The sequence below is a fragment of the Pinus tabuliformis genome, chromosome 4_1 (genome assembly GCF_031772625.1).
Source record: "Pinus tabuliformis cultivar Carrire ecotype Pingquan chromosome 4_1, CPIR1, whole genome shotgun sequence".
NCBI lineage: Eukaryota > Viridiplantae > Streptophyta > Pinopsida > Pinales > Pinaceae > Pinus > Pinus tabuliformis.
In genome coordinates, this window is record NC_142303.1 from 754,582,458 (window position 1) to 754,654,546 (window position 72,089).

At 36.5% G+C, this 72,089-nt stretch overlaps 1 protein-coding gene across 1 annotated transcript; it reads left to right on the forward strand.

The window, feature by feature from the left end:
* The first annotated feature begins 10,696 nt into the window (after window positions 1–10,696).
* LOC149178345 (uncharacterized) lies at window positions 10,697–19,576 on the forward strand. Its single transcript, XM_089422058.1, has 4 exons — window positions 10,697–10,841; window positions 18,453–18,537; window positions 18,748–18,799; window positions 19,322–19,576. Exons 1-4 carry the CDS (start codon window positions 10,697–10,699, stop codon window positions 19,574–19,576), a joined length of 537 nt encoding a protein of 178 aa, XP_089278184.1.
* Window positions 19,577–72,089: the final 52,513 nt, after the last annotated feature.

Below are 72,089 nucleotides of genomic sequence, written 5' to 3' on the forward strand. Positions count from 1 at the left end.
TGTCCATTTTAAGTATCTGTTACTTGTTTCATACAAAGTCTTCATCAAGGTTTTATATTTCGGTTGATTTTTTTTATTCTTTCCCTTCTGATCTTCCCAAGTAGACATTGAGGATAAAATCATAAGGAAATTCAAGGGAATAACCTGAAGTAATACGAAATAATTAAAATTAATGGAATATATTCACTCTTCCGAGTGAATATATTTCATGTCAACAAGAATAAGTAACTTTTCTTCCAATAGACTACTAGATTATTTTATCATAGCTTCAATTTTTCCTTAAAATTATACACCACGTTCCCTTAGTTAACTTACTCAATCATCTCCTTGTTTCTAATCATTTTTTTTCCAATTCTACTAGATTTCTCATAGAGTATAGCCTACATTTATTCATTTTTATCTCGTTGTTCCACTTCAGATCAAATCATTAGATTTCAAGACTAAAATTAACAATCATTTCAATAAATTAACATTTTCTTGTTATCTTGTTTCAATCAGAATCAACCTTTCCAATTATAAGATGGTTATAAATTAGACCAATTGGTGAATCATTCCATGATACCATATGATGAGTCTGCAACTCATAACAATCTTGAGTTACCTATTTCCATTAGGTACAAGAAATTCAAAAGCGATCTAAATCACTTTTATATATTTGGGGCCGTTTTATTTCCTTCCTAGCAAATCTCCTTATTATGTAATTGACTCTAATATTGCTCACTTAATACTCACTAAATCTAGTATAAAATTGATATCTTTTAAGTATCGACATCACTATTTTAAGGTGCTTCCATGTTTATTCATCATCTTAGAGTGACCCAAATAGTATTATTACACCTCCTCGAACTTAAAAATCTTAAATACATTGTCCACTTCACTATTCTTAAGATTAGTCTCCTTCCATCACAAGTTATTATGATATTTTATCACTTATGGCCTCCAATTCGATGGTTTTAAACAAGAAGCAAAACTCAACTATTTAAACTTTGCACCACTTATTCAACTGTTGTCCTTTTGTTACTCCCTTCATGAAGTTGATTTTTATTATAAATTTTATTAATTCCCTTACTATTTTGTTCTCATCATCCATGAAACTTGAACTGATCTGTATTAATTGAGTATTATTGTATTAGAGTTAATTATACCTAATTTATATTTTTTTTTTTGTCATCAACGTCAATGTTTTCCATATTATTTCTAAATATTAGTTTGGTGAAAAGGACTCCAACCATTCCCACAAATCTCTCAATATAATTCCAGTTAACTCATACATCTTGTAATCATAATTGTTCTATATCCCAATTCAATCTACTTCATGAAAGTTATCATCCATATATCTAGATGGCTTCCTCAATACACCATATATTTTCACCTTATGCATTACAAGGTTTCCAATATCTTATAATTCACTTCTTATTGTGAGTGTTTCACAACATTTCTCTAGTTTTTTTTCTTTACGAATTAGCCACAAATTCACAGGGGGAAGGGTACGCCACCCAACCTATGAGACTAGTCACACCACTGAGTATCCTCCCCTAAATCAATTCCTCCTCTAGGTTAGTTTAGAATAGTGACCTACACAATTCAATACCAAAGAGTATCTGATCCCAACCAAACTTAGTCTAGGATTCTCAAACTCAACACACAAGATTCAGTTAGAATTCCAGTTGCCCACCAGCTTAAGAATTTCTCGTGTCAACAGTGTCCTGTCAAAAGTATTTTTTTTTCAATCAAAACATTTTACAATTAGTTAAACACAACCTACATGTTACAAAATGGTTTCAGCATTAACAATTTTCACTGTAGGATTTAGTTCTCAACACTACCAACAAGAAACAAATTATTTTGATACTTACTTGTTATTCCCTTTTCTGGCTTGCTTCCCATACACAAGTAAGATTACTCTTTTGTTAGAATTTAAAAATTTATTTTACTACCAAGTATTTCCCTTATTCACTACCTTTGTTGGGTTCTTGGTTACTCATCCAGTATATTTGTGAGGAGATAATTTATACCCTTCAGGTAATTACTTCCCAACTATACCTAATAATTAAGTATTACTTACCAATACAATATTTACCTCTTTGTATTTGTCCTTATGTAACAATCCATGGTATATTTTTAATTTAAAACATATTTATGATTAGTGATCTCATAAAATTATGTATCGAAACATAATTTTGCAAATTAACATAATGGTCTTACAATTAGAAATAGGTAATCATCATTTAGATAATCCCAAACTTTATAGGGTGATTGCACATGCAACACCCCCTCCTTCCTTTCTAAACATATATGTATTATAAAAATATCATTATACTTAGTTTACTCATGTATATGTCTTCTAATTTGTCTATGCATACACCTCTCACTATCATAGATCATGAACTTCTCTCTCTCTTCTCACTATCCAATATTGATGGGATATGATTTACTACTTATCATGTGTTATTAAATAAAACTTCCAAACACTTGTTTGTTCTCCTAAGCACCCAACATATTAGTTGTTGTCGGTAAGGGTACCTCAGCAATAATTCGATTAGTATTTTGATAACTTAACTTGTGTAATGGAATTTATTTCAATGTACTCATAACATTATTATTCACTTCTTTTTCCTTGGATTTATAACATATAAATTACTTGGTTTCTCATTTATTGTTTCCAACTCTTAATTAGTGATATATGCTCTCCATGTTGCACATTTTAAAATAGCCTAGTGGATATGGACGTAAGTTCTTCACCCAGCTGCACCCATATCTCAATATTTGATTTAAGAAAGAGTGCAAAGTGTAGCCTTGAAGGCAAAGTTGCCATATTTCCAATTCCCATTTCTATGGAGCACAACACAGTTTGTTACTATTTGCATTTAAACAAACCATGGTGTTGAACCCTTTAGCTCCGATACCACTTCTAACATACCTCAACAATTCCTTTTTACTATATATTAATTAATCACATCAAAGTTAATTTGGTAACTATATCTATATAGATATACAGGATTGAATGTATTGTTACTGAAATAAAGTTGCACTTAATATCGACTGCAACATCGTTACCATTGTTTTTGAACACTTGTTTCAATGTGAAAATAGATAGTTGTGATGAATTATTTCTCCCACGCATTTAGTTCTTAGCTATGGTAATATAATATTGTGAAAGGCTTACAATAGTCTGAGATATTACACATAGTTGTATTTATTCAAATAAGGTACATTATATAATGTTTGGCCATCAAACTATCTCGAACACTTTCTGTGATGAGCCACCTGACATTTAGTTTTCTAGCTTTGCGTGATTGGTCTATGAGTTTGATCATTTCAGTTTATATCAATGGTGATATTGGGAGGGGGTTGGTTAGAGGGTTTCAACCATCCTCTCCTAACGCCATCTGCATCTCATTTTCTTGGTTCCCTTTATTGAAAATCAGCTTTGCAACTCTTTAAAGGAATTACCATTTGACATGAATTCAAAGTTGATCATATTTGTGTTGCCATGCTTAGAAACATGTAATTTCACAATTCAGTTCTTTTATGAAGACCTTACTTTGCAAACCAATTACTCCCAGTTTGGCTTTCTCTCATTCTTGTTTTACAATCATTTACCCAAACCTCTTGGGCTTTTTCTATTCTGTTTCTCAGGAGTTGTTGATACTAGGGTTGCATACTATTGTTGTGGTGATCCACCATCATTCCCACTCAGTATCCCATAATAACCAATTTCCTCACTAGAATTATCGAACCTTCTCCTGCTACTACTAGAATTTTGTATTTATTTTGTAATTTATTTCCTCTTAGTTCTCTATTAATTTATATAACAAACTCCAAGTGGTCAGATTCCCTTAGGTGCATATCCATAGGGAAAAGAGGGTATATCTATGCTAGGGTTTTGTTGTGCTAGGGTTACATTGTACAAGGGTTCAGACCCACTACCCATATTCTGATGTGCCCAGTTTCTTGCTCGCACACATATCTACTGTTGTCCCTGGCACTACCTTCTAACAGGTTGGTCACATGTCAGACCATCCTGGGGAGGTGGGCCAGCCCCCTCCTTCAAAGCCATTTTATCTGGCATCCAACACTAAAATCAAAGTTCCTCAACAAGCACAGGAAACGCTAAAGCAAAAAAAACTGAATCATAGATGCTAGGATCCAAATGGAAAATGCACTTGAAATGTCAATGCCTCCCTAAGGCCAAAAAAATCCCCGAGTAGTGATCTTGAATCACCACCTAGAGAAATATAGGAAGTTCATGTAAGATTGTGCCATCATTTTTAAATTCATGGGCATTTAGCCCCAAGAAGTAGACATATTCTATTGGATCTAGCTCAAATCACAGTCGAAAGCCCCATTTGAACTCTATCTCTAAGCCAAGGGCTTCTTCACAATCATCTTTGAAGACCTAGAGGACTACAACCACATTATGGAAAATGGGTTTTATTTTATGAATAGTGTTGCCATCTTTATGTGCCATTGGTAACTTTGTTAAAACCCAGAAAAGGAAGAGTTACTTATAGCTCCCATTTGGGTGTGACTGTATTCTCTGCCGGAGAACATCTGGGAAATTGACATTCTAGAATCAATTGGAAACTCAATCGGTGATTTTCTTCAAGACTCTGAGATTACACAGCGTCGAAGGTTATCTTCTTAAACCCACATCTGTGTGTACATGAATATATCCCAACCCCTACCAAAACCTATAGAAATAGAATACCAGGATGAAATCTAGTCTCAACATCTAGACTATGAGCATGTTCCCTTCAAATATAGACTTTGTCACAAGTATGGACACTTGTTTTGGGATTTCCCCCACTAGGCCACTACCCCCCGCCCCGCCCAATTCCCTCCCCTAATGGATTCCAAGAAGTCCCTAGGTGGTACCCTCCACCCAAAAAATCCCCTCCTTCCCAAGCGCCATCAAGCCCATATTAGAATGCACTAGGCCCTTCTGCATTAATCCCTAGTCACCCATCCAGTAACCTCTTTGCCATATTAGCCGATCCGAGCACAAAATAGCATCCAACAACACTTGTAGAGGAACCTCAACCCCAAGCAACCATGGAGGTTGAGGTTGGTCCAGAAAACCCTAAGCAAAAGCATCCAAGTAAATGTAAGTCCTTGCACGCACAACCAGCAGGCAAAGAAATACAACATATCCTCACCCAAGTTCACCATGCCTTGGATCATGATGTGAAAATGAACTAACTCAGCTCTGATGAATGGGTAATGGTTTCCTATATTCATAGTGGGCTAAGGATGAATTGGCAGAAATCCCCCAGGACCAACTAGATCGATTCCACCAAATCTGCAAGGACTAGGAGCAGCACCAGTCTCAACCGGATCCCCACTCTCAGACAACCCTTCCCATCAGGGAAGGTAATGCATCTAGCTGAAGGGTGGAAGCCAGATCGAATTCCAAGAAAAAAGGGAGGTGACCTACTAGCAAGGTGATTCAGGAAGCAGGGGCGATCTTAGTCAACTCAGATCACACCAACATCCTTACAGAGTACTACTAGTTCTCTATCCCATCCCTTTCTTAATAAAGTTAGTCTCTTGGAGCATAAGAGGCCTCAACTGCAAGAGTAAGTTGAGGTACTAGATAGATCAGATCCAAAAAGATAATCTACATATCATCATACTTCAAGACACGAAAGTAACATGGGAAAATCTTAGCGTAATCACAAGAAAAATATGACCCATGGCAGAATGTATGGCATTGGATGCAAGGGGATGTGCTAGTGGGCTAGGAATCCTATGGGATTCCATATTTATTTCCTTCTAGAACTAGATGGCCTCCCACAATTCCCTTTTAGGTCAATTTGAATGCATCTGATTTGCTGAAAAAATATGGTTTACTAGTGTTTATGGCCCGACACTTCCAGGGGAAAAGATGGGCTTCTTAAGAAACTTGAGGTACTTGAAAGATTTGTTTGGCAGTGCTAGTTGGATTCTAGCAAGGGATTTCAACTTGATTAGGGACCTAGGAGAAAAGAAGGAAGGATTCAAAAGGATGGACAAACTATTCTTACGTTTCCAAGAGACAATCCAAGATCTGGGCGTTGAGGACACAGACTTGGTGAATGGAACCTACATATGGAACAATCCACGGGGAGCTAAGCACCATATTGATTCCTGACTGGATCATTTTCTCATTTATGATGATATTCTTCAGTAGGCTCTGTTTTTGCAAGCCTCGATCCTCCCTTGTCTTTGATTGAACTAGCCTATTTGTCTGGATAACGGTTTATGAATGGCCCCTTGTAATCATCCTTTCCAATTCGAGTCCTTTTGGTTAGCGAGGTAGAATTTCATGGCTAAAATGGAATCATGGTGGAAATAAATTAGAGTCAGCGGAAGTTATTTAATGGAAACTTTCCAACTCAAATTGAAGGAAATAAAAGGGAAAATCAATTAATGGAATCGCCTGGATTTTCGTAATATACATCAAGATAAAACAAGGTCGAAAAATGCCATTTCATCAATCCAACAACGAATCATTCAAGAAGGGCACTCAAAGGACCTGGCTGCCCAAGAGGGGGAGGTTCTAAATGACCTTGAACAATGATGAAAACAAGAGGAAAAGATATGGAGGAAAAATTGTAGGATTCAATGGCTCAAGGCGGGGGAGCAAAATACAAATTTCTTTCATATAACCATGATAAAGCATAGACAGTTTAACTAGATCTTTTCTCTCAATGGATCTGATGGAAGGAGACTTGTGCAGCATGAGGAGATAATGGACAAGATGATCAGTTATTTTCAAAACATGTTGATGGAGTCAGTCGTAGAGAGAAGCAATTCCATTTATTGCATCAAGCAATGCATCCCGAAATTAATCTCGAAGGATTAGAATGAGGCTCTCATGTGAGAGGTTTCTTATGCTAAAGTGGAGGAAGTTGTTGGGATGGGGTCCCCTGAGTCAGTTTTGGGGTTAAGATATCCCAAGTTTTGGTATAGCTTTTGTAAACAATGTAAAGTCTGTATGATTTCTGGATGTGGAGTGCGTAGATGAAGAGTTAAAGTGGTTTAGCCCCTTGTTTTATGTAAAGTTTGAGTCGGTTTTGAGATTCACCCATGGTCCACGCACCATGGAATTATATGAAAAAGGCTATAAACAATTAGTCTTAGCGAAGAGACAAGTAGATTTAGATGGAGACATAGAGAAGTGATCGCAAGGAGAAGTGGGTAGGATAGAAGAAGAAAGGCTCTGCAACTGAGTGTGTAGATGCCTAGATAGAGTCTGCAACTATGTGCACAAGGCAGTTTTGAGTATGTAATCCTGAATTGAAGATCAATAAGACAGTTTTGCGAAGAATTCTTTCATATTTCTATTTATCTCTTTTAATGTTAGATGATATCAATGAATAATGTGTTTTATGAAATATTGAATGAATGTTACAGATTCTCTTGAATTAGTGTTAATGATGTACACAATGCACGACTAAGTACTTTTGTGAAGGCTTTGATGAATTCTCTTATGTTTACTAATAACTTAAGTAAATCTCCATGAACACTAACTTAGGGCTGCACTCTGATGGGCATAAGTAGGAAAATTAACTGTTAAAGGTTCGCAAGGACTGATCGTAGACATTCGTGAAGCTCTGAGGGTTGTTTTGACAGAGTGTAGTGGTGAGCCCTAAGAGTTTATTGATCGGCATGAAGGTAGATCTGAAGCACTAAAAGACATCACACTAGTCTTTGGATGCAAAAAATTGGTTCTTGCATCCCCCCATAATTCTTCAGGTGAGAATGATGCTTACACTATGTGGGTTGTTGCCGAAAGGGATAGTAGTGTAGGGTTTTGCTGGTTGGCGCAGAAAACTCTGAACCTGGGTCAGGACCCCCTAAGCCAATAGATGGTTTCTTTTCCGGGACTGGGATCTGCTTCAAAGAGATGTATGATGTCACATCATTGGAATCAAACCAAGAAAGATAATGAAAATTGGTTGGATCGGAAGATTCATGAGTTCATGGTGCAAGAAAACAAGAATCCACGCCCATCGAAGGAAGAGTGTTTGAACAGGTATTTGTATACGAAGATAACGAGATCTTCTTCTGCATTTTTCCCATTGAATTGTATGAATGGTTGGATAAATTTACAGAAAGCCAAGGAAGGTGGAAGCTCGATAATCCTATAGTGTGGACTCCAAAATTAGTGTGACAGCTAGAAGCTTCTAAAAACAAGATCGCTCAGGTTGTCGATCATTGGATCGATCAGATTCTAGGAGGATTTGTTACATAATTTGTAGTTGATACCTCAGTTAACTATAGCGAAGCAGAGTGATGATTTTTCAAAGGACCGCGAGGTAAGTATTTAAGATCATTGAATACTTGGATTAAAATTTTTTTATGTGAAAACCGGGTGATGCCACTACCTCAATGTTCGGAGCTATGCAAAGTGGATGATTCTTTAGAAATCGTGAAGGATCAGGACTGGAGTATAGTCCATTGATTGGACCTCATTTAAGTGACGACGAAGGGGTAGAACGGACTTCGTTGCGAAGCACTATTTAACTAATCACTCATGGTATTCCTTGAATAAATCATCCTTCCACTCTATCTCCACCTCCACCTCCCCCACATACACCTTCTCTCACAACTCCACCTCTACTACCACCATTCAACTTGGTGAACACGATGAAAATGTCGATCTTCAAAGGCATATGAAGTGAAGATGCACAGTAGTTCTAATTTATTATGAACACTGTGTGGACAGCGCAACAGATTACTGATGACAATATAAATAAGGCACAATTGGTTACCTCTCTACAGGATCACATGCTAACCTGGTATATTAAGTATTGTTCCGATAATCTGCTTCCAATGCTAGGAGAGACTAAGTCAGCCTTAAATAAGGAGTTTATTCAACCTAAGTCTGACTCACAGTTAGTAATTGGATTCAAAGAAATCATGATGATGGTCGATGAGACACCGTGGGAATTAGATCAAAGGTTGAAGTGTCATATTCAAGAAGCTAACATGCAACTAACAGATATTCAGCATCACAAATGGTTTATAGCTTCGCTTTTGCCCCACCTGAGAATTTCTCTGTCACAAAAGAAGATAGGAATGCAAGAATAAGCCTTGGAAATCATGATGAGGTTGCATGCATCACCCATTCAGGATACGACCTTGGGGATACATCAGATCCACTCACAATTATCAAGCTTACACCTAGAGTTATAGAGTTTGAAGAAGGAAAGGGAGACTAAACCAGAAGTGTGCACTGAAGTCCGGTGTTTGAAATGCAAAGGCTAGGGGCACAATAAAGATCATTGCTGAGTGTATGTGAATTATAGTATAGAATGGGGGCCAATTCCCCTAAAGACATAAGCCCCAATAGGACCGAGCATGGGGGCCTGGCTATGGTGTGCTATTTGTCAAGTTACTGGAAAACATGTGACGGATAACTGCCATTTACTTCAAAAGTTTGTCCAGACACCCCAGCAGTTGTTCTATAACTTCTACAAATCTGTGGGCCATGATGAGTGCCACTTTCGATGTTATGAGCTAATGATGGAAGGAACACCTACGTACTGGATGCAAGCAGAAACTCGGCCTCCAGAGCGGGGCATTGGAGGAGCGTGTGGAGTTTATCAGGGATGAGGATGGGGTCAAGGAGGAGGAGGGCCTGGTAGAGGTTGTGGTCAGATCATTGACTACAACTGTGAATATCCAGGGAACTATGCTTGAGTATCAGAATCCTACACACCCGTCATAGACAGTTTAACCATATTATAGAAGAATGCTCAGTGATGATAGCTAAGATGCAAGAGAAGAAAACACAATCTCAGAAACCCATGTAGAATCTATAGATGATGAGGGCTAACCCCATGACAAAGACCAAAGTATTTACATTGTGCTAAGAAGTGGAATGACGACTGGCACTAATAAGGGTAAACAGTCAAAAGAATAAGGATGGTTCCGTAATGCACCAAAGAAAGAAGTGGGCTTTGATCTAGAGCATGCTAAGGAAACATTTATGGAAGCCAAGAAGAGCTTTACTAAGGCCTCCACCTCAGGAAGCCAAGACAAGGTGCAAGAAACTAATGCGCCTATAGAGGTTGATCCCTCTGTGCTCACTACGTTTTTGGAGACCTATATAAAACTATTGAACGATAGAAAAGTTGTGGAAGGCCTTCAGGAATTAATAAATAGATGCACCAGCAAGGAGAAGGTCCCTGATGGGCACCAGGTGGTCAGAAAAATTGGCAAACATAAGGCACGAATGGGGCACAAGATGAGACTTACCATGCAGATAGGTGATTATGAGATCGGCCAGGTCATCTTAGATCTTAGGTCCGATGCCAACATATTATCAAAACAAACATGGGAAAGGATGGGGAGAGCTGTGCTTCAGTGGTCTCCGATTCAGCTCAAAATGGTGAACCAATAGAAAACCATCCCCATGGGACGGTTATATGGAGTAACAGTTGATATTGAAGGTGCGAGCGCAGTAGCAGAATTTGAAGTTATATAAATTTTTTATGACATTAATCCCTACCCCGCACTCCTAATAATTAATTGGGCTATTGATATGAATGGGGTCATTAATTTGAAGAATAGGACAATGTCATTTGAGAGGAAGTCGCTTCTGGTTATATTACTGTTGGACCCTATAGAAGGGGCGTGATATACTGAACCAGTCTCTGACTATGAATAAAGTGATGATGAACTGGATCAAATCTACAAAATAACAATGCAAGTTCGGGATTGGATCAATCTGGCGGCACATGGAAGGATTGCATGGGATCGGGAGAGTTATTGCACCTCTGATTTAGATGAGGATTTAGAGCATTGGAAGAATCACTTGCATGAATTCGTTGCATTGTGTTTCGTTAGAGGTAAGGAGATTACCCTATTATGATGGTTTAAGAGACATTGAACTGTTTTTGGAAGAATTTGAGCGTGAAGTCCCTAGGTATCACTGCTTCCAAGCATTAGAGTTTGCATTGCATGCTATGCCTACAATAAGGTGGGGTACGCATGTTGGGTTGTTTTATATTCTTTCCATGACTAGCCCACGTAGTTAACCAGGGGGTTAGAGGGGGGGCGAAGCCCACCCTTCATTGCGCTGATTATGTAATGAGGGGGTCACAAGGGGTTTGAAGGGTGCAAGTAACCCCCCTCTATGGGATCTGGGGTAGCGCCCTGGAAAATTTTATTTTTGGACCCTATATTAGGTTGGGCGGACCTACCTATGGTTTTGTACATGATTTTCGCACATGGTTTTGGATGCGATGGTTTTCGGTCCGTGGTTTTGGATGCGATGGTTTTCGGTCCATGGTATTGGATGCTTCGGCATGTCTAAATATATATTGTAACATTGAAAGGAAAATAATGAAAAATCAAGCTGGTAGTCCCGGTTTTGGGATCTAGGGGAAAATCTCTGTGTATATGAGTTTTATGTGTTATGCTCTCCCATTGTTTATTTTTTGTGTTTTAGAATTTGTATGCGGGTAATTTCTGTACGGGGTTAAAACCTACATTTGGTATCAGAGCTGTTTTGGCTTCAAGGGAACGCCTTTGTTGCTAAGAGGTTTCACTCGGGCTTGTGGTAGACCCTATTCAGTGGGAGCTCTGCGGGATCGATTCTGGTGGTGAAAGAAGAGGCGAGCAGTGGAAAGATAGAGATCAGGAAATTTAATGGTCAGAGTTTTGAGTTATGGAAACTCAAGATGGAGGATCTGTTGGTGGATAAAGATTAGTGGATCATGGTAGATTCAGTTACAAAACCAACGGGAGTGTCTGATAAAGAATGGAAGAATTTGGATCGGAAGGCTAAGAGCACAATACAATTGTGTTTCTCAGATTCAGTATTGCTGAATGTATCAGGGGAAGCTATGGCTAAGGCTTTGTGGGACAAGTTAGGGACTTTGTACCAATCTGAGTCTCTAGTGAATAAACTGTTCCTACTAGAAAAGCTATATAACCTGAGGATGAACGATGGAGACTCGGTGATAGAACATCTGAACGCATTTAATATTGTGGTAAGTCAGTCATTATCTGTTGATATTAAAATTTCAGATGAAGATAAGTGCATAAGTTTGTTGTGTTCTCTACCAGATTCATGGGATAGTTTGGTTATTGCAATAGGTAGCAATACAACTGCCATGTAGTTTGATGAAATAGTCTCATCCTTGCTGACAAAGGAGATGAGACGAAAAAATATGGAGAGCCAGAATGGTGATGCCTTGTCTGTATGAGGATAGTCCCGGAACAGAAACAAAAATAAGTCATCAAGTGGGAGATCTAAATCTCCATGAAAACCTATAAAGGTGGTATGCTAGAAATGTGGAAAGGAAGGGCACTACAAAAGGGACTGTAAATATAAAGCTCCTGATAAAGGAAAGGAATCTGATGATGCTCCTTCTGCAGAGGCGAAAACCACCTCAGATGAAGGTGGCGATGTGTACTTGGCTTCTTCAAGTACACATGTAGATCATGAGGCATGGTTGATTGACTCAGGTGCATCCTTTCACTTCCCTCCCCATAGAGAGTGGTTCTACGAGTATGAGAAATATGATGGTGGTGATTTCTTCTTGGGGGATGACAGGAAGGCTAGAATCGTTGGTCGTGGAAAAGTAAAGTTGAAGTTGCAAGGTGGAAGGGTTAGAACACTTTCGGGCATTCTGCATATTCCTGCATTAGCTAGAAATTTGATTTCAGTAATAAAGTTGGATGATGCAGGTGTAAAAATAGTGTTCGAAAAGGATACCTGCAAGATGGTTCGGGGGGCACTGTTACTGATGCGAGGAATTTGAATTGGAACTCTGTACAAGTTGCAAGGTATCACTATTGTTGACGGGTGCAACAGTTCTATGGTTCCTGAAAGTGGAGCAGAAAATCTAGTGGTCTCTGGAGAGAAGACCATGTTGTGGCATCAAAGGCTTGGACATATTGGAGAGAAGGGCCTTCAAATACTTCATGGTAAAGGTATGGTTGAAGGTATGAGTAATAGCTCTATGGAATTTGATTTCTGTGAAAATTGTGTATATGGGAGGCAGAATCGAGTGAGTTTCCCATCTGGTGGTAAGAGGGCGAAACAGATATTAGAGCTTGTGCATAGTGATGTGTTTGGACCTATGAAGTTTCCATCACTAGGTAAGTTTGTGTACTATGTATCATTTATAGATGGCTCAAGGAATACATGGATATATTTCCTTAAGAAGAAGTCTGAAGTCTTTGACAGGTTTAAACAAGTTAAGGCTCTATTGGAAAACTAGACAGAGAAGATGATAAAGGTGTTGAGGACAGATAACGATGGAGAGTTTTGCAACAAGGAATTTGAATAATTTTGTAAGAAGTGTTGTATAGCATGGCAGAAGACTACTCCATACACACCTGAGAAAATGGAGTTGTAGAAAGAATGAACAAGACGTTGATGGAAAGGGAAAGAAGAATGCTCAGTGGTGTCAAATTAGAACAGGAATTCTGGGCAGAGGCAGTGGAGACAGCATGTTACCTGGTCAACAAATCACCTTCATCAGTGTTGGAGGATAAGACTCCACAAGAGGTATGGACTGGTAAGAAACCATCTCTTTCACATCTGAAGGTATTTGGATGTGATAAATATGTACATGTTCCAAAGGAGAAAAGAAGCAAGTTGGATAGTAAATATGAAAAGTGCATCTTTATTGGGTATAAGGATGGTTTAAAGGGTTATAAGCTTTGGAACCCAGTAATAAGGAAGGTTGTGTACATCTGAGATGTGGTGTTCAGAGAGGTGAAATATGTTATTAAACATGAAGTCCAACCTAAGGAACCTGAGAAGATAGAGTTTGAGCTTAAGGAGGAAGAATTAGAGTCTACAACAGAGAAGGAATCAGAAGATGAAGAGCCAAAAACTCCGGGTGTGAGAAGATCAGTTCAAGAAAGAAGGTAGCCATAAAGGTATAGTCCATCTACTTTCTGTTCAAATTTTTCTTTATCTATTACTGATGATGATCCCAAAACTGTGAAGGAAGTAGTAGATTCAGAGGATGGAAAACTCTAGAAAGAGGTCATGGTTGATGAAATGACATCTTTACACAAAAATGAGGCTTGGGATCTAGTGGAGTTGCCAACTGGAAGGAAACCCATTGGCAGCAAATGGATTTTCAAGAAGAAGAAAAATGTAGAAGGAAAGGTGGTGAAATACAAAGCTTGGTTGGTAGCAAAAGGTTATTCCCAGGTGCCAAGAATTGATTTTGGTGATATTTCTTCCCCTGTTGCCAAGGTAACTTCTATTAGATTACTTTCATTTGTTGTTGTTTCTTTTTATTTTGAGGTAGAACAAATGGATGTGAAGACAACATTTCTTCTTGGGGATCTGGAAGAGGAAATCTACATGAAGCAACCTAAAGGCTTTGCGGTGAAAGGTAAGAAAGAACTGGTGTGCAAGTTAAAGAATTCTTTGTATGGGTTAAAACAGTCACCAAGGATATGGTATCAGAAATTTGATACATTTATACGGGGACTTGGCTTCACCAGAAGCAAAGTAGATCATTGTGTGTATTTTAAATTAATTGGTGACCATGTTATTTATCTAGTCTTGTATGTGGATGATATGTTGCTAGTTGGAAATGACAAAGAAATTATCCAGGATTTGAAGAACCAATTGTCCTCCAAATTCGAAATGAAAGATCTTGGTGCTGCAAACTATATTTTGGGCATGGAAATTGAAAGAGACTGGGAAAAGAGGAAGCTTTGGTTAAACCAGAGGAAGTATGTAGAGACAATACTGTAGAGGTTTAATATGCAAGATAGTAAACTGGTGAAGGTTCCTATTCCTATAGGTGTGAAGTTATCTGCTAAACAGTGTCCCAAGACATAAGAAGAGGAAGAGGACATGTCCTGTGTTCCATATGCAAGTGCAGTCGATAGCATGATGTATGCAATGGTCTGTACTAGACCAGACATTGCACATGCATTGGGAGTATCGAGCAGGTTTATGTGGAAACCAGGGAAGGATCATTGGACATCATTGAAGCAGGTTTTCAAGTATTTGCATGGCACTAGTGATTATGGTTTGTGCTACCAAGGAAGACCAGGATTGGACAAAGTGTTGGATATTCGTGGCTTTGTTGCTGCAGACTGGGCTGGAGATCTGGATCAGAGAAGATCTACAAGTGGGTATGTGTTTAACCTATTTAGAGGCACAGTCAGTTGGATGAGTAAGAAACAATCTGTAGTGGCACTATCAACTACAGAGGAAGAATACATGGCAGCCACTCATGCAAGCAAGGAAGCAGTTTGGTTGCAGAGATTGTGTTCAAGTATGGGGTTCATACAAGGAGCTATAAGGATAGACTATGACAGCTAAAGTGAAATTTTCTTGGCAAAGAACCCTGCATATCATTCAAAGACAAAGCACATTGATGTTCAGTATCACTTTGTGAGGGATATCATAGAAGAAAAAAAGGTGTTGTTTGTAAAGGTGGACACTTTGAAGAATACTGCAGATGCATGGACAAAATCTGTGAGCTCTGAGAAGTTCACTTGGTGTGGAGAAACAATGGGTGTTGCAGGGCTGGATAAATGACTAAGCTCTCTTTTGGCCCCCTGTGGAAAGAAAACAACAAGTGGGAGAATTTTTGGTTGTGTTATATTCTTTCCACGACTAGCCCACGTAGTTAACCAGGGGGTTAGAGGATGGGGGGGTTGTGGGGGGGGGGGGGGGGGGGGTGTGGGTGGTTGGGGAAGCCCCCGCTTCATTGTGCCAATTGCATAGTGGGGGGGTCACAGGGGCTTTGAGGGGTGCAAGTAACCCCCCTCTATGGGGTCCGAGGCAACACCCCAGAAAAATTTTGTTTTTTAGACCCTATATTAGGTTAGGCAGACCTACCTACGGTTTTGTGCATGATTTTTGCACATGGTTTTGGACGCAATGGTTTTCAGTCCATGGTTTTGGATGCAATGGTTTTTGGTCCATGGTATTGGATGCTTTGATATGTATAAATATGTATTGTAATATTGAAAGGAAAATAATGAAAAATGAAGTTGGTAGCCCCAGTTTTGCAATCCAGAGGAAAATCTCTATGTATATGTGTTTTATGTGTTATGCTCTCGCATTGTTTATTTTCTGTGTTTTAGAATTCACATGCAGGTAATTTATGTAGAGGGTTAAAACCTACAATGCATAAGGATATTTTTGTTGGGTGGCGAGATTACAGAAGAATGATGAAGCTACGGTTTGGGCATGCTAACACCAGAGTGACTGAGAAATATAATGGAAGGGATGATCTGCGCGATAACCTAGTGAAATGGACTAAAACATGGGGTACAAAACCATAGCCAGAGTGGGTACACATATTTTTCCATACCTTGGATACCATTCCCATGAACTAGTATCTGGAAACGGAGCTCCGTAATGGCACCGTGGAATGGAACGTATTTAAGGAAGGGATCTTATTAACCGTCAGCTTTGAAGACGGCATCGCAAGCATCAATGAAGCACTGCAAGAAATTAAGGTGGTTATCTTCAGAACACTGAAGGAACCTATGGAATGGATTCAACCAGACTGGAGCACCCAGTTGTGCCATGCGTTGGAATGTTATAATGTGACTGCTGCAGAGGAGGATGAAGATTTGAGAAACTTTAATATTCCAGAGGAAGAAGGGCATTGCGAAGTCGAAGTCCCGCAAATATAAAACCCAGACATCTCCACTCCATTGAAGACAAAGCAAGTAAACATTGGCACTGAAGCAGAACCAAAGTTCATGAAGATTAGGGATTATTGGGATGACGCTACCGTGGATAAATTTGTTGAGTTACTCCACGAATACCAGGATCTCTTCCGCACTAATTTTCTGGATTTGAAGGGCATAGTTGGTGATTTGGGCATTATAAAGATATCTCTAAATCCATATGCAAAGCCTATTAAATGGAGGTCATATCGCCTTAATCCTAAATACAAGGAAAAGGTTCGCCAAGAGCTAGATAAAATGTTGCAGGTAGGCATCATAGAACCTATTGAAGAATTAGATTAGATGAGCCCGATGGTGGTTCAGGAAAAGAAACAAAAGGGCGAAATAAGGATTTTCATAGATCTGTGGAAGCTTAATGATGCGTGTGTTCATGACCCATTCCCAACGTTGTTTACAGACGAAGTGTTAGATAATGTTGGAGGGAAGGAGACCTATTCCTTCATTGATGGATTTTCTGGGTATCATGAGATCAAGATCGCGCTAGAAGATAGGAGAAAATGACCTTCGTGATGGAATGGGGTTTCTTTCAATACACTATGATGTCATTTGGGCTTAAGAATGCACTTGCGATATTCTCCCGCGTAGTCATAGCAACGTTCAAGGAGTTCATTCACAAGTTCTTGGAATTATACTTCAATGATTGGATGGCATTTGGATTAGTGAAGAGACATGTTGAAAGTCTATGCTTGATGTTAGATACGTGTCGCAAATACCAGATCACGCTAAATTTGAAAAAATGCATATTCTATGTTCCTTTTGGCATCTTTTGGGTCATGTGGTGTGCAAACAAGGATTGATGGTGGACCCTACAAAGATTGCAGTAATTGTGAATCTCGAGGCCCCTAGGAACGTCAAGCAGTTGCGCATGACGCTGGGACATACATGATACTATAGAAAATTTGTGAAATATTATGCTCAAATTAATGCACCCATGGAGAAACTGCTAAAGAAAGAAGCAACATTCTATTGGGGCGAAGAATGTTAGCGCAACTTAGATTTATTAAAGGAAAAGATGGTCACTGTGCCAATTTTGGTATTCCCTAATTGGAAAAAGGAGTTTCATGTACATGTGGATACCTCTTGCATTGTGTTGGGTGTAGTGCTAACGCAGACCGGTGAAGGAGAAATGGACCATCCTATAGCCTTCACGAGTAGGAAGTTATCGAAGGCCGATAATAATTATTCAACAGCTGAGCACAAAGGATTGGCCATGGTGTACACGCTGCAAAAATTTAGGCATTATCTGTTAAGAGGGCATTTCAAGATGTACAGAGATCATTCTGCCTTGAAATACTTGGCCAATAAGCCTGTGTTGTGGGGAAGATCTGTAGATGGTTGTTATTATTCCAGGAGTATGACTTTGAAGTCAATGTGAAGCTAGGAAGGTTAAATGTAGTAACTGACCATCTGTCGTGGATCGAAATAGGCGAGGAGCCTAATAATGTGGAAGAAGGGTTTCCAAATGCGTAACTCTTTGCGATGCGTGTAGAAGATAATAATTTTGTAGACACTATTCACTTCTTGACTACGAGGATGGCACCAGAAGGAAATACAAGTCATCAAAAGAAGGAATTAGTAGTGCACACTGCCGATTTTTTAGTCATTGTATGACATTTGTATAAGATGGGTGCAGATGAAATATTGTGAAGATGTACATAGATCATTCTACCCTGAAATACTTGGCCAATAAGCCTGTGTTGGGGGGAAGATCTACAGATGGTTTTTATTATTCCAGGAGTATGACTTTGAAGTAATTGTGAATCCAGGAAGGTTAAATGTAGGAGCTGACCATCTCTCGCAGATCGAAACAGGTGAGGAGCCTAATAATATGGAGGAAGGGTTTCCAGATGCGTAACTCTTTGTGGTGTGCATAGAAGATAATAATTTTGTAGACAATATTCACTTCTTGACTATGGGGATGGCACCGGAGGGATATACAAGTCATCAAAAGAAAGAATTAGTACTGCGCATTGCCAATTTTTTAGTCATTGTGGGACATTTGTATAAGATGGGTGCATATGAAATATTGCAAAGATATGTTCCGGAATTTGAGCATGACAGAATTCTTGCCGAAGCTCATGCGAGAGTTGCAGGAGGCCATTATGCAGGCAAGGTAACTACGCAGAAGATTTTGCGTGCAGGTCTATGGTGACCAACATTGCACAAGGATTCAAAGGCATATTGTAAGGCATGCGATGCATGTCAAAGAACTGGCAAACCCTTGTGAAGGGATGTGTTACCACTACATCCTCAAGTTTCCTTGTAGGCATTTGAGAAGTGGGCGATTGATTTTGTTGGGCCAATTCAGCCCCTAAGAAAGAAGATGGGTGCACTCTATATTATCACCGCAATGGAATATCTCACCAGATGGGTAGAAGCATAGACGGTTAAGGATTGTACAGCGGCTACGGCAACAAATTTCTTGTTTGAGTATGTGTTAACCAGATTTGGTTGCCCGAAAGTGTTTATGAGTGAGAAAGGTAAGTACTTTCTGAACCAAACGATTAGCACGTTGACTGAATAATTATAGGTCTACCATCAGGAGAGTACACTGTATCACCCATAGGCCAATGGTACTGTTGAAGCCTTCAATAATATTTTGGAGAATGCACTGATGAAGATCTGAAATGCGCAGCGAAACGACTGGGATGTGCGCATACCTACAGTACTGTGGGCTTATAGGAATACTTATAAGAAGCTAACAGGGAAAACGTCTTTCAGATTAGTATATGGTGTCGAAGCTTTAATGTCGATGGAGTACATTGTACCTAGTCTGTGCATAGCAACACTGACAGATAGGGCAGATCATGAGGCCTTGGAAGGACGGCTCAAACAGCTGATGGAGATCGAAGAAGATCATTTTTTGGCAGGATTCCATCAACAAGTATAGAAGGAACGCAAAAAAGCATGTCATGATCACCATATCAAGCTTCGCACGTTCAAGGTAAAAGATATCATCATGTTATATGATAGTAAATTCACTAAACTTCAGGGTAAATTCCAGATGAATTGGTTAGGGCCATATATTGTCAAAGAAATTACATATGGAGGCACAGTTCAGCTCGCAAAGATGAATGGGGAACCCTTCCAAGGAAGAGTGGATGGGAGTAGGTTGAAGTTGTATATAAGGGATGCTACACAATGACTATATGGCAGTAGGATAGTCTTACTACTCCATGTAGTTGCAAGGAAGTGCAGGACTATAAACTACACTGCCCAACTTGGAGGACAATGCAATGAGCAGGTTGCGTGGAGAGTGACGAAGATGAAACCTTTGAAGTTGTGCTTAGGAAGCTGTGCCATGGACGAACGTATCACACAGCGTAGTTGGAAAATGACCATTGGGGTTACTATTCATTACTTGAAGGCTAGAAGACAGTTATGTGGAGCGGGGTGGCAACATTTAAGGCAAAAATCTTTGAATATATGCTGTCAAAACAACATTTATTGTCAGAAATTCGGGGGAACAGTCAGATTTGAATTCAAAACCCCTTATAAATTACATGTGCTAGTCCAATAGAGAGCACTTGATGCTCTAAGAGTTGTTAGTGAATTCCGTTATCTATCACCTTTGAGCCCAGCATTTTGGGAAGAATTCTTGTCATGAACAAACATTTCTACAAAAGCCCGCAAGTTGCTTATGGAGAGAATGACTACCACCAACCCCGTCGAAGCCCTGAGTTCGAAAGAAGTTGTGTCCAATGCACCAAGACCAGAGGTGTCAAGTGTAGAGGCTATGCCTATAGTGCACACGATGTTGAGGTTGCCCAGGCCGAAACAGACCATGGCAAAAGACAAAAAAACGTACCATGAAAGAGAAGAAACCTATAGCAAAGGAAAAAAAGAAAAGGATAGTATCGATGTGTGCATCCCCTAGGAAGCATACTAAGACACAAAACTAGAAGAGAGATAACCAGCCAGTGAAATTAGTGCACCTGGAGGCAGAAGAAGCCCAAGGAATAGAGGTCATTGATGCTGAAGGAGCGGAACCCTTGACAAGGCTCCCCAAGTATATCCCTCCATGGAAGGGAAAAGAAAAGGTCACAAAGTACCCAGATGCCGATAATTTTACAATATCCACGCCCCTAGTACCTGAGCAGGTCCCTTTTGAAAGCCCTCGGCTCGCAAAAATCTCATTGTTAAAAATGGAGGATTGGGACCTCACAGACCACACTAAATTTCCACACGTAGAAACAAAAAATATATGTGGAGGGTCTATTATGAAGAAATGGGTGTTACAATGCTGGAGACAGTGGAATGGGTCCACGGTGTCGAGGTATCAACACTGCTCAATCTGTTGTGGGTGCCACATTATCACTGCACCCCCATTGATACGATATGTGTGCGCCAACTTCTCACACTGGTGCATGAGGGATGTTTGTGGCTAGGGGAGCCTATCCCCATTACAAACATGCTAATTCACAGAATCGCGTGGTTGCCTTATAAAGGCCTGAACTCGGCCAAGGAGTTTGGAGGAAAGACTGGGGAAAAAGATCTTACAGAGAGGGTGAAGAGGGATTACGGCCTCCTTAAGAAGTCGCGAGGTTATTCCATTATTTCCATAACAGACCTGACAGTTCAATTGGCTGCCCAAATCTTGGCAGGGAAGGTGATGAGAAAATCTCACGCAGACGAAGTTCCGATGCCCGTAGTTTCCCTTGTTGCATAGTGCGCGCAGGACGTGCAATTTAATTGGGAACGGTACCTCTATCAGGAGTTCCTAGAAAAGTATCACAAGGCACGGGATGAAACCAAGTCATTCCACTACACTTGGTTATTGTTTTCAATTGTGCTCGTTGCATGGACATTTCTAGAAGATAACCAATTTCCTCTGCTCAAGGAAGGATTTCCATAGGTAGCGCAATTCGCTTCCTCATGGTCTACAGAGGATTTCTTATGGAAATGAATCTTTGGATGGCCATCAATGAGCGTCTGAGGTTGTCCCAAACCTTGTTCACGCATCTATTAGCCTACACAGCATTCAAGGCTAACTTACACAAATTCTATATCCAAGTGCTGAAGGATCTAGAGAAGAAATGGCACCAGTTTTCCTATTTGGTGTAAGAACCAAATGTGTAGGAGATTGTATCGAAATGGCTTACAGAATTTTGTGCCCCGTCAGACTTAGTTGCTAGACCAAGCAAGGGTGTGGAAAGTTCTGCTGCACAGAAATGCAAGGTGGTCATTAAGAGGGTTGCGCGTACCCTCGTAGAACAGAAAAAAAAGGAAGCCGCAGAAAAGGCTCACATAGAGCAAGAACACGATGATAAGGAGCAGGGGGAATAAGAACAAGGTGAGCCACAGAAAGGTTACAAGTCACCTTTGTCGGAGACGGAGGAAGAAGAGATTTTAGGACAAGGTGACAGAGGTAATGAGGGGCAGAGAACCCCCTTCATTTTGAAAAGATGTGGCACGGAGTAGCAGGGAGGAACGCGAAAGAAGAAGAAATCTGATAGAACACAGGTTGATCTAATGGTATTAACAAAAGGCAATCTCGATGAGATCGTCGATAAAATTTGGGACACCGCAATAGGAGTGTTGTAGCAATTCGAGCAGCAATACATGCAGACATTGGGGGCATTCAGAAGGATCTGCAAGAGTTGCAGGTCCAAGAAATTAGAATCCAAGAATATGTTGGGAAGATGAGTGGCACGCAAGCCAGTTTCGCACGAGAAAAGAGTACAGTCAGGAAGATGGCCTGGCAGCACGAAGTGAGAGTCTTCCCTTTTCCAGAAATATCAGTCCGCACCTAAACAGATGAACAATGCACACTACTTCACAAAGTCAAAAAAATAGGTATAAACCTTGATGCGCTATCACTTGAATCTTTGTATGCATTACTAAAAGGAGTCATGGAAGAGCTTAGGATCAGAGAGAAGCGAGCACTCTCTGGTCTCAGTGAAATAAAAGTCAATAATCAGCAATTGTTCACTAAAAATACACAATCTCTTAAGGAAAATGAGGCGCTAGAGGTGCATAGTTCATGGTTGGAGTCAGTAGTAGCAGAGGCATATAAGAGTGAACTTCACATCCCGAAGGATGAACAATCATAAGCCAAAATTATAAAACTAGTCACTCATGTATGTGAGGCTAAAGCAGAAGTTGGACGAGTCATGTTTGAGTTCAACATGAAGATTTCAAAGTTGAAGTTAAAGTTTCAGACCAAAACTCTGCCTGAGGTCAAAGAGAAATGCGGAGTTTCCATAAATGAAGGTATGGCTACCTTGGATGCCACTATCATAGAATGTGCATCACTATTCGAGCAGGCTATGGAGATAGTGACCAATCTACAGGAGGATCCAAACGTGTAGGCATTGAACATAGAGGAATGGGAGCTATAGTGCTAGTATGATGAGGTCGGGACGATTGCGTGCTCCTTAGCACCAATTCAACACCTTGCCAAATTACAGGAAGGAAAATTGTTGTTGGCATAGGTGGAAGAAGCGCAAAAGAAGGTAGCCTTTATAAAGGCCAGGTTATAGCCTTGGTTGGAGGAGGCTTATCAAGTCATGACCACCATTCAAGATAAGCTTAAAGGACTGCAACAGACACAACAAATGATGAGGTTGGTCATAAAAGGACTAGCCATGGAAAAATGCATCGAGGAAGTTTAGCAGGAAGCAATGCAGATTATTGCTGAAGTTGCAATGGTCCAGTGGATCTGGGGGGTCTCCGTAGTAAGATCACAATGCCAATAGAGTGACTTGAGGGCAAGTCATGATCTTCGTGTTAGGGGCCTGTTGCAATGGGGTCCCCTAGGTCATTTTTTGGGTTAATATAACCCAATTTTCAGTACAATTTTTGTAAATAATGTAAAGTCTCCATGGTTTTTGGATGCGGAGTGCATAGATGAATAGAGTCAAAGGGGTTTAACCCCTTGTTTTATGTCAATTTTGAGTCGGTTTTGAGATTCACCCATGGTCTGCGGACCATGGAATTGTATGAAAAAGGCTATAAATAGTGAGTCTTAGCGAAGAGACAAGTAGATTTAGATGGAGACTTAAAGGAAGTGATAACAAGGAGAAGTGGGTAGGATAGAAGAAGAAAGGCTCTGCAACTGAGTGCGCAGAGGCCTAGGTAGAGTCCGCAACTGAGTGCGCGAACCCCTGCAGTTGTGTGCGCAGGGCAGTTTTGAGTATGTAATCCTGAATTGAAGATCAATAAGACAGTTTTGCGAAGAATTCTTGCATATTTCTATTTATCTATGTTAATTTTATATGTTTTCAATGAATGATGTGTTTTATGAATATTGATTTAATGTTATGTGATTCTCTTGAATAAGTGTCAATGATGTATGCAATGCACGACTAAGTACTTGCATAAAGACTCTAACGAATTCTCTTATGTTTACTAATAACTTAAGTAAATATCGATGAAAACTAACTTAGGGTTGCACTCTGATGCGCGTAAGTAGGAAAATTAACTGTTAAAGGTTCGCAAGGACTAATTGTAGACCTTAGCAAAGATTTGAGGGTTTTTTTAACCGAGTGCAGTGGTGAGCCCTAAGATTTTATCGATCCGTGTGAAGGTAGATCTAAGGCACCAAAATACATCAACTAGTCTCTGGATGCAGAAACGTAATTCTTGCTACCCCCCATATTGCTTCAGGTGAGACTATAGCCTGCGCTACGCAGGTTTTTACCGAAAGGCCAATATTGTAGGGTTTTGTTGGTTGGCACAACTAACTCTAAACCTGGGTCAGGACCCCCTAAGGCAACATAAATAGTCTGGGATTTCCCCTTAAACAAGGCTCCAGGCTCAAATGGGTTCACTTATAAGCTTCAAAGAAGGTTGACACTTCCTTAGTCTGAAAATCCATACGTTGGTAGAAGACTCGCACCGCTCTCAAAAGCTCTAGTCGGGGCTCAATGCTACATTTCTCACATTGATCCCAAATAAAGGTGTGGCCCTAGATCCTAGCAGGTTCAGTCCTATCACCCTCTACAATGTGATATACAAAATTATCTCAGGTATTCTGGTTCGGTGGCTAAGGCCTCTATTAAAAGATATCATTGGGTCATAGTAGTTAGGTTTTGTGGAGGGCCATGAGATAATGGATGGCATCTTGGTTGCATGCGAAATCATTCACTCCTTATCCATATCAAAATCCTAGGTATGTTGATTAAATTAGATCTATCAAAATCTTATGATCACTTGAATTGGAGCTATATTTTGTCAATCATGGAATCTTTTGGATTCTCCTCCTCATGGATTAACTGGGTTAAGTCCATGGTTGAAACTCCTTTCTAATCCATTATCATGAACAGGGCTCCTTCACACCCCTTTAGAGGATCTCTAAGTCTAAGACAGGGGAACCCTATCTCCCCCTTCTTTTTCATCATCGCAAGAGAAGGCTTGAGCAGGCTTATAAAGGAAGCAGTGGAGTCTCGATCCCTTCAAGGTCTAAAACTCTCCTTGGTATCACCTCCAATCACTCACCAACAATTTGTTGACAAAAACATGCTATTTGGATAGCCAACCCTAAGGGAAGCCATAAAATTTAGATATATTCTAGAGGACTTCTAACAAGCATCTAGAACATTGATCAATTATGGCAACAAATCTAATATTTTATTTTTCAACATCACACTCATGTGTATAATCACCTAGCTCAATCTCTTGCTTTCATAATTGGCCCTCTTCCAATCACTTATCTCAGAGTTCCTTTGGTGGCTAACTCATTTAAATTCTCACACTAGAAGGACCTGTTAAGCTATATCAATTGGAAGATCTCTAGCTAGACCTTTCGAGTCTTAAATTCTCCAAGGCAGTTAGTTATTCTAAAAGTTGTTCTCTAGGATATCCTGATTTATCAAATATCGTCCCTTCCAGCTCCTTGTAGTATATATAAAAATATCACAGCAAAATTTTAGAATTTCCTATTGTCTAGTCCATATATCAGTCAAAAATGGGCCCTTGTAGCATGTGACAAATTATGCAAACCGAAGGTCTATGCTGGCCTTGGACTAAAGGATCTGGAAATTTTGTCCCAAACTCTTAGTGCTAAAGTCTGGTGGCATTGTTTGCAAGGTGGACACAAAATCTCGAAGGTGGTGTGTTCCTTTAAATATGGCATGGATGCTTGTAAATACCCCCTAAAATCTCATATCAACTTGTCAAGTGGATCCTTCATCTCGAATAGCGCTAAAGACAACCAGGCACTGATTCAGGACCATGGTTTATGTGAGATCAAAAATGACAGTAAATCCATATTTTGGGAGGTCACCTAGATGCAACGCCCTAGACTTAATCTAGAGGACATTATGTGTGATGTTAAAAACCTTTACAACCCATTTGTGTTTGGAGAAATTTATATACTTTTGGCAAGGCTCCAATGCATTAACGAAGTGGAGAGTTTTGAAGTCTCCAGATCATTGGCCAGTGTGGGACCTACCCCTAGATTGGAAATCCCTCACCCTAATCTTACGTCAGCGTCATATTCTGAACAATGACGAACCAGACAAGCTTCATTGGGGGCACCTTCCAAAAGGTATGTTCTCTCTTGAAGAATATTATTTGATTATTTCTAACAAATATGACCAAGTTCCTGGCCCATTATGGAAATAGAGATGGTACTCAAAGTTGTGGCCTAAGATTTAATTTTTTTCTTTGGCTCATCGGGCATAGAAAGCTCCTTACGTGGGATAAAATTAGAAAAGAAAAAAAAAAGGCTTTTTCAGCCCCTCTTGACACCCCTTGTGCATAATAGAGGAGGAATCAGCCGACCACTTACTGGACTTTTGTTCCAAATCTCGTGAGAGTTGGGACTGACATGCTTCATTGTTCAGGGTAAGAGACTAGTCGGAAAATAGTTTGAAGGAATCATTAGAAAAATGGAAATGAATGCTCTTCAGGAACCCTATTGTTAATAGAACATGGTGCATCTCATAGGGATTTATCCTCTGGAACATTTGGAAAACTAGAAACGGGGCAGTATCCCACTCAGAGAGCATCTACACTGAGCAGGTCTGGAAAACAATGATGAGAAATATCAAGGAAACTATTTTAATCTCCCGTTTGTCAAATGAGGATTAGAAGACAGTAGACAAGGAAAGGGAAATCTTGTTGACGCTAGAAATTAACCTGAACTCTTCCACCTCCAGTCCAACTGGCCCAAGTTCAATGAAATTCTTCTCTCCCAATTCTTTCAGTTGCCTTCCACGGGCCTTCCTCAAATTGAACTTCAATGGAGCCTCCAAGGGAAAGCCAGGTGCGGCTCGCCTTAGGGGATCACTCCGGAATGACAAAGGGAAAGTAGTGAAAGTTTATGCAGACTCATGTAATAGCACCACCAAAAACGTGTCTGAGTTTCTAGTGTTGGAAAAGGGATTACAAGTTGGAGCGGAACTAGGGGTAGCTAAGTTGTAGGTCACAGTAGATTCTCAAATAGTGATCACCATGCTGTAGAAATTGATAAATGCCCCACCCCCCCAGACTAGACGACTAAGAGTTGGAGGATGGAACTTATTGGTGAAAATATTCTCTCGAGGCTATCTTCTTTCGAATATGTAATCACCGAGCATGTTGACCGAGAGGGAAACAAAGTGACAAACAAGTTATCAAATTGGGGCAGTGATCATCAGGACCACAACCTCATTAGGTACTGGCACCCACCCCTGTAGGACGAAACTCTTGATGATCTCAGTAGGATTGTGGCCTTGGAAGAGGCCTCCCATATGGGCATGAGAAGCAGAGAGGATGGCATTCCTAAGGGAACGCATAGGCCTTCATGTTAGGCACATGGCCTCAAGTGGGTGGGCTAGCCTCCCTACCCTCCCATAACATATTGAGTACAAGAGAGAGTAAATTACGGCATGTGAGGTTTCATGTCACCTTGGGTCTTGAGGGTGGTGGTGAGCGTACGAACATTATGGAGGGTGACAGGGATGCTTATTGGGCATGCTCCGTATGTGCGAGTATTGGTGTCTGTGATGTAGCTTTTGTGGGAATAAGTGGGAGTTGCAGAGCTTCCCATATCTAGGCGAGGGGATGTCATCACCATCAGCATTTCCTCCCCTATTTTCGAGTGTCTGACATCGTTAATTACTGAAATGGTCTTCGCCACTATGAGTGTGCAATGGAAGCAGGGTATGGTTGTCTGTTTGCGGTGGTATTATGTTGTTTCTATTTCATCTTGCACGATTTCAATCTGGGTTGTGTGGGAACTATTTTTTATGGAACGGAGGAGTAGTAGTGGTCCTCTTTAGTCAATTTACAGGCTTCTTTGTTGTTGGGTGGAACCATTGGAGAATCAATCTCAAGCTCTGGTTAGTGGGCCTCATGGGTAGTCACTTCATAGGAGATGCATATTTCTGGATTGTGTTGGGTGGTTGTTTTGTGTATTACATGTCCTCAAGGGGTGGGGTGTGGAGGTTCAATCAAGGTCGGTGGTATCTCCTTCTATGCATGAACTTCGGGGGTATCGGGCGGGTGGTACTTTGTTCATTCCAGTGGTGTCAGGAAGCCAACCATGTGCCCTGTTCCTCGCTCAGGGCATTCCTCCACCTAGGTGCAGCCCAATTCAGGCAGTTTTGGCATGGACACGTCCAAGTCTAGGCTCGAGATGGTGAGTGGCAGCAATGGCCCAGTTCAAGGTGGTCAAAGCAGTGGTGGGTCGAGTCGCGTGGAATCGGGGGCCAAAGGAGGTGGGTGTCAGAGCACTCTGGGCACGCAGGGCCTACTGCTCAAGGTAATAGGCATAAGGGATTGGCGTTGGGTCAAGGTGGCCACACTTCGCCTATTTAGTAGCAAGGGGGCTCGACTCGTCATGGTATTTATGGGCATCGTCTTCCGATGTGTCATGGTGGTCATGGTAAGCGACAAGTTTGTGGTGTTGAGCGATGTTGGGACTTGATTCAGTCAATTTTGGAGTGTCTGAAGACTTCGGAGCATGTTCATCAAGAAGAGCATACTAAATTGATAACAACTTTGGACAAAATGCTTTTGAGTGCCATGTCCAGGAGCATGTAGTGGTCATCTAGCAAGGCCATAATTTTACTATCGGAGAAGGTTAAGAATGTAGAGGCCTGGATGGTCCATTTCAAGGAGCATGTCCAATTCTCCTTTCGTCCTCCGCTACCTCCTAGAACAACCTTGGATAACTCAGCCTCCATCAATTCTGGAAACTAGCATGGATACAGGTGTTTGATATGTTTTATCTATTTACTAGTGCCTATGGCCAATTAAGTTGTGGACTGTGTCTCTTTATGCCTTTCTGTTTCACCATAATCTTCTTTCAGTGGTATTCAACAAACCTGGTCGGAGTGACACTACCTGCAATTTTCTTGTTATGTACCTCTTTTTGGAACCATGAATAAAATATTGACTAACAAAAAAGAAATATTCCCTTAGGTACATTAATGAAGGACTATGAAAGGACTAAGGCACCATCCTAGGTAACCCACCATCCAATTACCTATTATATCGTTTGTTACAGTCACTCTATAGTTTATTCAACTAACCCTAACCACCGCCTTTTTATATCTTTTTCCTTGACATCTTAGTCTTCTTTTGCGGAATGAGATGTTTGAAATTAGTAGGAAATCATTGTTTATCCAAATTATGTTTTTAATTGTTTATTCTATGTTCTTTTGCAGGAGAAAAAGGAATACACCCAAATGGGCTTTTCTATTAGGGTATTAACATTACAATGTTTGGATTTACTGATTTATCTCACGAGGAACTAGGGTTTGAGCAACAAGTCCCTAAGGTTAATGTCTGACTTAGAGAACCCTTTTGTAGAACTGGATTAAGTTTATGTAAACACAATGGCACTGCCAAATACAACCTCTACCTTTTATCCGTGAATTTTGCATTTATTTATATACCATTTATTATTTATTTAAGTTAATGGAAACAAAAGTGTTTATTTAGATACCATATTGTATTGAAAATGTAGATTATATCTTTTCATATTTCACGGGTTTTTCTGGAGATTTTAATAAATGTACCCTAGCTTGTATATGTGTTATTTTCTTATTTATTTCATATTAAAGGCCCATGACCGTTGTCCTCTGTATAATACATTTATTTTCCATTGAGTCGTGAAAACAACTTTGGTATTATTGTATATTAGATTGGAACCTTAGCGAAACTTTATTTAATATTGAATTTTCTTATGATTCTCTTTCTTTCGTTCTTCACGATACAGTTGTATCGAGGGTTCACATCTTAGTGCGGTATTGTTCACAATAACAAAACTAATTATGTCCATCACCCATGTATGTATAGTGCAACAACTATAGTTTCATAGTTGACTGATAATTCATTTTGTTTGATTATTGGAGTATTTCATAGTTGACTGATAATTCATTTTGTTTGATTATTGGAGTATGATTTAATATTGGTACTTATTAATTATAGAACCACTCAATAGCATTCTCTTTAATTTCAATAGTCGTAAGTCTTATTAAATTAGATGATTCAGATATATTATATTGTTCTTTAAATTCATATTCTAAAGCATCCATTTACTGAATTCAATGACATCCCTTCTACGTTTTACAAGTACTTTATTTCTTAAACTTTCATGCACAATTCAAGATGGTTAAAATTCAGTCGTAAGTCGATTCAAATTCTATAATGTGGTTATCTTATTACTTTAGTTATCATTAAATTTTTGTTCTGGTATGAAACCTTTCCATGAATAATTATTTTCTTCTTAAATGATACTTCCAGTGAGATAGCAACTAATCTTGGGTTGTTGACTCTGTCGACTTGGCCTGGGGACTAACCCGATTTCTCATAAGGTTATACCCAGATCCGATTTCTCATAAGGTTATACCCAGATCCCACTATTTTTAATATTCCTCCTTTTATTTATCGACTCAAGAGAAAAGAGACAACATTTTGAATTCAATAAACAATCACAAATATTCGCCCCCTAAAATGCACATCAATTTTCGGTTCTGGAAACATTATCTCAACAAAACATAGTTTGCACAATTTCCTAAGACATTTCATAGTTTAAACATAGATGATCACAATTCCTAAACTATTGACCAACAAAAATAGTAAGCTTTCACAATACTTATTTCTATCTTTATTCTTTTCTTACTCAAGCTAGCCACAAAGTCACCCATTCTTCTGCAAAAAACCATAGCATTTATTTATAACCAGTATACAAATACTTGTAGAAACTTCACATTACTGAAAATACAAATAGTATTTTATGTTTTGAAATTCACAAATTAAAATACTTATCTTTCTTAAGTCAATATTCCAAGTAATTTATAGAGGAGAAGATCATTTCTCTCAACTAATGAGAATGGTAACCACCATTTCTCCCCCTGAGCTAGTTTTCCACTTCCCATAAAAGTTGTTTGAAAAATAGTTAACAAGGTATGTCCAAAGGCATCTTGGACTGTAACAAGTCCATCCCAGGAACTCACAAACTCAACAAGTCTGACTTAGGGATTCCACTAGCCCCAAATAACTCAAGAATACCCTAACTAGGAGTGTCATGTTTTCCCTTAACAACATCCTATTAAAGAGATAAATCTTCTTTCTATCCCTTCTTAGTTGCGTCACGTTCCTCTCATACCCTCTTGGCTCCTTTTCCCAACTAAGATGATTTATTTCTAGGCAAGTGGAGTAATTCTCCTCTAACTCTCCCATAAGTGAAAACATTTTAATTTTTTGTCTTTTCTTCATATATTCCATGGATTTCTATAATTGACTTTTAAATAAAATTAAAATAACTTTAAACATTTAAATTTATCACTAGGATTTCCACATAGCCCATGGTTTACCAAGTTATTGTAGTAAAAGTAAAGTAAATATTTACTTTTCACTGAGCAATATTACATTAATAAAAGGGTCAAAATCTAAAATAATGATACTTGAATTGCTATAACAATAAGAATTTAATTGTTCAATTATATTATATAATAGATAGACATTTTATTATTATTATTATTATTATATGTAAATTGTTCACATTAAAATAATTTAATTAACATGAGGATTGCGATATTTCATTTATGGATTACATTTTCCACATTAAATATTTTCTTTTTATTAAGAAATTTCTGAGTACATTTCAATATTACTTAATTTTATATATCGAAATGATTTATTTAAGACGCACATAGAATTTTTTAATTACTATTAATATTTTTTTAATTTAACCTATTAATTTTATACAAAGAATTGAATTAATTAAATGTCTCCCTCTTATTATTGTTATAAGGAAGAAATTGGATCTTTTATTTTCAATTACTTCTTCTCTTTGTACATTAAAAATATTTTATTGCAGTTTATATACATACATATATTTTTATGTTTTTTCTAAATTTGATATTAAAATAAATTAGTTAACATAGATATTAAAATGATTTATTTATGTATCTAATTAAAATATGAAAATATAAATAATATCAAGTTTATTTTCTTTGTGTTTTTGTTTTAATTACTTTAAAAGAATTTTTAAAGTTGATCTAAAATTACCTCATGGAAATATTTTATTTATAACAAAATAAAAGTCAAATATGTTTACTGTATCTCCTTTGTATTGGGTTGTAATATCAAGCATCCTAGATCCATGTTAACCCTGAATCTATTAAACGTTGACAGGGATCAAACATATCAAGGTGGAAACCCATTTTTTGAGTCCAAAACCTGAGGAAAGATTTTCGCCTCGAGATATTTGAACCCTCTTGGTGCTTGATAGATCCGAGGTTAAGACGGACATAGGTTGGTTATATAATACTCTATAATATATATATATATGTATCTATGTGTCTCTTTCTTATTTCCTCTCTCTCCCCCTTTATCTCTATGTCTATCTCCCTCCCTCTCTCAACAAATCTGAGTTAGGGATTCCACTAGCTCTAACCAGGTCTTTTTCTCACTTAGATGATTTATCTCTAGGGAAAGGGACTAACTATCCTCTAATTGTCTAGTAAGTGAAAACTTTTTTATTGTTGTCTTTTCCATGTAAATTCAATGGCTTTCCATAAACAATTTTTAAATAAAATTAAAATAACTTTAAACATTTAAATTTCCCGCTAGGATTTCCACATAGCCCATGGTTTACCAAGTTACTGTAGTAAAAATAAATTAAATGTTTACCTTTCACTAAGGGGTAATACATCTTCCCCCCCCCCCCCTCAAGTAAAACACCATCCTCGGTGTTTTCTTCTAGTCCTTCAAAACAGGTTGATATATGCTTCATTCATGAAATTTTCATCTTCCCAGGTTTGGTTTTCCAAGCTAAATTGCCTTCGTTACAATTTAATCTAGGTGATAGCTCACTTCCGTGGTATGACTTCTCTCTAATTGAGAATACACATAGGTTCAACCAAGAACTATCTATCTTGTTCGACCTACATTCACAATTATCAAGGTTGTAATTAGTTTCCATCAATCATTATTTATGAACACACACACACACACACACATAATTATTTCAAATGTTATTACAAACATCATCAGTTTTTATTTATGTAACCAGTAAGGGTCGCCAACATGCTTCATCACCCCACAAGGGTTAGAAGCCTGCGCTCAATAAGAGTTAGCAACTCCATTATAGCTCATCAAAAATTAGAAATTAATCCTTTTACTTACCCAATGGCTATGCCAATCACCAAGGACCCCACCATGTGGTCCCACTATAAATTTTAGATCATGGAAGTATCAACTCCATTTGCACTACTTACATAATAATATTTCAGAAACAATTTATTGTTCTTGTATTTTACGATAGATTGCAACTATTGCATTATTGTACTTGGTAGCATTATTATGTCTTTTTAATCCAAATATTACATATGCATTAGAAATACATGAGTAAAATTTAGGATAACTTCTTTTGGGCCTACCATATTCAAGGTGGTTATATTGTTGTCCACTTGCCTAAGTAAAATTAGTTAATCCCACCTTGGGATGCTTTGCAAATTTTTTTTTAGCTCCCACCAACAATCCACTTTAAAGCATTCCTTTAATTTTTTCCTTTATCATCCTTCATTATAGGTTGTTGATGAAAGTTATATGTAATTGTTCTCTTCCATATCTGTTCACAACATCTTATTCACTTCATCTAACAAAAAATTTATTTTAATATAATTGACATGTGAGGTCATATGGAATGCTAATAAACATTATTGTTTCCCAAACATTGGAATAGCTAATTATCTTATTAGACCATTCACATGATAATCATACTCTTTATCATTTTTTTTATTTAAGTTCAAGTAATATTTTCCTTACCTTTTGATTATGATGGCTTGCAACCATCATAACTTCATGATATCAAATATGCCACAACCAAAACATTACCAAAGCTTTAGGAAAATTACTTTAGGTTACCATTTCCACAGTATATATTATTTGTGTCTTCTATTTAAGTGGACTTAGTCATGTCCATGTTAAGTATTCCTTTATTTTTTCATACAAAGTCTTGATCAAGAGTTTATATTTCAGCGAATTGTTTTGTATTCTTTCCCTTTTGAAGTTCCACAGTAGACCAGTGAGGATAAAATCACAAGGAAATTCAAGGGAATAACTTAGAGTAATATGACATAATTAAAATCAAGAGAAGTTAACAAGAAAATTACGTCACCAAATCATACAGCCATACACAATCCTAAAGTATTTGACCAAGTTCACCCAATGTTGGGATGAGCTTGGAAGTGTCGGTGTTATATTTGCTGAAGGTGATTTGGTGAGCCTAGCACTTCTAGGCCTTCTCAAGAGCTGGCATAGCTACCAGGACTCATTTAATGGGAGGGAGAAGCTACTAGAGTGGGATCAATTATGGTTCGACTTGGTGCAGGAAGAGATTCGGCAAAAAACAAGAGATGGATCCTCATCTAAGAGTGATTATGAGGAGAAATGTGCCTTAACTTGAAAGGTGAAGAAAGGGAAGGGGAAGTCATCGCATTCCAAATCATATTCTAGTCAAGGTGGCAAGAAGAAGGACATGCCAAAGATTAAATGTCTTCACTGTCATGAGCTTGGACACTAAGCTACAAAGTGTCTGCAAAATAAGGCTGGTAAGAATCCCTCAGGAGGAGAAGAAGGTGAAGCTCTTGCTTCACAATTGGAACTGGATTTCACCATCATCGCTTGCATGGTGACTTCGGTGATGGGTAGTGTGTGGTACCTGGATAGTGAATCATCATTCCATATGACTGGCAATAAATATTTCTTCAGTGACTTGGAGGAGAAGGACCTCTAGATGCACATCAAGGTGGGAGATGATGGGAGGTATAGTGTGATTGACATCGATATTGTTACCTTTCAAAGGAAGTCTGGTTCTCCTTTCACATTAAAATATGTCATGTATGTTCCAAGTTTGAAAAATAATTTTCTTTCGGTTTCCATGTTGGAGGACCTGGCTACGATGTGATATTTAGCAAAGGAAAGTCTTTCCTTCATCACATGGCCTCAAGACAAGCAAAGAAGATCTGCGTTTGAGTGAAGAACCTATACAAATTGGATGTAGAAGATTGCACTCCCTTGAGAAAAAAAGTAGAGAAGGTGCATATCTGAGACATCGATGAGTTCTGGCATATAATATTGGGTCAGTTGCACCATGGAGCTTTGAAGATCATGCATAAAATTTCTATAGGACTTACCAAGGGTACAGTAGAGTAGAGAGACACATGCAAAGGGTGTACATTGGGGAAGAACACCAAAGCTTCATTTCATGATAAATACATTTGAGCACAAGCGATCCTTGATAGAGTTCACTCAGATGTGTGTGGACCTTTCTTGATAGCATCCATGACCAAGAACAGGTATTATGTAATATTTGTTGATGACTTTTCTTGTAAGTGTTGGATTTTCTTCATGCAGAAGAAATATCAGATGTTTGCTAAATTTTTTGAATTTAAAGCACTTGTCAAGAATGATACTAGAAGGAAAGTTAAGGCTCTCATAAGCAATAACTGTGGAGAATATGTGTCGAATAAATTCAAGAACTTTTGTGCATCAAAATGATTTTGATGGGAGTTAATAGCACCTCATAACCCATAGCAGAATGGGGTGGCTAAAAGGAATAACAGAAGTATTTTTGGAGCAGAATAGGCAATGTTACATAATCAGGGCCTACAGTTTGCACTTTTGGGCTAAAGCATGCAACAAAGTTGTTTATCTGCATAACAAAATCCCTCATCGAATTCTTGGGATGAGTACACTAGAAGAAGTTTTTTCAAGTAAGAAACTAGATGTGGCACACTTTATGATCTTTGGTTCATCATTCTATTGTCATGTCACCAAGGATTCACAGTAAAAGCTAGAGGCAATAACTGAGTTGGGTATATTTTTGGGGTACACTGATACACCTCACAACTATCGGGTGTACCTTCCCTCCAACAGAATTACAATGGTTTGTAGAGATGTGAAGTTCAATGAGAGAAGTTCATGAGATGTTCCCTTGACAAATAGATTCAGTTACATGCAGATGAGGAGCTTTTAGCTCCAAAAGAGGAACCTCAGGATGATTTGGAGAAGCCACATGCAGAGGAGCAGACAGTGGAAACATCCACTCATGTAGGGACTTCCAAAGATGGAAGGAAGCACACCATGGAAGCTTAAATATTTATGCATGATGCTAGAGGGAATGTGGGAGCACCACATCATAGTGCATGTAGAGGAGGTCACCAGATCAGTACATTGGCTACATGGCTCTGAAGAGTGAGATTGTATAGGTTTATCCATCCTCATTCGAGGAACCAATGTATAAACCAGTATGGGTTGATGCCATGGTCGAGGAGTATGACTCCATTATTAGAAATAGTGTTTGGGAAGTTGTCCCAAGACCACTGGACAATTCAATGGTGAGTTCCATACGGATTTATAAGGTAAAGCAAGCAGCAGATGGGAGTGTGGAGAAACACAAGGCCAAATTTGTGGCCAGAGGATTCTCTTAGGTGGATGGAATTGATTACGATGAGACCCTTTCTCTAGTAGCAAGGTACTCATCAATCATATATATTCTAGCAATGTCAGTGTAGATGGGATGGAAGATACATTAGACGGATGTGAAGACAACATTCCTCAATAGTATGATTGAAGAAGAGGTGTATATTGAGCAGTCGAAAGGATTTGAGACCTTCAACAGAGATTCACATGTGTTCAGACTCAAGAAAGAATTGTATAGACTAAAAAAGTCACCTCTTGCTTGGTACACCAGTATTGACAACCATTTCACCGAGTTGGGCTTCACCAAAAGTGAAGTAGATGAGAACATTTACCATATTGTGGTTGAAGGTAAATTGTTGATTATAGTATTATATTTCGATGATTTGATTCTAACAGGTGATGAGAGGTTGATAAAATCTTGCAAAGAGGATATTGCAAGATAATTTGAGATGAAGGACCTAGGGCTCATGCATTACTTTCTTGGTATGGAAGTATGGCAAGGAGATAAGGAACTGTTTGTCTCTCAGGGAAATTATGCCAATGAGATATTGAAGAAGTTCCACATGGAGAGAAGCAAACCCATGGAGACTCATCTAGAAGGTAATTGGAGGAAGGAAGATGCTACTTCAAGTGAAGTAGTGGAGGCTACTATTTATAGTCAACTTGTGGGTTCACTTATGTATTTGGTAAACACATGACCGAACATGTGTTTTGCAGTTAACTAGCTTATTCAATCCATGATTAAGCCAACCAAACTTTATTGGAAGGCAGTTAAACATGTGTTGAGATACCTTAGAGGCACCACTCAGTTTGATCTTTGGTACAAACCGATAGAGGGAGTGAAGCTTCAAGGATTCACAGATGCATATTAGGGAGGGAGTCCATCCGATAGGAAGAACACATTAGGGGGAATCTTTAGTATTGGGTTAGCATCAGTTTCTTGGTACAACAGGAAGCAAAGATCAGTTGCACTTAGTTCCGCAAAAGAAGAATACATGGCTTCTAGTCAAGCAACTTGTGAGGCTATCTAGATGAGGAAGATCCTTGTTGGGTTATTTAGTCAATAAATGAATCCTACAATGACTCACTTTGAAAATCATAGTTGTATCAAACTCTCTAAGAATCTAGTTTTCCATGATTGGTCCAAGCATATCGACATCCGGCATAACCATATATGAGACTGTGTGTAGAGGAGAATCATATTGTTGAAGTACATTCCTATAGAGGAGCAAGATGCAGATATTTTGAAAAAGGCATTGTCAAGATGAAAATTTGATTTTCACAGAGGCGGGATCAGGTAGCAGATAATCCTTTTCTTGTTGAGAGGAAGTGTTGAAAATGCAACAAGAAAATCCTAATTTAATTTTACTTGAATTAAATTGTAATTCCAATTCTCATAATAACTTGTAATAGTTAATTAAGTTAATTTGACTTAGTTGCATTAGTTAATTCGAGTTGGGAGTCTAACTAGAGTCATGTAGAGTGTTTCTTACTTTTTAGGAGCTCTGGTTGAGTTTATTTTGAGTTGTAATTATTTAATTCAGTTCAACTGAGTTAAATTTAGTTAAACTAGATCCAACTTATGGAGATATTAGTGGCAGATCTAGTAGTGGTTTGTAACCTATAGTAGTGGGGTGTAACCAGCATTGATCGACTAGTAAACTGAAGATTCAATCATAATTAACTCATGCATGTCAGATCATAGAAAGACCCGATTGAGATTGGAGTTCAGGGACAATGTACTCTCAATTGTATAATCATTTGAATTGTACAAGTGATGCATGAAATCAGAGGACGACATATGAGGATTACACAATTCATATTTGTGGAATTTCCCAATTAAATATGGGCTAATTCCCAAAGAATAAGAGCAAGGAAATAGGATCTTGGCTCATAGTAGAATTAGCTAAGTATTGTCTTCAACTGGTTTGTGAAGCAATGAGATAGATTGAAATAGTGCAAAGGTTGCTCAGGCTTGAACGAAGCATTCTAATCTTCACATATTTTATGATTAATGCAATATACATATAGCAGGGGTTTTTAACTGTGGTTTTCCCAATAAAATTATTATGTTATGTATGATTGAATTCTTTCTCTTTTATGCTTCGCAAATTCATTGATCATTTATTATTTCTGCTGATGAGTAAAGTAGATTCAAGTCAAATGTCTTCTAGCATATTACAATCTGCAGTTTGAATCTACAAGGGATTTCCACATTATAAAGGAGAAGACCACTCCTACTAACTAATGAGAATGGTAACCACCATTTCCCCCCTCCCCCCTCCCAAGCTAGTTTTCCACTTCCAAAGACATTTGTTTGAACCTAACAGGGTCTGTTCAAAGGCATCTTAGACTGTAACAAGTCTATCCCAAGAACTCAGAGACTCAACAAGTCTGACTTAGGGATTCTGTTGGCCCCAACCAACTCAAGAATACCCTAATTAGCAGTGTCCTGTCTTCCCTTAAAAATGTCATATTAAAGGGATTAATATTCTTTCTCTCCCTCCTTAGTTGCCTCACGTTCCTCTCATACCCTCTTGGCTCCTTTAACCAACTGAGATGATGTACTTCTAAGGAAGGAGAGTAAATGTCCTCTAATTGTCTTGTAAGTGAAAACTATTTCATTTAGTGTCTTTTCCACGTAAATTCCATGGCTTTCCATAACCAATTTTTAAATAAAACTGAAATAACTTTAAACATTTAAATTTTCTAGTAGGCTTTCCACATAACCCATGGTTTACCAAGTTATTGTAGTAAAAGTAAATTAATATTTACTTTTCACTTAGCAGTATTACATTAATAAAAGGGACAAGTTGTAAAATAATGACACTTGAAATGCTACAAGAATAATAATTTAATTGTTCAATTACTTTATATAACAGATAGATATTTTATTATCATTATTATTAATATTATATGTAAACTGTTGAGATTAAAATAATTTAATTAACATGACGATTAAGATATTTCATTTATTGATTACATTGTCCACATTAAATCTTTTTTTCCTATTAATATATTTTTAAATACATTTCAATATTACTTAATTTTATATATTGAAATTGTTTATTTAAGACGCACATAATTTTTTTTAATTGTTATTAATATTTTTTAAATGTCACCTATTAATTTTATATTAAGAATTGAATTAATTAAATGTCTCCCTCTTATTACTGTTATAAGGAAGGAATTGAATCTTTTATTTTCAATAATTTCTTCTCTTTTCACATTAAAAATATTTTATTGTGGTTTATATATACATATATGTTTATGTTTTTTCTAATTTTGATATTAAAATAAATTAGTTAACATAGATATTAAAATGATTTATTTATGTATCCAATTAAAAGATGAAAATATAAATAATATCATCTTGATTTGTTTTTTTAATTACTTAAAATATTTTTTAAAGTTGATATAAAATTACCTTATGGAAATATTTTATTTATAATAGATAATGAAAGTCAAATATTTTTACCATGTCTCCTTTGTATTTGGTTGTAATATCAACCAACCTAGATCCATCTTAACCCCAGATCTATTAATCACTGAGAGGGACCAAGCCTCTCAAGGTGGAAACCTCTTTTTTGAGTTCAAAACCTAAGGAAAGATTTTCACCTTGAGAGACTTTATCCCCCTCGGTGCTTGAGGGGTTGAGAATGATTTAGGTTGGTTATATAATACTATATAATATCTATATTTGTATATATGTGTCTCTTTCTTATTTCCTCTCTCTCCCCCTTCATCCCTATGTCTATCTCCCTCCCTCTCTCAACAAATATAACTTAGCGATTCCACTGGCCCTAACCAAGTCAAGAATACCTAACTAGCAATGTATTTCCTTCCCTTAACGACGTCTTGTTCAAGGGATTAATCTTATTTCTCTCCCTTCTTAGTTGCCTCGGGTTCCTTTCTTACCCTCTTGGCTTGTTTTCCCACTAAGGTGATTTATCTCTAGGTAAAGGGAGTAACTATCCTCTCACTATGTAGTAAGTGAAAACTTTTGCATTTAGCGTATTTTCCCTGTAAATTCCATGGCTTTCCATAAACAAATTTTTAGTAAAATTTTTATAACTTTAAACATTTAAATTTCCCACTAGGCTTTCCACATAGCCCATGGTTTACCAAGTTACTACAATAAAAGTAAATTAAATGTTTACTTTTCACTGAGGGGTATAACATCTTCCCCCCCCCCCCAAAAGTAAAACATCATCCTTGGTGTTTTCTTCTACCCCTTCAAAACAGGCTAAGATATGCTTCATTCATGAAATTTTCATCTTCACAGGTTACTTTTTCCAAGCTAAAGTTCCTTCATTATAATTTAATCCGGGTGATATCTCACTTTTGTAGTATGATTTCTCTCTTATTGAGAATACACATATGTTCGACCAGGAACTCTCTATATGGTTCGACCTACATTCAAAATTATCAAGGTTGTCATTAGTTTCCACCAATAATTATTTAAGAACACACACACACACACACACACACATAATCATTTCAAATGCTATTACAGGCATCATTAGCAATTAATCATTTTACTTACCCAATGGCTATGCGAATTTCCAAGCACCCCATCATGTGGTCCCACTATAAATTTCAGAACATGGAAGTATCAATTCCATTTACATTGCTTACATTAAAATATTGTTCTTGTCTTTTATGATATATTGCAACTAGTGCATTATCATACTCAGGTTTTTTTTTTTTTTTTAATCTATTACATATGCATTAGTCATGCATGAGTAAAATTTAGGATAACTTCCTTTAGGCATGCCATATTCAAGGTGGTTATATTGTTGTCTACTTGCCTAAGGAAAATTAGTTATGTCCATCTTGGGCTGCTTTGCAATTTTTGTAGTGCCCACCAAGAGTCCACTTTGCAGCATTCCTTCAATTTTGGCTTTTATCATCCTACATTATAGGTTGTTGATGAAATTTATATGTAATTATTTTCTTCCATATCGGTCCACAACATCTTATTCCCTTCATCTAACAACAAATTTATTTTAATATAATTGACATGTGAGGTCATATGGAATGCTAATAAACAATATTTTTGTCCCAACATTGGAATAGCTAATTATCTTATTAGACGATTCACATGATAATCATACTCTTTATCATCATTTTTTAATTAATTTCAAGGTAAATTTTCCTTACCTTTTCATTGGGATGGCTTGCAACCATCATAACTTCATGATATCAAATATGCCACAACCGAAACATTACCAAAGTTCTTGGAAAATTACTTCAACTTACCATTTCCACGGTAGAAATTATCTTTGTCCTTTGTTTAATTGGACTCTGTCATGTCCATGTTAAGTATCCATTGCTTGTTTCATACAAAGTCTTGATCAAGGTTTTATGTTTCAGCTGATTTTTTTATTATTATTTCCCTTCTACTCTTCCTCAGTAGACCATTGACAATAACAGAACAAGGAAATTAAAGGGCATAACCTAAATTAATATGACATAATTAAAATCAACAAAAGATAACAAGAAAATTACATCACCAAATATCAAAATCCATACTTCCTTACATGCCTTAACCCTTGAGTTTCTCACAGCTCTATTCTTGGGGCTTGCATTCTTCTCTATTCTACAACTTATTAATTAAGGTGCTTGGAGGTCACATGTGCTCCCCCTTGTAGTTGAAGTGAAATCAATTATGGGGTCCTTCCCCCTTTCGTCTTTGTGCCTATCAACTACCTCAACAAATAATGTTAGTTTGGTTATCTTGACACAATGATTTTGTAATCACATGTTCATTCTAATCAACTATTTGACAAGACTTCATTTGTGTCTATAAAATTCATATTAAAGTTCCTTAAGTGGTTTCTAGGGTAACATTAGTAGGTGGCATGTTTCCCTTTCATGTCAACAGGAATAATTAACATTTCTACTAATAGAATCTCATCTTTCTTTTATCATAGCTTCAAGTTTTCCTTAAAATTATACACCATGTTTCCTTAGTTACCTTACTCAATCATCTTCTTGTTTCTAATCATTTTTTTTGCAATTCATCTAGATTTCTCATAGAGTCTAGCCTATATTTATTCTTGTTTATCATGTTGTTCCACTTCATATCAAATCATTAAATATCAATATTCCAATTAACTTTCAATAAATCAACATTCTCTGGTCATCTTGTTTTAATGAGAATCAACCTTTCCAATCGTGAGGTCATTATAAATTAAACCAATTGGTGAATCATTCCATGATTCCATATGACAAGTCTACATCTCACATCAATATTGAGTTCCCTATGTCCATTAGGTACAAGAAATTAAAAAACTATCTAAATCCCTTTTCTATATTTGGGGCCATTTTATTTCCTTCCTAGCAAATCTCCTTATTCTGTAATTGACTCTAATCTTGCTCACTTAATACTCACTAAATCTAGTATAAATTTGATATCTTTTAAGTATCAAAATCACTAATTTAAAGTGTTTCGATGTTTATTTAGCGTCTTGGATTGACCCAAATATTATTATTACATCTTCTCTAACTTAAAAATCTCAAATACATTGTCCACTTCACTATTCTTGAGACCAGTATCCTTCCATCGCAAGTTATTATGATAGTATATCACTTCTAGCCTCCAATTCGTTGGTTTTAAACAGGAAGCAATTCTCAATTATTTAAAATTTACACCATTTATTCTAGTGTTGTAATTAGTCTTTTTGTGACTCCCTTGATGAAAATGATTTTTAGTGGAAAGTTTATTAATTCCCTCATTAGTTTGTTCTCATCGTTCATGAAACATGAATTGATTCGTATCAGCTGAGCATTATTGTATTAGACGTATTTATACCTAAGTTATATTTTTTTTGGTCATCACTGTCAATGTTCAACATCCTATTTGAAAATGCCTAGTTTGGTGAAAAGTATTCCAACCATTCCCACCAATTGCTCAAGATAATTCTAGTTAACTCATACATCTTGTAATCATAAGTGTTGTATATCCCAATTCAATCTAATTGATGAAAGTTATCATTAATATATCTAGGAGGCTTCCTCAATGCACCATATATTTTGACCTTATATATTACAGGGTTTCCAATATCTTCTCTTTCACTTCTTATTGTGAGTGTTTCACAATCTTTCTCTAGTCTCCTTTTTTTACTTTGAAAGTTAGCCACAAATTCACACGGGGAAGGGTGACCCACCCAACCTATGAGACAAGTCACACCACTGAGTATCCTCCCCCAAATCAATTCCTCCTCTAGGATAGTTCAGAATAGTGACGTGCACAATTCAATTCCAAAGACTATCTGATCCCAACCTAACTTATTCTAGGATCCTCAAACTAAGCACATGTGCTTCAGTTAGAATTCCACTAACCCACCAGCGCAAGAATTCCTCATGTCAACAATTTCCTGTCAGAATTTTTTTTGTTTTCCAATGAAAACATTTTACAATAAGTTAGACACAACCTACATGTTGCAAAATAGTTTCAACATTAACAATTTTCATAGTAGGATTTAGTTTTGAACACTACCAACAAGAAATAAATTATTTTGATACTTATATGTTATTCCTTTCTCTGGCTTGCTTCCCATACACAAGTAAGATTACTCTTTTGTTAGGATTTAAAAATTTATTTTACTACCAATTATTTCCCTCATTCACTACCACAGTTGGGTTCTTGGTTACTCATCCGGTATATTTGTGAGGAGGTAATTTATACCCTTCAGGTAATTACTTCCCAACTGTACCTAATAATTAAGTATTACTTACAAATAGAATCTTTAACCCTTTTTATTTGTCTCCTTCTTTAACAATCCATAGTATATTTTTAATTTAAAACATATTTATGATTATTGATCTCATAAATTATGTATCGAAATATAATTTTGCAAATTAACAGAAGGGTCTTGCAACTAGAAACAAGAATCATCATTTAGATAATCCCAAATTTTTCAAGGTGTTTTCACATGAAACACCCCCTCCTTCCTTTCTAAACATATCCGTAGAATAAGAAATGTCATTGCACTTAGTTTACTCCTACATATGTCTTCTAATTTTTCTATGCATACACCACCTCATAGATCATGAAATTCTCTCTCTATGCTCACTATCCAATAGTGAGAGGATATGATTTACTACTTATCATGTGTTATTAAATAAATCTTCCAAACAATTGTTTGTTCTCCTCAGCGCCCAACGTATCAGTTCTTATAGGTAAGGGTGCCTCAGCAATAATTCAATTAGTATTTTGATAACTTAACTTGCGTAATGGAATTTATTTCAATGTGCTCATAACATGATTCATCACTTTTATTTCCTTGGATTTATAACATAGAAATTACTTGGTTTCTCATTTATTGTTTCCATCTCTTTATTAGTGATTTATGCCCTCCATTTTGCAGTGTTTGAAATAGCATAGTGGATATGGACCGAAGTTCTTCACCTAGCTACACCCATATCTGAAGATCTTATTTAAGTAAGACTGCAGAGTTTAGCCCTATAGGCAGAGTTGCCATATTTCCAATTTCCAATTCTCGTTTCTAAGGAAAACAACACAGTTACTTACTATTTTCATTTAAACAGTCCACAGTGTTGAACCCTTCAACTCTGATACCACTTGTAACATACCTCAACAATCTCTTTTTACTATATATTAATTACTCACATCAAAGTTAACTTGGTAACTCTCTCTCTCTCTCTCTCTCTCTCTCTCTCTCTCTCTCTCTCTCTCTCTCTCTCTCTCGCTCTCTCTCTCTCTCTCTCTCTCTATATATATATATATGATTGAATGTATTGTTACTGAAATAAAGTTGCACTTAGTAGCGACCGCAACAGCATTACCACTATTTTTGAACACTGCTTTTAATGTGAAAATCTATAGTTGTGATGAGGTATTTCTCCCACACATTTAATTCTTAGCTAGGGTAAAACAATATTGTGAAAGGCTTATAATATTATGAAATATTACACATGGTTGTATTTATTCAAATATGGTACATGATATAATGTTTGGCCATCGAGCTATCTCAAACACTTTTTGCGACGAGCCATCTGGGATTTAGTTTTCTAGTTTCTCATGATTGATCTACGACTTTGAGCATTTGAGTTTATATTGACAGTGATATTCGGAAAGGGTTGGTTAGAGGGTAACCACCCTCCTCTCCCGATGTCATCTGCCACTCATTTTCTTGGTTCCCTTTACCGAAAATTAGCTTTACATCTCTTTGAAGGATTAGGGTTTCACATGAATTCAAATTTGATCATCTACGTGTTGGCATGCTTTAGAAACATGTAATTTCATGGTTTATTTATTTTATGAATACCTTACTTTGAAGCCTACTTACTTCCAAGTTGGTTTGCTCTCCTTCTTGTTTTACAATCATTTACCCAAACCTCTTGGGGGTTTCCTGTTGTGTTTCTTAGGAGTGTTGTCTACTAGGGTTGCAGACTATTGTCATGGTGGTTTACCATAATTCCCACTGAGTATCCCATAGCAACCAATTTCCTCGCTGGAATTGTTCAATCTTCTCCTGCTACTGGTATGATTTTGTATTTATTTTGTAATATATTTCCGCTTAGTTCTCTATTAATTTATATGACAATCTACAAGTGGTCAGATTCGCTCAAGTGCATTAATGGAGGACTACCAAAGGACTAAGGAACCATCCCAAGTAACCCACCATCCAAATACCTATTTATTAGTTGTTACAGTCACTCTATATTTTATTCAATTAACCATAACCACTTCCTTTTTTCTAGCTTTTTCCTTGACAGTTGTGGACTCAGATGTTTCAAATTGGTAGGAAATCATTGTTCATCGAGGTTCTGTTTTTAATTGTTTATTCCATGTTATTTTCAAGGAGAAAAATGAATACACCCAAATGGGGTTTTCTAGTAAGGTATTAAAATTACATTGTTTGGGTTTGAGCAGTTAGTCCCTAGGGTTAGTGTCTGACTTAGAGAACCCTTTTGTAGAACTGGATTAATTTTATGTAAATACAATGGCACCGCCAGATACAACCTCTATTTTTTATCCATGAATTTTGCATTTATTTATATACCAGTTCTTATTTATTTAATTTAATGGCAACATAAGTGTTTATTTACATTCCAGATTGTATTGAAAACGTAGATTATATCTTTGCGTATTTCATGGATTTTTCTCAAGATTTTAATAAATGTACCCTAGCTTGTATATATTTTATTTTCTTATTGCTTCTAGTTTAAAGGAACATCATCCTTTCCCTCTGTATAATACATTTATTTTCCATTCAGTCGTGAAAAAACCTTGGCATCATTATTTATTAGATTGGAACCTTAGTGGAACTTTGTTTAATATTTAATTTTCTTATGATTCTCTTTCTTCCGTTCTTAATGATACAGTTGTATCGATGGTTGACATCTTGGTGTGGTATTGTTCACAATAACAAAATGTGTTATGTCCATCACCCATGTATCTATAATGCAACCTCTATGGTTTCATAGTTGATTGATAATTCATTTTGTTTGATTGTTGGAGTATGATTTAATATTGGTAGTTATTAATTATAGAACCACTCAGTAGCATTCTCTTTAATTTCAACAGTCATAAGTCTTATTAGATTGGATGATTCATCTATGTTATAGTGTGCTTTAAATTCACATTCGAAAGCATCACTTTACTAAAGTCAATGATGTCTCTTCTGTGTTTTACAAGTACTTTATTTATTAAGCTTTCTTGTACAACTCAAGATAGTTAACATTCAGTCATAAGTCAATTCAAATTCGAGAATGCGTTTATATTATTACTTTAGTTATCAGTAATTTTTTGTTCTTGTATGAGACCTTTCCATGAAAAATATTTCGTCTTAAATGACACTTCAAGTGAGATAGGGAGTGATCTTGGGTTGTTGACTCTGTAAAATTGGCCAGGAACTAACTCGATTTCTCATAAGGTTATACCTAGATCCCACTATTTTTAATTTTCCTCATTTTAGTTATGGACTCAAGAGAAAATAGACAACATTTTAGATTCAATAAACAATCACAAATATTTTCCCCTAGTCTGCACATCGATTTTGAGTTCTAGAAACACTATCTCAACAGAACATAGTTTTCACAATTCCCTAAAGCATTTCGTAGTTTAAACATAGATGATCACGTATCCTAAACTATTTAGGAGAAAGAACAGTAAGCTTTCAAAATACTTATATCTTTCTTAGTTCTTTTCTTACTCAAGCTAGCCACAAAGTCACCAATTATTCTACGTGAAAAGAATGTCATTTTTTTATAACCAGTAAATAGGGACTTGTAGAAACTTCACATTACAGTGAATACAAATATTATTTTATGTTCTAGAATTCACAAATTAAAGTATTTATCTTTCTTAGGTCAAGGTTCCAGGTAATTTATGGAGGAGAATATCACTCTTGCCACTAATGAGAATGGTAACCACCAGTTTTCCCCTGACCTAGTTTTCCACTTCCAAGGACAATTGTTTGAGAAAGACTTAACAGGATCCAAAGGCATCTCAGACTATAACAAGTCCATTCTAGTCCATTCTAGGAACTCACAGACTCTACATGTCTAAATTAGAGATGGGATTCCACTAGCCCCAACCAGCTCAAGAATACCCTAACTGGCAGTGTCATGCCTTCCCTTAAAAACATCCTATTAAAGGGATTAGTCTTCTTTCTCTCCCTTCTCAGTTGCGACAAGTTCCTCTCATACCCTCTTGGCCCCTTTTCACAATTGAGATGATTGATTTCTAGGGAAGGGGAGTAATTGTGCTCTAACTGTCTAGTAAGTGAAAACTTTTTCATTTAGTGTCTTTTCCCAGTAAATTCCATAACTAATTTTTAAATAAAATTAAAATAACTTTAAAGATTTAAATTTCCCACTAGGCTTTCCACATAGTCCATGGTTCACCAAGTTATTGCACTAAAAGTAAATTAAATATTTACTTTTCACTAAGAAGTATTACATTAATAAAATGGCCAAAAATTCTATAGCAATAAGAATTTATTTGTTCAAATATTTTATATAATAGATAGACATTTTATTATTATTATTATTATTATTTGTAGGTTGTTGACATTAAAATAATTTAATTAACATGAAGATTGAAATATTTCATTTATGGATTACATTGTCCACATTAAAGCTTTGTTTTCTATTAATATATTTTTAAATACATTTCAATATTACTTAATTTTATATATCTAAATGGTTTATTTAAGATGCACAAAGTATTTTTTAATTACTATTAATATTTTTTAAATGCCACCAATTAATTTTATCTTAATAATTGAATTAATTAAATGTCTCCCTCTTATTACTATTATAAGGAAGGAATTAAATCTTTTATTTTCAATTACTCTTTGCATACTAAAAATATTTTATTGTGGTTTATATGTGTGTGTGTGGATGTGTTTCTCTTCTAAATTTTATATTAAATAAATTAGTTAACACATATATTAAAATGATTTATTTATTATCCAATTAAAATATGAAAATATAAATAATATCAACTTTATTTGTTTGTTGTTTTTTAATTACTTTAAAAGAATTTTTAAAGTTGATATAAAATTACCATATGGCAATATTTTATTTATAATTGAAAATGAAAATCAAATATTTTTATGGTACTTTGTATTGGGTTGTAATATCAACCAACCTAAATCCATCTTAACCCCATATCTATTAAGCACCACGAGGGATCAAACCTTTGAAGGTGGAAACCTCTCTTTTGAGTTCAAAACATAAGGAAAGATTTTCACCTCTAGAGATTTGAGATCCAGGGTTAAAATGGATCTAGGTTGGTTATATAATGCTATATAATATCTATATTTATGTGTCTTTTTCTTATGTCCTCTCTCTCCCCCTTCATCTCTATGTCTATCTCCCTCCTTCTCTCCTTATCTCTGTGTCTATCTCCCTCTCCCTTGTCTCTCTCTCTTTCTCCACCTATCCCTCCCTCTCTATGTCTGTTTATTTTTCCCTCTCTATCCCCCCACCATCTATATCTATATCTACCACCATCTCTTCTTTTTTATCTCTCTATATCACCTCTCGAGACACACACACTCTCTCTCTCCATATCTCTCTCTCCTTCTCCCTCTATCCCTCTATCTCTCTCTTCTTCCCTCCCTCCCCCCTCCAACTATATATTTTTATTTGTCTATCTCTCCTTCTTTGTCTCTCTATATCACCCCCAAAACATACACACACTCTCTCCATATCTATCTATCTCTTTTTCCCTCCCTCTTCTTCTCCTTCTCTCTTCCCCTTCTCTCTTTCTCTCTCCCCCTTCTCTCTCTCTCTTCCCTCCCACTCTCCTCTCTCCCTCACACTCTCTCCATATCTCCCTTTTTACTCCCTCTCTCTCTAACTTTCTCCTTCTATTTCTTTATTCTTCCCTCCCTTTCTCCCCTCCTCCAAATCCATCTCTCTCCCTCTCCCTCTCTCCTTATCTTTCCCTTTCTCTCCCACCTCCATCTGTCTCTCTCCCTCACCCTCTCTCCTTATCTTTCCCTTTCTCTCCCACCTCTATCTGTCTCTCTCCCTCCCATCACTCTTTCTCCCTCTCTCTACCCTCCAACTCTACCATTATCTCCCTCCCTCTCTCCTTCTCTCTCTCCCCTCCATTTTTGTTTCTCCCTCTCTTTCTCTTCCCCTTTGTCCTCTCCTCTTCTCTTTCTTCCCTCCTCTCCTCTCTCACTCATTATATCTCCATCTCTCCTTTTTCACTCCCTCCCTCTCTCCACCACCATCTCTCGTCTTTGTTCTTTCCTCCCTTTCCCCCCACCCTCCAACTCCATGTCTCTCTTCCTTCCTCTTTCTCTTCCTTCCTCTCTCCCCCTCTCTCTCCTACCTCCCTCGACCTTTGTCACTATCTCCCTTCATTTACCCCCTCTCTCCCTCTTAAATTTGATCACATTCCTTTGTTTTTAAGAAAGTATCTAAATTTACAAAACTCAATTGGTTGTAAATATTAAACCTATATTTTGGATCAACCATGGCAAAGAAAATACAATAATGAAAAACTTAAAAGAATCTTGTGCTATCTTTCCTCAATTATTGTTAGTCGCTTTGCTTTCTCTCGTGGTTGGGATCCTTAGTTAAGATGGATCTATAGTAGTACTTAATAATATTATATATATTCTATAAATTTCATATCTTTATATATATAACTATTCTCATTTTTAATTTTATTAAAAAAATGATTTAATTTCTATGGGAATATTTTCACTAGAGGGGTTTAGATATATCCCAAAATTAATTATAACCTTTTTGTTTTTAGACTTAATGAAAAAATGTTAGAAAATTAAATTAAATTAAAATATTTGTAAAATATTTTTTGTGTGAAAAAAGTTACGGGTTTTGGGTATGTGGTATTGATAAGCCATAGTATTGGCCTTGGTATTGTAACAAAGCTTATTTACAAATTAATAATATCCATAGTAAAATGGGGGTGAGTATCCATGCTTAGGAATCTCATCATATTATTATAACATATTTTGATTGTAAATAAGTCATGGTTTTTGGGCATGTGGTATTGATAAACCATCCTATTGGCCCATGGTATTGTGACAAAGCCTATTCACAAGTTAATATTATCCATGGTAAAGTGGGGGTGAATCCATATTAAGAATCTTGGCATTGTAAGTTTATTGTAAGTATTATGGTTTTAGGTGCTTATTAATTAAATTTAAATATGATTATGGAATCATTATTTTAATTTATAATATAAAATGGATCTTAATTTATAGTTACTACTTACATGATATATTTTTTAATGTGACATGTATATTATGATTTTCTTTTATCTAAAAAATTCTTTAATTCTATTAATAAAAACAAAATCAAAATATAACAAATTGGGTTTCATTATTTTTATTACCTTTAACTTTTTATTATTAATTGAGCCAACATTTATATGTTTACACTCATCCCGGATACTGAGCTCTATATTATTTTAATTTTGTTACTATTCTTTTAACTTTTTAATTGAGCAGATATTTAAAATTGTTTACATACTTACATTACACCTACACATCTATCCTATACTAGGTTGTAGAGCGCCTCTTGGTGCAAAAACAATAAAGCAAGCATAGTTAGGGTGGGACTACATTTTATAATACATTTAAATAACCAACTATATATATTTGTTTTTTATTTTGATTATAGACAACATCATTTAAAATTGTTTACATACTTACATTACACCTACACATCTATCCTATAATAGGTTGTAGAGCACCTCTTGGTGCAAAAACCAATAAAGCAAGCATAGCTACAGTGGAAATACATTTTATAATACATTTAAATAACCAACTATGTATATTTGTTTTTTATTTTGATTATAGACAACATTATTTTTTACTTTAAAGAATATTTTATTTTTATTTTAAAATCGACACGAGTCAATTCTACGTTGAGAATGGACGAAATTACACATCAAAAATGTTTATAGCTTGAAATATTTTATTCTAATAATGCATAATAGATTTAGAGTTGAAATGGATAGCTCGCAATTACTTAAAAAAATAGAAATTAAGTTTGATGATATCTCCTATTACATAACCCTTAGATAATATATATTTGTTATATATTTATCATTTATAATAAAATATATTTTTTCCAAAATAAATAATATATTATGCAAATGCTTCTCACACTAATAGGGAAAATGAATTATCATAACTTTGACTTGTCAAAGACCTTCAAAGAGCAATAAACCTAAACAACAAACTAGTAAACTCTCATGAGACTATAAATTTCAATAAAATCAGAGAAGTTTCATTATATTAAAAATCTTCAAAGTAGTACTTAGCTAAAAACACCCATTTAAAGTATTAATCATTTTATTTAACAAGTCCAAGAACATTGCAGGAGTTTCACAATATTAAAGTATTCCAAAGTTTGTTTTGTAGTCAAAAAGTTTCTATTAATTAAAATCATATGTAGATTTTGAAAAGTTGTTAGGCAAAAGTCTTCCAACCTCACTTTTACTGGATTTGTTGGCCAAAAGGTAGTAGCAAAACCACAATAAGGAAAAATAAGATAAACTAGGAGACCACATGCAGATAACCTTGTTAGAGAAAAAAACCCATAGAATCTAAATAAAACTAATGATCATCCCTTGGTTCGAGGAAGTAACTGGAGTTGGATTGTCTAGACTGATGTCTGCTGATGGAGGAGGACTAAAAGCACAATTCACATGCCCATATATATATATATATATATCCTATTCGACCTTCTAGCCACTCAAAACTATGATAGATCCTCCTTTTTCCACGCTGAAGAGTGGCCAACAGATCCTACATATTGTTGAGATTTGTAGCTTGGGAGGTACTCCAAACCCTAGGCCAGTGGATTTTGGAGGAATGAGCACACAAAATTGACTTATGTGCTAAGAACCCAAGCATGTGGGATTTTCACCCAAGCATGCGGGTGTGAAACCGTGATGAGAATTTGACATATGAGTGATGGAGATGATAGAGGACTTCGAGAGCAACCAGAGGCAAATAAAATCATCAGTATCTAAGTTTTCTATATTGAGGTACTAGTTTTTGAAGGTTATGGTGTGGGCTTACTCATGGAGAATTCAAGTTGACCTAGTGTTAAGAGGGCTAATGATAGTTGTAAAAGCCCTAAAGGATAATTGTTGAATCGCTTGTATTATTGTAAAAATATAAGGTGAGCATGAGGCTCTTTGACACATCGAAAAGTGCATTCAAGGTCATAGAATATCTTTGAAAGAGAGTGTGGGTCTGAGGAAAGGATGTCCAAGCACAGAAGATGAGTTTTGATGAGGCTATCTCTATAATTTTGGTGTTATTTTTCTCTATGGAACAAGCTGCAACCCTGAGGCAGCCATGAAGGTGACTTAAGGGAGGTTTTGTGGGCATCTTGGGTGTGTCTCCTTAGCTAGATCATGCTGCAACAACAAGAGGTATGTATGAGGACTTGTTTGTGTTATTTTTTGTAATATGGTACCTTTGTTTAGATCGCATAAAGGATTTTCTCCAACAACATGTTAGAGGGACAGTTTTTAGGGTCGTTAGCCCTACAAAATTGTTGTAGGTTACGTTGAGGAGCAAAAAAATTGTTGTAGGTTACATTGAGGAGCACTCTCATACACTAGAGTAGATTTTGGGTGCCTATCTTTGGATAGAAAAAGGATCAGCCCTTTGGGGGAAGATCAAATAGTGTTGGAGCAGTGGATTAGGGTTGGTGGTGTGCCCTAACCAATCTTATAGAAGCATAGAAATCAAGGCAAGAGGTTACCAAAAATAAGTTGCAGATGGCCTCTTGATGATGGGTGGATGCTAATGGATGGAGGTCCTAATATATGATAGATGTATTGGATGCTCATGGTCTGTTGGAAGACAGCATGAGAGTGGACCAAGTGTGGGCCTAGATAAGGAAAAGATGGATTAGCCTAAATAACAACTTGGGAGGATTGTAGATGCTTACTTCAAGCCCAAAGAAATAACTCTCTTGAAGGACTATTGGATTTTTAGATGTGGCAGAAGAAGAGCTCAAGGGTATGATCAACTAGGAGCAGTGTGAGAAGCTCTAAAATTTCCTTGTGGAGAAGAACATGTAGAGTGGAAGAAGGGTAATCCTCCTAGCTTGTGTTCATTTTGGGATAAGGACATATTACAATAATAGGTGACAGCCCTTAATTCCCTATGTTAGTCTTCATTGGAGCAGCGTGGGAAGACCATAGTGGGTTGAATTCCCTAAGTAGATGAGGAGCAGTAGTGGGTAGTTGAGAGTTGTTTACAAACAAAGTTGTGAACAACTCGATAAGAGTCTCGATGTGTTGATGCGTTAAAGGACGAAAGGTCAGCTAGAGATAAGATTAGAGTTGAGATTCAATGGCTAGATGGACTTAGTGCATTAATAGAGACAGGTGCTACAGATGAGTAACCGAAGGACCAAGTAGATGTGTTTAGGGTATGGCCTAGAGGCGCTAAGAGAGCACACTACATCAGCCAGATGGTCAGTAAATCTTGATCAGGGTAGATTGGTGGTCATCATGACATACACCAAGCCCTAGTTATTGTTGTCTTGTATCAGTGGATGTATGAGGGCCATTATCCCTAGTACAAGAGCCCTAGACTATTGTATTATCAGTTTGTTAATATAAAAAAGTTGGGTTATTGTACATATTTTATAAAAATTTGTCTATCTTTTGTGCACTAGTATATTATGGTTGTATATTACTCCATTGTGCAAAGTAAACTTGTTGTGATACTTGGCTCGGTAGCATCAGTGATTTAATATTTTATCCTAAATTTCAGTGTCATGGAAAACAACACATCTGTCATTGGTTACGTTGTTGAATGGTTGATGAAACCAATGACCACATTCCTATCGTCATGCCAATCACGTCCAAGTTGGTACGTGAGTATAGTGATATATTGAAGGTGATTTTCTAGAGAATCAATGGTAGGTGGTAGCTCAATTCGTCCATGGGAGTGTGCTAAATTCGGGTCCAACACTTCCCTCAAATATCAATTTTCTAGGTGGTGTTCTTCTCTTTGGAAACATGGTCTTATACCTCAAATGAACCCTTCCATGTTAGAGTTGCATGGAAACAATATTAATGATCACATGCCAATATTATAAAGCCTGCCACTATATATGTCATCCCCTCCTAAGGCCCCTTTCTATAGCATCCTTCCAGAACCTAATGTCGCATGAGGACTGCAAGCAGTAACCCCACCCATTACCCATTAATATCCAACCTACAACCCTCCTCCCCCAAATTGTACACCATTTTCCTCCCCTCACAATGACTCCATAGTTTTTTGTCTCTCCGACCTCCCACTGCAATAGATATTGCTTCCTCCCAAATCTAGGGTCTAATGGTTGAAGCTACTCAGTGAGAAAACAAGATTGTCAAACCACCTCACATTGTCCTAGAGTCTTTCCAGACTTGCATTTAGATGAGGGAAAAATACATTGTCGAGCAAATGCTCCAAAATTCCAGGAAATCAAAGAGAAGGCCAAAGGCTATTGTAGCCTCTCACTTTCTAAAATTACACTTATAAGGAAATAAGCAAGATGCTAAATTAGAAATGAGCACCGTGGCCCTACCAACAAGCCTAGTATCCTTCTCTAGTTCCCAAAACGCAACCTAGCAAGGTATTTTCTACCCCGTAGCCACTAGGGAACACCACAATCTACCACTAAAAACATCTGCAGTACCCAAAGACAAACCTACAATATCGAGAAAATTGGAGGCGAACCCATAATTAAAGAAAACAAAAGCTAACCATATTATTAGGCTTAGAAACTTTACCAGAGAACTAAAGACTACCATGTTTGCCAAGTTTGTTGCTCCCCCATCCAATCTCTACCTTTTCCAGCCTGGCAAAACCACGAAGATACAGAAGATGAACTAGGGGGATCGCCTCTTGCTTGAGTCCCAAATTTTATTGATATGAACTGGTAAGATGAATTTGTTATCGCCACAAGAAAATACATTAATTCCTTTCCAAACCTTCATAGCTTGACGAATAAGGAATGGTACTGACTGAATTCCTCTCTACGCAAACAAACCACCCACAATAGCTCCCACCACCGTATCTCCCATGACCAAGCTTTGTAAATGTCACCTTACAAACCATACACTTCTATATATTTTCCTTTTCGTCACTAGAAACATCTCCTCACTCTTATAGCACAATGTGTGTCATGCCCCTACACCTGTGGTGGTCTTTCAACCACTTATAGTGAGGTGCGGCACTACCAACCATTTTCTTTTCACCAATACTTACAGTTGTAGACTACGCCTAACATTCCATACTTAGTTTTATTTCTTGTTACCAAGTATCATTAATGTTCCTTTATACAAGTGAAGGCCCATAACATTCACATAAATATCATTATGCAAGAGAAATGCACAACAGTATAAATGGAGGGGCAACTCCCTCCAATATGAGTCTGCCCAAATCAATATATATAATCTTCTTTTATAAGTACAAGTTAAATCTTGGGAAACCCCAAATTTACACTTAGCCAGTTTTCAAACTTCGGCAAACTCGGTTGCCCAGCTCGTTGGCGCCTCCACACGGTCGTTGCACGACTCACCAACCCTTCATTCACCTCGTCGCACGATCGTGTTGTTTGCCCAACTTGGGCGCGCCTCGTCGTAACCAAGTCACCACACATGGGCGCCTCCACACGAGTCACACCCCGTTCACAATCTCAACACTTCACCGTTTCCACTGTTTCGTCGTGCACGGCGCGCCCTACCCGGGTCACCCATTCAGCACTTCAGTACGTTTGTTCAGTGGACGCCCTACTTGGGCCGCCCATCATGCAAGCCTGCACGGACGCCCTCACCGCCCGCCCATCGTGCACGTCTACCCGGACGCCCTCACCGGTCACCCACACACCATCGTTCAACCGGCGCCCACGCCTTCACCCGTGCACGCCTTCGTCCAAACGGCGGGCGCCTTCACCCGCGCCCTCACCTTTCACCCAAGTCCGTGTGCTACCGTGTGCCTTCGCCCAAGAGTGGGCGCATCAACTTCTGCGCCTCCTTGCGACCTACACCTCGCACTACACTTGATCACCGAAAGACTTCGCTTGAATTCGTGTCCTCAAATGCCTCAACGCACCGTTTACTTATACCAACGGTTGGGCAAGTCGCACTGCCTAAGCCGACTTGCCAAACGCCCACATACATGTTTGTTCGCCTTTGGTTATTGCTGGTCAGCTAGCAAACTTCTCCCAAGTCACCTCAATCATGTAAGTCGGCCCGTGGGTTGAGCCATCGCTCCCCACGCTATAAACACTTCGCTCCCTCCTCTAATGCGCATTACTAACTTGTTCCTTCGCGCGTTTCGGTCGTGGAAGCTGCTCGCACTTCGTTTTTCACTTCGCTCATTTACCCAAACGAGTTGCACTTCGTAGCGATGATGTCTTTGGACCGCAAGTCCTTACATCCTCCCACACTTGAAATCATTGTCGTCCTCAGCAATATCTCATCTCGGCAACCATCTATCACCACGATCACCATTCCAAGGTACACACCCCATCATACACTAGAAATCATCTCAATCCATGACCATCGACCACCCTGTCACAATCTCCACATGCTGCTCCCCATCGTGGAAGGCTGGCCCCTCCATCTCAAGCTACATGCTTCCTACAACATCTTGTGTCGACCTCATCATGTGTCGTCCTCATGTGAACTGCTGCCATGATACTCCAACATAATGCTAACACCTCTCTGTACACTAACACCCCCCATGTGTGAACTAGTTGGGTAGCTAATCCAACTGTCATGCTCAAACCATGAGAATGCACATCCTCATGCCACCATCAGTCGTTTCTCAGAACATCCTGTCACATCATCAACTCAATCAAGAATCCATCTTCATACAAGTGTAAGCCATGCTCAGGTCATAAACTTGTATATTATTAATTAGATTTATTTTTAATGGTTAAGAGGAATAAATGAGGTTTTTTATATCTAATTTTAATTCTCAAAAGTGATATGATAAGTTTTGTGATAATGATTTTTAGTTTTGTTGTTGAGAAATGACGGGAACATTTATATTCTTTATATGGATAGGCATCAAATCTATGATAAGCCTCCAAATATTTACTTCATGATACATCTCACACTATAGAGATTAAAATAAATAATAAAAAATAACTAAATTATAACTCTATTTTATATTGTAATAAGATTTTTAACCATGGAAATTTCCTCTTACTTTACCATGGAGATTTTTAATAATATTTTATTTTAATAAATTAATTTAAATATTATTTTTCAAAAACTATCCGTTTAATATAGTTGTTACTTATTAATATTTGTTTTCAATAAATTAATATCATAATTTAAATATTATTTTTCAAAAACTAGCTTTTTAATATAGTTGTTACTTAATAATATTTGTTTTTAATATATTAATAAATTAATATCATAATTTAAATATTATTGTTCAAATATAAAAGTTACTTGAAATGATGGTTGCTACATTGCTCTTTATTTAAGCCTTTGTCATGGTATGCATCTTCATCAGGTCTGATGATGAACCACACTCGTTAGTTTTAAACGCGTCGGCCAAAAATTTCTCTTAACGTGTTGGCCAAAAATTTATTTTTCTTAACGTGTTGGCCAAAAATTTCTTCATCTAGACCTGATGATGAACCACACTTGTTGGTTCTAAATGCATAGGCGAAAAATTTCTCTTGAACATGTGAACCAAAAATTTCTCTTATATGACTTGTACCGAAAGACTTTTCTCAACACATTAATATTTTTAATGTGGTTGTACTAGTATACTAAAAATAAAATTGAATGAATCACACAGATCTCTTATAAGGAATTAACTAAATTATTTTACTTTTAATTACTTCTTCTTCTTTTAGATATATATATATATATGTTGATATAAAAATATGTCATTTAAAATTGATATAAAATTGTCATTTAAGACATTGAAATATTTTTTTATAATTTTGATACTAAAAATGAAATATTTTTACTACATTTTATTCATTCATATTAATATTGTTGATATTTTATAATACTTTAATTAAAATTAGCTAAATATATAAATTTGTTTTATTTTTATTATAACTCTTAATAATTTTTTATTTAAATTATATTTTTTGTTTTACTTTAAAATAAATAGTATTGTCCGTAGAGGTTTGGTCTGTGGCAGCGGACCATCTGCTAAGTTGTCCGTGCCGCTGTGCAAGTCACGAGTTCGAGTCTTGTTTTAAGGGAGGGTCATTTTTGCGGGCTGGGTGGTTCCTTCTAGAAGTTATAGTGGCAGCGGGTGTGATTCAACCCCGTGTAACACGAGTATGATACCACTGCCATTGCCAATTCGACTAGTCAACAAAAAAAAATATTATCAATTCCAAATTCAACATGAACAAAATTACATATCACTTTTATACCAAATTATAAAATACATATCTCAGTGTATAAATCGTACAACTTGTACAACTTGCACTATATAATTCATACAAGTTATAAAAAACAAATTATAATTCATACAAGTTATAAAAAACAAATTACCTTCAACTTGTAAAGAGTTGACATGATTCATTACAAAGTTCACAAGATAGAAAAGTGGGTTGAACTCATCCACATTGGATTCCTCGTTTTGAAACGAAAGAGATAGGGCCTTCAGAGATAAAGGCCAATCTAGTCAAAGATGTTATTGATAAAGCTAGGGTATTTAATATTTTTTTTGGCCAAAATTTTAATTTCTGGACCATTGACTATCTCCACTCACGATTTAACATTTATATGGTGTAATTACTGATTATTTTTACTTGATTTATTTTTATAATTTTTCGTCTCTATAATAATATGTAATATGTCCTACATCTTATTATTATATCTTATATAAAATAATAATATTTTTAATACTAATGTTGGTATTGCCCCTCTTTTTCTAAATTCGTGACCATTAAAAATGATTTTATTCTCTCGAGTTTTAGTTCACTCGTTTTAGTCCCTTTATCCATATTTATTTGTCCTATTTTTTTCTACTTTGATTTTTTTTTTTCTAGAATTTTTATTAAATCTTATAATTAGGTAATTATGTCTATGATAATTCTAATGCTTATCTATTTTTTTGGAATTTTGACCAATAAAATATTAAGAAATATTTTTAATTTTTAATCTTTTTATTTATTTAAATTTCTAATTTCAAATATCTTAATTCAATTAACAATTTTTTTATTATAATATAATTTAATTTTAATTTTAAATCAATAATTTATCTTTCTATTGTGGTAATCAAAATAATCATTTATACAAATTTCACTTAATCTTACTAACTCTAATGGCTAATTCTCTCATTCTCTATATATTCTGGTCTTGCACTCGTCCTATCATCAGTTTGCTTCCTGCCCCTAAAGACGGGTGAAGTGTTCACCTAAAACGTCAGGCTCTTCAAACAATTCACATAGGGCTCTAGAAGTTCTCATCAACAATATGTTACTGACTGTGGAAACATTCATGCTAAAATTCAATATTGTTTTACAGTACTATGCTCATATAATAGAGGAGAATTGCTTCCTCATATCGCAGGCATGGGAGCTGAGATGCAAGCTTCAGAGATTGCATGACACAGTAAATGCCCAATCACATAGTGGCTTTAAAACTACAGGTATTGAAACCGGGAATTGCAGTACTGCACATCTCAGCCTGTAATCAGGCACCATTTCTCATCCCCTTATCGCTTTTGATGGGTGGTAATAGGAAAATGTAAAAACCAGTTAAATTCAATGGTGGAGTCAAATTTAGGGTGTTGTAATGGGGTATAGTAAAACCATGTCATTGATGACTTCAAGTAGTTTGGCCTGTTGTCAATCATTTATTCTCCCTGTTCCTTGAGTTTGGGGTCGGGTTGAGACATATGAATGGTTGTATGTGAAATTTAGCAAAGTTGATGTAGTTTCAAAGATGAGTGTATATATCATATTTTGTTAAATTTTAAATTTTTATAATTTTTAATATAATAATAATTTTACCATTGTTGGGGTCGATCCTTTTAGTGTGTGGACTGATATATATAGGCAAGTCTGGGTGCATCGAGGGGTCCTTGTTCTCACAGGACCTCACAGGTCTATAGGCTTGACTGAGGGGTGTGCATTTCTCTAGTGGTAGTGTGTGCATGCCCAACCCCCCAGCTTGTTGTTATTAGCCTTAATCCTATTCATGTCCAGGAGGAACTTGTTTGGGTTCCACTAGTATTCTATTTGGATGTATTGGAGCTTGATTTTGTGGCAATAGTCATTCGATTTTCAAGGTGAATTATCGTGTTTCTTTGATCGCAATGCTTCATCAACGAGGCAAAGCTAGGAGAGGAAGTGGCGAAAGGGGTCAATGAGATAGACATCTTATGGGAGATTCAGGACTTGTTGAGTCTCAGAGGAGTTAGTTCCCTCATAGGACAACCCTTCTAGTCAATTGAGACATATCACCCGACTTTTTGAGCAACTGAACATAAACCGACGCGATGAAATGAACACAATTATTGGTTTCATGAATGATTTGTAGTGCAATTTGTTGCATATGCTTAATTGTCTGGCCAGAATGAAGAGGAGACAATGGTGCTTACATGAGAAACTGGATCTCTTAGAAGTGAGGTTAGCCCATATGGAGAAGCACGTTCACTACAATTTCAAGCCTCCTCCATCTCTAGGGTATGGACAGGAGCATTCCAACCTGGTCAATTCATGTGATCTGTAATGATATGTACCATGTACAACTTTCTAGCTCTAGTCAACAAAGTTTTTTTGGAGATTAGTTATCTATTTCGGTAATTACTCGCTAACTAAAAAATCTTGTTAGAATGAGTCCTATAGGATTTTAGGAAGTTCCTAGATTCACAAAGATATATATATGTGTGTGCTAAAAACTAAATTTCAATCTCTAATTAATTATATTTTATAATGAGTATACTTCTTCTAAATCTATCCCCATATGGGGTGTTAAGCAAGATCAATAGGATTTTTTATATATCAAAATATATATATATATATATATATATATATATATATATATATTTCTTCTAAATCTTTCAATGACGAAACTTTCAAATTGCGGACTAAAAAACCCTCTTTTCTTCTTTATTTCTATATATTAAACTAATTATGTATGAATTGATAACCACTTAGATAGTTCTTATTCCATTACATAATTTAAACTCGTCATAAATACTGTCCTAGTTTTAACTATATGAATCATGCCTCCCCCTTCACTTCTCTCTTAAGGATCATCAAGTAGGTACTTAATGGTGACACAGTTGACTCCTTAGTCATAATTGTGTATGAACCATAAACACACCCCTTAAGGTGTGTAATGGAGTTTATTACAATAACTACAAGCTTAAATGCCTCTACATCCATATTTGGTGTCACTCTCTAGGGATTCTTCATTAGCCTTAAACATATGTTCCTTTAAATATGCATTCTTTGGATGGTTTGTCTTTAAGCAACTTATGCACTTAAAGGTTGTATCTCAAATTATTTTATTGTTAGGTCCATTTAGAAACTTCTCACTCTATAATGATCTTGTCAAAGTAAACTTTTACCAAGTAGTGCTCTACATAAATTATATCATAGGTAAATGTGTTCTTAGCCCCCTAGTTCAAATCCATATTTTAAAAAAATTCAAGGACTCTCTAATTCATTGAAGGGCTTTCTCTTCCCACATGTAAAGTAGGGAATTCTTTAATCTCGCGTAGAAATTTGTTCAGGAAATAGACATTGAAGTAGGGTTAAATTTTAGGGAACCATGGTTGGAAGAAAAATTAATATATGCCCTTATACCATGGTCCCCTCCATGATTTGTTTACAAATTCTTAAATTTATAAACTACACAATAAAGAAATCTTTGAAACAAAATATTACAATAAATATTGGACATTTAATGAGAATTTTAGAAAATAATAAAAAATGAGAGATTGTTAATACACATTTAGGATATATTCAGATTTATTAGAAAAATTGGGTTCTCCTAACTATCATCATTAATATTATATTTATAATTGAGAATGATTTTATGATTTCTTTGCATATTTCAAGAGCCAACTCTCACATCCAAACATACAATAAAAACGCTAGAATAAAAGATATACCCACACATAGATTTATACCATACAAAGGTTGAATCAAAAGATTATTTAATTAATCATCTTTAATATATTATAATATATTAGATAAATATTATTATTTACTTTCATATCCTTACACTTCAAGGTTTTGATTCATTTTGAGAAAAAAATGTATTCTGTTTTTTAATTAAAAAATTGACTATATTTAAAAAGAGTTATTATATATCTAGAAATTTAAAATGATTTAAACTTTTTTTATTACTTAGTATAACATTTCATATTAATAATAACATTGTTTAATTGTTTTGTATTTTGGTTTTTTAACTGGAATTTCATGATATAATTTAATGTGATATTATTATCTTATTGTTTCAAATGTACTTTTTATTATATAAATAGATTCAACATCTTCAAAAATTTATTAGACACTTAAATTATATAAACCAATTTTACAGAAAATTATAATTTTTTAATATTTAAAATACATAAATGAATGCAGAAATAAATTCAAAGGCTTCAAAACTCTTAAAATATTTATATTATATAAATGTATAACTTAAACTTAAACAATATATATGACACTTAAATTATATAAAATACATAACTTAAACTCAAACAAAAATATATATATCCAAAACCCAAAAAAAAAAGAACAACTACCAAATTAATAATTACTCTTTCTATTTTTATCATTTATTTTTTAAAATATAAATACTCACATTTGCTTACCATTAATGTCCACCTTACAAACAATTCCCAAACACACAACCCACGACAAAAAACAAACATAGCAGAAAGCTAATATTTTTCCATCAAAATCCACAGCAGGAATGGTAGCAACAAACATTTTGTTGAACAGGTGTCTCAATTCGAATTAAAGTAACTTCACATGATTGAGTTGTGTGGCTTCCAAGCACTTTCATATACCTGTCGTATCATGGCAACACCTAAATATCAACCTTCCAAAAGAGGACAAAGATTAAATGTAGATTAAATGTAGTGCTACTTTTGGCATTGTTACATTTAAAGTGGGTACATGCACCAACGTGCACATTACAACCGTCGGTCATTTGATCATGTGAAGTACCTTCAACAAAACGGCCTTTACAATATTTAATATGACAAAAAAAATTAGGTTAATCATCTTATGTTCCTTTTTAACGGAATGTTTTTACTAATTACTAATATTTTAATTTTATTTAGAAATTTTTTATCTATTATGGATAAAATTATGTGATTAAAGTAGTTATATGAATTAAATAATTAAAATTATTTTCCATAAAATTATGTGATTAAAGTAGTTATATGAATTAAATAATTAAAATTATTTTTTTTATAAAACTAATTAAATTATAATAATATTTTAAATTATTATTATTATTAATGATAGTAAAAATTAATATCTATATATATAACAATATTATGAAGCAATATTATGGTTTTATCAATATCATTTTTTCAAAAAATTCTAACACAATCAAGTTGTTTTATATATATATTTTTTTATTTTAGTTAAATTTTATAACAATTTTTTAATATATTGAAAATAAAAATGAAATAACTACTTTTAAAGTAAATCTCAACTATCTATTATGACTACTACTAACAAATGTAATATGTAGCATTACTACTTTGTACTTACTTTTATCCAAAAGATAATTAATAACTTTAAATAATAATCTATATATAATATACTTTAATAAATTTTAAACTAATACAATATTAAAAGCTAATATAAAAACTTAATACAATATTAAAAACTAATATAAAAACTTAATATAACAAGAGACTTGATAAATTTCATTTTACACTTGTTTACAATTTATTCTTATCTATTTTTATGCAATTACATGCTTAAATTACATGATATATCGTAAGTAAATTAAAAATAATATTTATTTTAAATATTGATTAAGAATCTGTTGAGATATTTTCTCAACAATAATCTCTTACTTTAAAATTTGTTGAATCTAGTAAGTACTATTTAGGTGGGATGAATTTTGGTTTGAAAAACAATATGCTGAAAATTTTTTGTGTGTATACTTTGTACGATATACGTTTCCCAACTTTGTTTGTTAATATCAGAGCCCAGACCTGGCTCGCTCCAGGGAAAGCCCAGAAAAATGTAGAGCCTGATAGTTAGTTGATCCTCTGCAAATAATTATGTTAAGATAGAAGAATGATTGATTTCTGTGAGTGTTCATTCAATTGTTTCTGTGGTTAAATTCATGGTGAGAAAGCGGCAACCGTTTTTTGTTAGAAGAAATCACACCCATACAGAGGACGAAGTGCCCGCGTGAACCATCCTCTTGCTGTGAAGGCACTCGGCATTCAAAGGAGTCGTGACAAAGATGACATTTTGTTTTCTAGGAGTCGCATAAAGGGTATTACGTAGCAAACTACATGGCAGACAAGTTGGAAGCCCATGATAGCAGAATCAGAAGCAGATGTAAATCCTGGTTGGGGCGCATAGCATTGGTGAAATGGGTGCGATGCAGGACGCCAAGCTCTGATGTGTTGGCAGGAGCTTTGTCATGGCAAGAGCTTTGAAGAGGTGACCGCATTTTCCCTCGTTTTCAAGACCTTGTTGAGATGCTTTCTTGTCTCCTCTTCGCCTGTTCGCTCCGAGACATTCGCCATTGCCGATTGGTTCTTTAACCACACCTCCGCAGGCTCCATCCCAGGTTACTATGTCAACTTAAATGGTTCACTGCTCTGCTTTAAATAAGGAACGTTTATTGTATGTAAACGCAGAATGAATTCGATAATACAGTGGAACTACGGAGGTCTGGTTATCGTTTCTTCTTATGATGAGGGAGAAACAAAGTGTGTGTGAAATCAAGTGGCAGAAGCTTGAATTTGTCAAAAAAACACGTGCGCAATCTTATTTTGTGATCAACGATGATGAAGAGGAGGCTGCGTCCCAAACATTGAGGGATGGAATACGACTTTGAGTTGTAAGACAGGTATCAATTTCTTCAAACCTTTCTAAGATATTTTCTAGTACAAAGAGACTAATTGCATGCCTTGTTTAGTAATGATACGGTGCTTATTGCTGGTTAGAGAATTGGAAAAAATAATTAAAAGGTTTAATAAAGCATATTGCTATTAATTCACTCCTTCTCAATAGTGACTAAGATTTAGGATTCCACCATGCACATACGGCCTATTGTTATTAATTCACTCCCTCTTAGTGATTAGAGACATACACACCCGTTAGTCAGATCTCTAGAATTGAAAGGTCCTATTAGAACAAGGACCTCTCCTCGATGTACCCAAAACCACCTGTGTATATCAATCCACACACTAATAAGCTCAAACCCAACAATGGTAAAAAAAAAATAAGGATTAATTCAAAACACCATAAACACCTAGATTGTTCATCTAATAACTGAAATAACCAACATCCACGCTCAATTAACCATAGAACTAGGATTGAGACACTAAAGAAGTTCCCATGCCCCACAATGACTAACACAGAGTACACATCAACAATTTTCATGCCATATATTCAGCCTGGTAGGGTAAAGAACCTCCCCTTACCCCGCCTGCTAAACCCCTTGAAATGTAGATAGAAGATTCAACCTCTAGTTTCCCACACTAGACCCAAAATGAAAATACCATTGTAATTTATATGAAGAGCCATGGGTTCCCAGGTGCATAGGTCGAAGCTAGAAACAACAATAAATTTGTAGAATTGCCAAGTAGAGAAGCCAACTTTACATACCTTCCTCCAATCCCAAAACCCCAATAACGCCTCCATTTGTCTCTCCATCATATAGCAAGCCATCGGAAGCATTGAGTTCCTAACTACCTAGCATAGTAAAACAACAATGCCACTTTTTAAACTAGGGTCCCAAACTCTCCTCGTGCTAGGGTGACTAGACCACCACAAAAACCCCCTCAAGCTGTTAAAGTAGACAATTTTCCCCTGAATAACTCCTCTGTGAACTAGAACCAATCAAACTCGCCTTCTATCTCAACAATTTCCCAAATAGAGTCCACAAGGCTAGTACCACTAGGGCCATGCCCTAAATCAATGTTGCTACCACGACCCCAATCTTCCTGCTGCAAGTATTAAACATTGCTTACCTACCTTAAAATAAACTCACACGCTCTTGCATGGATGGGGGATGCCACGCCACCCAACTTTAACTATCATTGAGGTCGATGGTGCCACGCCCTTATCCCGGTGGTAGCCATTCAGCCACACATAGGCGGGTGCAACACCGCTACACTTTTTCTTTTCACCAATACTTAAGTGTACGGATTACACCTAACACAACACTTAGTTAATTTTCCAATAAGTGTTTAACAATGCAGCGGAATAAACATTCATGAACAATTTTCTTCTTCAATTATATTTCATCAGTATGCAACAGAAGTCACAATACCACCACCAGTACACCCATATATACTTGGGAGAGGAAACTCTCGTAAAGTCTACCCAATTCAGTTTAAACTTCAATAATTTACAAAATGTTCAATTTTACAGCTAAGTCATGCAGCCAACCATTCATCTTGCACACTTACACAATTTACCAAAGTCCACCAAGCAACCCTGCCCAAGTCATGTAGCTCGTTCCGCCTCTTTTCTGCACCGGAAACCCAAATTTTGTCGTTGGCACAACTCGTGTTGCCCTCATTTAGCTATGCCCGAATTCTGCACACGGCGTTCGACTTCTCGTGTGGTGTTTACTATGTTGCCTGCCTATTTCTACATGTGGCCCACACTCGTCGGAACCCGACCTACTACCCAAACTGTGAACTGTTCATACCATTCGCCAAACTTTCCGCATTACTACCATTCAACTCGCCTGTCGACACAGAGCCATGTCCTGCACGTTGTGCAGCCTGTCCACCCAACTGTGAAATGTGCTACAAAAACTTGACCCAACTAGGCCACCTGTTACTTTTGTGGTTCTTCACTTTCCTTTCTCGCTTGACCCTTCTTGCACTTTTATTTTGCAATGTCTCCAAGTCCGAGTTGATTGGTTCAAATGACTCGAACTCTCCTCAATACATACTAGTGTCATTTTGACCTTGGCACCCTAAACTCCATGTCACTTCGCCTCCCCACACATCGGCCCAATTGCATAAGTGCAGGTCGGCCCACTCAATACAATCGTCGCCCCAACCTCCAAATAATATGTCGTTGCCCTCTGTCGTATAAGTTGTTGACACTTGGGTTGGCCTAGCAACTCACTCGCCCAATCTCCATACTACAGTCGCAGATATTTTCAACCTCCGCTCAGTCCACTGGTCGCTCCATGGATTGCCCGTATCAGGTGTGGGTGCCCCCCACCGCCAACTGTGTCGCCTCGCCCGGGCGCGCGCCTTCCCGAATGCCCAACTTGGGTTGCCTGTTCCACACTCTCATCGCACATCCTATCACACTTTTCATCGCATGACTCATTACATATAACCAACATCTACCTCTGCGTCACCTTTAATTGAACGTACTAACCTCAACCGCCTTTAACCAAATGCGGGCGTCCGTCGCATTTTTGTCGCGACAACATGCCTTTAACCACGATCGTCGCTTTTTCGACTCTCTTGGGCACTCGCTAACTCGAGGACCTGACAGATGGAGTGGCAAGCACCCTCCCCAAACCTCACTTTGTGATGCTCTATCACCCTCGTCAGGGAATAATTATTTATTATATTTAATCAAAGAGTAAAAAATTAAATATTAAATCATTAAATATTAATTTAAAAGCAAAAAAACTTACAATTATTATGTTTTTTCTACTTATAATATAAGTAATTACTTTACACATATTAAGTTGATATAAGTAAATCAAACTACAACAACATTTTAATAATATTTTTTTTTTTTTTTTTCCTTTATGAATATGGTGATATGTCACCTCCCAAAAAAAACATTATAAAATTCTTTACTTTTCAGGAATGACTAATTATATAATCAAACAATTAAATATCATTCAAATAAATGAATTAATGAAATTACTTATAATACATTTTTTTCTCACGGGATATAGAATAGAGGATAATGAGGTGCAATGTTAGGTCCCTCCCTAATGTGACAGTTACTAGTTTGAAACTCTATGGGCAAAAATCCAACCATGTTAAGGTTACTAGTTTAAAACTCTATGGGCAAAAATCCAACCATGTTAAGGGTTGGTGTGGCCCAAACCGACTATCCCTGGGTAATTTTGATAGCTTAAATGCCTGCGAGTCAAGATTTCTCAAACTACATAACAAACATAAAGTAATCTTTAGAGAACTCAAACAACTTGAAAAAAAAATTAATTAAATATCTAACCCTATAAAAAAATCTAAAATAAAATAATTTAAACACTTAAAATAAATAAATCAATTAATTAAATTACTTATAACAACTTTCTTTTAATTACCTTTTTAACCACATAAAAAAAATATGTAAAATAAAACAAAAAGTTTTTTTTTTTTTTTTTTTTCCCTTTGAGTGGAAAGATAACATCTAATTTTTTTATATTCACCATTTAAAAAAAAAAACTAAAATTAATTTAAAATAAAAAAGAGCTTTGGATGCATTGCCATCAATTTTATATTTTCAAGCGAAATGATTTCATTTCCAATACTTCAATATGCACTTAATAATTTATTTAAATATTTAACCATTTATTTTAAATATTTTAAAATAAAATAAAATAAAAATATTTAAAACATTTTTTTTACTTTCACCACTTAAAAATAAAAGAAAATATAGGATACATTACTATTAATTTTACATTTTTATTTATTTATTTAAAGTGAAATAATTTCATTTCAAATATTTCAATAGGTTCTAAAGTGTGCAATTAATATAAAAGTCAAATTTTATCTTTCATTTAATTAATTTAATTTTTTTTGTGAACTACTGCAACTTGATTTTCATTAACACAAAAAAAAGTATATAATGATCATCCACACCATATAGTAAAAAGACAGAGAAAAGGGAGTGTAATTCTCCTCCTCACAACAACATATAATAGTGAAATAGTTTCAATGGTAGAGATAACAACATATGAATGAAGTGAAAAACCATTCCCCTTCCACCCAACATTAGGGGCTACACCAATACAAGAACACTTAATTTTCCATCTCTGAGACAACAACTAGAGGTGTACGCAGCAACATAACTTTTACCAGCACCATAGCCATAGTCATAGTCACAACTTTTACCGCGATCCATAGCCATCTTCCAGACTCCACATAACCAGGATCCAAGATGCCAGAGAGGAGTTTGACCATCAACTAGTTGACTCCCAGGTTATCGCTAACGCTCTCAAAAGATATAGGGAGCAACCAAAAACCAACCACGAACCGACCAAAATTGCACCTGCCACAAACCAACCACGAACCACACCACCTTCTAACAAAGAACATGTGTAGAGAACCAACTAGTAATATCTCAGAGGTACGTTTCAATAACACCAAAAAAAGTAAGAACCCAGGAATAACATTTGAACCACCAAATACCCAGAACATTCCAAGTTGTGAAAGCCCAGAAAGAAGCCTCTACAACACTGATACAAAATTAACAAAATGTCAACAAAAAGCATATGAGTTCAATATCTAATCCTAGTCAGATGAGATAATAGTGAGGTATTGTGCACTATCTAATGGTTGATCAGTTGGATCTCTAGGGGGGTCAGTAAGGTCACCAGAGGAAAAATTAGACACAAAACACTTTCCACTCGAGCCAATCTAGAATCAACATTATCAAGACAAAAACATTGATTTCATAACATGCATTTGATATCCTCCAATCCAAAAAATAAATTATAGTTTTCAACCTATTTATCTTTGAAAATTAGACGCAACAGTATATCCATTTGCTGATGCAAAACCAAAGAGTACAAGAAATGGAGTCTCCTCTTATGAAATATGCTTGGGTCTCGGACCCTTTTCACATCTGCATTTGTCACCTAAACCTTAGAATCAAAATGGTAGGGGTGTTCCTCAGTTTCTTTTGACTCTAGAAGAAGAATTTATTTCCTTACTTCAAGTGGAACAATGTCAAAAAAAGTTCCAACAAAGTCAAAGGAAAAAGGTCGAGTTCTCTTAAATCCAACATTGCCCATACAACCCCTCATGCTCATCATTCTTTGATGAGGAGGCATGATGACTAAAGTAGGAGAGCAAACAAAACATGTGCAATATCCATGACCACCGAAACAAGAAGTCAAACAAACTATAGACGCTTGAACCCGTGACTGCAGGATTAACAAATCATCCCCCCAATGCCACACCGGAGGACCAAATTCAAGCAAATATCCTGATTCAGGGCAATTCAAAGACATAGGATACCAAATCCCCCAAGACCATACCAGACTATGAAAAATCCCAGTACCCCAACTCTCCACAAGGACAACTCCTTCAACCACAACATAAAGTGTCCCCCCCAAATTGAGATCCAACCAAATTAAAAGGAGTAACCCTAACATAGGTTGTAAGGAAGCCTAGTAACTAAAGTCCAAGAATTGCTAGAAGAGGAACGAGATAAAACCCAACAAATCCGACACTTTGACAAATAAAGTAACACCCTTTCGAAATTTAAGGACACATTTAAATAGAATCGGGTTGAAAATCAAATATACCAAGAAGACGAGCTAGCTACAACCTCACAAATCTCGTTTGAAATGCAACATAGTAACATACCAAGGAGTAAACTTATCAAATTCGAGGACACACTAGAACAGAACCATAGTATCTATAAACAAAAATAGTTGCGAAAGCAGGAGACTATATACCTCACTATGCTTTAGCAGCCTACCTAGATAGAACAAAGTTGAAGGCATGGACACGAGCTCCTAAAGAAACTTGAGCGCAACACCATGCAAAAGATAAACAAATAGCAATAACTTCAAGGTAGACTAGGTGAAGGAGGGCGAGGATACAACCTCCCCTCCTTCCTCACAGGGCATGTACCTCCGCCACCCCATAACAATAACTGCACATACATAGTGAATAAACATGCAG

Coding starts and splice junctions, on each gene's coding strand:
- LOC149178345 (XM_089422058.1), top strand. CDS start 10,697: ATGCAAGTTCGGGATTGGATCAATCTGGCGGCACATGGAAGGATTGCA. Junction 10,842..18,452: donor TGCATTGTGTTTCGTTAGAG/GTAAGGAGATTA, acceptor TTGTGAATCCAG/GAAGGTTAAATGTAGGAGCT. Junction 18,800..19,321: donor GAGGCCATTATGCAGGCAAG/GTAACTACGCAG, acceptor TGAAATGCGCAG/CGAAACGACTGGGATGTGCG.